Source organism: Lolium perenne, chromosome 6 (assembly GCF_019359855.2).
Source record: "Lolium perenne isolate Kyuss_39 chromosome 6, Kyuss_2.0, whole genome shotgun sequence".
Taxonomy (NCBI): Eukaryota; Viridiplantae; Streptophyta; class Magnoliopsida; order Poales; family Poaceae; genus Lolium; species Lolium perenne.
In genome coordinates, this window is record NC_067249.2 from 161,817,152 (window position 1) to 161,889,240 (window position 72,089).

Consider the following 72,089-nt stretch of genomic DNA (forward strand, 5'->3'; position numbering starts at 1 on the left):
CCAGAAGACTCATGGTCGTCTCTGACATTATTGTGTTGCAAAAACCATCAATGTTATCACCTTGGCTAGAGAAACCAACAGGATAAGATAATTCAGTCATCATTTCAACTGAGAGATGATCATATGAACAAGGGAATGTCGACACTGGTTTGTTCAGAGAGAAATCCTTGGAAACTGGCTTGTAGTGAAGCTCTTCTATCTTGATGATCTTGATATGATAGTGATTCAGCATGTACTTAAATTCAGAAGCAGCTAGAAGAGTAGCTTTATCATCTGTCCCACTGGGCCTGATGAACACTTTGGTTTTGCTGCCCTGATTAACAGTGTACTGAAAATCCCTAGTGAGCAGCTTCTTTGCTAGTGCAAGACAAATGAATATACCATCAAGCCGAGTATCCATCACACGGAAAAGGTAAAGATCATGCACTTTCCCAGGATACTCTCCAAGCCTACTCATAACATGACGAGTAACTGATGGCCTCCTCATCTTAGTAATGTACGACATACCCTGGTAAAAAAAGAACAGAAAACAAAAATGATAGGTTAAAAAACAAAAGAAGATATTGTATGTCAGGCAAAATATAAAACAAAAATTTCAGTGCACGAGAAGAAGACAAAATAAAAATTTAAAAATTCATGAACGAATAAACAAAAAAGACAGAAAAAGCATGTAACACTCAGATTTGTCACACATGTGCATATAAAATGTCAGCACACACTCATCAGCAGCACAGACTTACGTAAAAAGGTACAAATAAATAACATCCATTACACACGACGAAAAAGCAGCATTAAAAAAAAGGTTTCATCAAACCACCTAGACACAGAAAGTATATAGTACACAAATCAAACATCAAGGGCTTTATGCCTTGATACAAAAGCACCACATTACATGGAGTTCATACTGTGCTTCTAAAAAACACTTAGGGAAAGGGAAAGGCACTATATCGTCTATTAAGAAATCAAGCAGACTCGAAATGGTCTTCGAAATGGTCTTCATTCTTGAGCCTACTGTATACTGGACATTTCCTGCCAATATCTTCCATGAATGAACACTTCCTGACAGTCTTGACTAAATAGAACTTGATCATGAATCTATCAACAAAGTAGTGGCTCTTGGTCATCACCTCAGCCATCATTGGGATCTTGAACTTCATATAAAGCTTGGAGTTGTATTCAACAGCAAACTTGACAAGGTCTGGGGATTGCACAACAGAGTATGCATGGGCAATGTACTCAGGTGAAAGTAGATATTTTAGGTTCACTCTAACTAGACCCTCTTGAGAACCCTCAGAAACACCGAGAATCTTCATCGTGGTGTCCGTCATTCTGATGTTCTCCTCATAATCCATGTCAAGGCTTACATCAGAGTACCCAGCAGGGTAACCTAGAAGCTTCTGTTGAGTAATACTACGATTCTCCATGCTGGCTGAAAAGGTCTTGGCTGGTTCCTTGAGGAAAATGTCTTCATCTTCTGGGAGTGTTTCAAGGAAGCTAACCTTGCAAAACTTCACGCGAGCTTCATCAAACTTAAAGGTTAAAGGAAGCACATCGTGAAGCTTCGTACATGCAACAGGGGTCATGCACCTAACAAAGACTTCACACTGGCGGCTTTGATTAACTATGAAATCAAACTCTGTGCCGACCAGCTTGTTGATAACATGGAGACACTTGAAGACTCCAGCAGGCTCAAAACAGGAAAGGTTTTTGACAAGAAATAGATTGGTAACTGGGCCAGGAGTAAGTCCTAGTTTACTAAGAAGGAACTTAGACACCTGAACCCTCGTCTCTTCAGTCACATAAGTAGACATACTGAATTTCACTCTCCTAGAAATGTACAAAAAGCACTAATCAAAAAAAAATATCAAAAAATGTTTAAAACTAACAGTTAAAGGACACCAACGAGCAGTAGATAGAAAGCACCTTGATAACTACAGAATAAGAATGTTGATAACTACTATGATATCTAGAGTTATGCTAACAGACTACCGGTGTCTCTGAGACACATGTCACAAATATATTGCATCACATTTCTTGGCTCCCGTGGTACAAGTTGATATGTAATAAAAAGCATAAACATAAAAAGATAGTTAAATCTATAAAAAATTTGACATACATATACATAAAAAAACCAAAAATTGAAAGGACCAGACAACCCAGAGATGCAATTGATAAACTATATACAACAAAAGTTCATATTTATTCTACAAAAACATATGATACCTGATATTTGTGTCATAATAAAAAAAACTGAAGGTGAAGAACATGAAACTAAAAGCACTATAAAAAAGCACCTTGATGACTACAATGTATAACTGTTGATACCTACCATGATATCTACTTTACTACTGACACATAACCAGGATTCCAGACGCAAAAAAGATTACAAAAAAAATATATTGGATCCCAATTTCTTGACTTACTGCCAGGAGGATAATGATTAAATGAAAACATGCAGATAAGAAAAAAAATATAGATAAAAGGTAATACAAATACATAAAAAAAAGGGGAAAGTGCTCACCACCGAGGAACAAAAAAGCAGATCTCCACCAAAAAAAGTTGAACAGCAACAACCTCCAGAAAAGAAAACCCCCCTTTTGTTCGCACTTACTGTTCACCTGCGAAAATAAAAAAATCTAAGAGACATCAGATAGTCGATTAAAAAGTAGAATATATTAGAAGGAAAAAGACCATTAGGATGAGATCCGGACGAAAGACAACAAAAAGCTACAGAGAGAACTCAGATTCCACAAAAAAGAACACCAAAAAGAGACATAGATTGGTTTTTCCAGCAAGAAAAACACCATAGAAACTTGAGAAAATGCTACAAAGCAACTAGACAGTAATGCGAAAAAAGAAAAGTGAGAAGAAATATAGATCGAAAAGAGAGATGACGGCGGAAGATTTGAGATTGAACTTACACCACCGTTCTATCCGCTTGCTCTGAACCGCCCCTCCCACTTCTCGGGCGAGAAGAACTGTAAATGCGGAAACTGTAGATGTGGGGGCTCCGTCGGTTCCAGACCAGGAATACTTATAGAAGTTGTTTACTGGACTGGACCTGAAGAGACGGCCCAGTAACAAAAAAAGACTAGATAAAAAAGGAGTTTAATTACTGGGCCACGATGGGCCAAGCACAGTGCGAACCCCCCAAAAAAGAATGAAATAAGAGGAATAAGTTGCGATTATTATTTGACAAACACAAGGTTCTCACTCACATTCCAACCCCGGATGGATATGTCGACATTTAAAAGTCATTACACTTCCACAAAAACTAGAAGAATAAGTAGTCAATTAATTTAAAAAAGAAGAAGAAACATAAAATGATTGATAAAAAAAAATTGTCTACACTACATCTTATCGGTCGCATCTCATCTCTTCTTCACAGCAAATCGGACACTCATAACATGGAAAAGGATCAGAAAATAAGCATTTCTTCAATGGAGTCAGTATCATCTGCATTCAAAAAAAAAGACAGCCAACTCATATCATGCAAAAAATAAATAAAAATTTAATTGCAAAAATATGAACAAAACAGATAAGAAAAAATGAAGATATGACAAAAAGGACTATGTGATATTCACCATTAACAAGCTTGTTTTGCTCGTGCATCCAGGGATAGTAACCTGGTGTCTGAAAAAAAAGAAGTACAGTCAATTGTGTGCAAAAACAAACCACAAAACAAAATGATATGGGAAAAAAAGCCATATAAAAACTAGATTTAAGAAATACAAACCTGGTGGTCAAATGGGATTCCCTGTATCATGAAATGCATGGCAAAAAAAAAGAAAAATAAATACTGATCAATAGATTGATCAATAAAAAAGATTAAAAAATTCAGGAAAAAAGATAAATCAAAAATTTGAAAAAACGTACATGCTTCCTAAGGATTTCTTTTGTTTCCAGTGGCATCTTCTCATTGAAAGGATGAGCAACCATATAGTAAGTAAGACTTTCGCGCAATGGTTTTGCATGGTTCTAAAAAAGACAATAAAGAATACATATATTAAATAAACATTTTAACAAATATATTTCATTCATCGGTAACAAAAAAGAAATGAAAAAGGAAATGAAAAAACACATATGATAAGTAATTAACAAAAAAAAGAGAAAAACATACTGGTTCAAAACAGAGTTTGTTTCCTCCCTTCTGATTTCTTATTAATTCCATGATGAACACACCACTGTCACAACTGAAAAAATACATAAAAAAGAAAGGATAAAAAGTCACAGTAGAACTTGTATGGCATTAGGATACATAAAAGAAAAGGAAACAAAAGCCCTCGTAACGACACAATCAAAAATGGCCTGACACCTTCTTAAAAACAACATAATTTGAGAACACTGAAAAAACAAAAACCTATAAAAAAGGGAAAAGCTATACAGAATCATAACTTGCACCACCACCCCTCCCCCACCCATTGGTAACTATATAATGAATGACCTGGTAACATACCATCAAAACCAATGGTAACTACATAACAATACCCCTGATAACTTTTAATCAAAAAATACAAACATATATAAAACAAACAAAAAACTGCAAGGTTCAAGATTGCTTATATACATAACAGAAAAAACAAACAGCACAAAAAAATATCCATAAAAAACATATAGAACATGTGAAAACAGATATAGGAAACTTGTGACATACTCTTTGTCAGAAGAACATACACTCCTGTAAATTGTTTGCATGCCATCAACTTTGATCAATGAGTGCTTGTACGATAAATTGAATCCCATTTTAAAATTCTTAATTGCAACCTCGACGTGCTCAGACACAAGATTGAATTTTGTGTTAGGGTATAACACTTCAAACAACTTTAACCTAAAGTTGATAAGAAGAAGGTAGTAGAAACCAGATGTCATCAACGGAACATGCACCTACGATAAAAAAAAGGCATAACAAGGAAAGGACAATAATAAGTGTGAGAAGATAAAATACAACATCTGATAGATAAAAAGTTTCAAAAGCTGCTGAAAAAGAATAAGGCAAAATAAAAAGAGGGTTATAAAGCCATTATTTCAAAACATATATAAAAGTTTATAAAAAACATACCAGATCCATTGCATCGAGCTTAAAACCAATCATTTCATGTGATATGAGTCTAGACAGGGTTCCAGGGTTCTCATAAGGTTTTGCAAACAGAGCCTACATATTGATAATGAAAACATCAATACAGGTTTATCAAAAAAAAGTCTAACCTATATGTATCAGAAGCATATATATATATATATAGAGAGAGAGAGAGATGAAAAAGAAAAGAAGCTTACAGATTCATCAAAAGGGATGAAATATCGTTTCCAATGGTCTTCAGGTAAAAGTTTCAGTGAACGCTTCTCAGTATCCTCAACAATGACAGCTTTCCCCAACATGTTGATAACGTATTTGTTCACATTACCATACACTTGCATACTAAGAGCAAAAACACGGTGCTCGGCCCAAGTACTACCCATTCGCACAATATTGACACTGCCAAAAAAGAAACAACGAAACACAAAAACAAAATAAAGACAGTGAACACAAACACATAAAAAAAGGATGGACAGTATAAAAAACAAGTACTGCCGATAAAAAAATGATCAATGGGAGATCAACTTACGTCTTTGCTTTTGCAGTTTTGGGGACTCTGTGCACAATGTCCTTGAAAACATCTTGTTCAACCAGTGTAGAATTGAACTCTGATATGACCTTGTTTGGGCTGATCTCTGTAACATTGAATGCTTGATTTTCATAACTTGGAAACTGCGTCGAACGTAGCTTCGATTCGTGCTCAGCCTCTGCTTGAAGTGTTGTTCTTAATAACTCCCTGTCAAACTCACTTTCATCCCATGAATACGAGGTCTCAGGAGCTTGAACATGTCTGTGCGATATGGTACAGTTGCTGGGAGATATAAAGGATGTTTCTCCATCATTAAAACGAGTTTCCTTTGTATTATCTATACCACCAGGATCAATGCTCTGAACTGCAGCTTCTTCTTTAATTCCAAACATCCTTGGCCTCTTTATCAAGCAAGCAGATTCAGAACCAAAATCATTGCTTGAAATCATTGCATTTCTTTTGTTGGAGGATAATATTTCATTGGAAGGGTAACCTGCGCCATTGGGTCTCCTGAAACTGCTGACACTGTCCAAATCGACAGAGAATTGAACTTTTTCAAACAACAGCTGTGACTGCATTTCCCTTGCATCCATAAGTTTCCTCTCTTCTGCAGCTTGATCTTTAACATACTGAAGCATGTCAACTCCTGATGATGCAGAGTCATACAACTGAGTGAGGTCAGGCTTGGCAGGGTTCATCTGCTCCAACAACTCAAAGTTACAGCTGAGTTCACCTAGACTGCTTGGGTATTGAAGAGATTCCATAGCAGAAATAATGGAGCCGATATCAGGAACCTGACCATCCTTCATGCCTTCTTTAGTCGATCTCTCAAGGATATCATCGCCAGGAACTGGTAACAAGCACCCATCATTGCAGACATGTTCTACTTTAGAGTCCACATCAGACATAGTCAGAGGATCAGAAAATTTTAATGCTGCTGCATGCCCAGGAATACACATAGTGTTCGGCTGAACTAATGGACTTTGGCAAACAGTAGAACCATGTGAAGGTACTTTGAAAAACACAGGTACACTCTGACATTTACGCTTCTCATCAGTATTCAACATGGATGAACTAACTGAAGTCATCCTAAGAAAACTCATGACATTCTTGACAATTACTGGTTGTATGGAGTCCATTATGTCTTTCTGCATTTTGCTTATTAACAAAGGGACTTGTGCCTTAACCTTTATGAACAAAAACAAAATAAAAAAAAACACATTAAATAAAAAAATATGCAACTAGTAAAAAAAAAGAAGTATTGAACAACAAACTTAGAAAAAGTGTATTTATCAACCCCTTGACCAGTTATGTATCAACCCACCAATCAGTTATTTATCAAATGTATGTAGGTGAATTTATCAACCCAGTACCCCTACCCCTGGCAAAAATGAAGTGTATTTATCAACCCACTTGAGCAGGTATGTATCAACCCCACGATCAGTTATTTATCAAAATGTAAAAGTGTGGACTTATCAACCCAGTAGCCTACATGTCAAAAATAACTGTATTTAACAACCACCTGCCCCAGTTATGTATCAAAACGCCATATAAGTTATTTTATCAAAGTGTAATAACGTAAATTTACCAAACCCTGTCGCCTGCCTATCAAAAAAGTGTATTTATCAACCCCTGACCAGTTATGTATCAATCCCACGAAAAGTTATTTATCAAACGTAAAACCGTGAATGTATCAACCCAGTCGCGTACCAAAAGTGTAAAAAAACGTGAACATGTCAACACCCTCCAACAAAAACACCATCCTACCCAAAAAAATCCCCCTCCACCAGGGTAGAATTCTTCAAAAAAGCAGTTGGTGCTATCACAGAATTATAATTATCTTAAAAAGCCATACATACCTCTTCTTGCGACTCCAAAGGTGTTGTTGACAAGACAAATTGTAGAAGGTCTTCATATGAATTACTCTCAATGGTTTGACCTTCATTAATTAAATTTCCAAAAGGGGTCCTTGCAACATCTTTCGTCTGAATGAATAAGAGAAGAAAAACAAAAATGGTTCAAGGATGATTGTGTGAGAAAAATAAAATTTGTATGAAATAAACTAAGTCTGGGAAAAGGAAAACATACAGGCGAGCTACCGAATATTGCTTTGTCTTTGCAAACACAATCTAGCATCTTGATTTCCGAAACCAAAGAAGAAGACCATATTGATATTCGAGGAACATTGCACTTCAAGTGTGGCAGAATCACCTCAGTGTCAAGAAACTCAAAGTACACAGCCTATGACAACACAAAAGCAGAAAAGATGTTAAAATACAGACTTTTTCCCCCTTTTGGAGAATTCTACCCTGGTATGAACATTACGTACCATTAAGCAAAACAGGTTCCCTCCTAAGACCGAAGTTGTACCTCCATTATAAGCTTCGATGGAAGAAATGAGCTTTTGGAGTACAGCACTTGAGAAGTCGAACGAAGATATCACAGAAGGATTCTCCACGATGTGTAAGTAATCAGGACTCACAGCGTCATGGCTAGAAGGACAGAGAAAAGCGGTCATGGCATACAAAGTGAAAACAATTTTGAAAGTGTCTCCATCCAATTCCCTTGTCAAAATTTTATCCAGCTCGGAAATGGTAGGGTAATGTCCTTTGCAGTTGGTCAAATCACCAATAGCTGCCCTTAAATGAGGATCGACTTTCCTACCAATCAGCAAACCTCCGATGGGTGTGCCGAGAACTTTGTTGATACAATAGGCACTGAATTTGACAGGAGGACCATTAGGTAGAGAGAGCGACCTAGTCTGCGAATCGAAGTTAGCTACCAGGTAAGCGATGAGACTCCTAGGAAGGTAATCACAGGTCACATAGAGCAGTTGCTCAAGACCAATATCAGCAACAAGCTTTTTCTGAGTAGCTGTCAACCGTCTAGTCACTCCAAGAAACTTAGGAAGCGAGAGCTTGGTCCTAAAGCCATGATAATTGCAAATTACATGATTAAAAAAATAAATAATCGAATAGTCGGTACATGTTGATGAACAGCAAGTATGTAGTCTTAACATACCAAAAAAGTAGGTCACAACAACTATTAACAAATGTAATGTGAACATGTAGTATTCGATGTTGTGTGCTTTATTTTTCTATAAAAGAGGAACAAGCACACACAAAATTAAAAAAAAGAAATGAAAAGCATATACCCAGTAAATAGTGAACAATCCGTAAAAGATATTCTTCAATACAAAACCAGTACTACCCCAGTGAGACAAAGAGACAGTACACTTCATGTCGACACCTTCTACACACAGATAAAACGCCGTATAATGAACACAAACAATCCATCAAATGACAGCATTTTCACACTACCTTGTACACATGGCATCGAATAGTCGTTACAGGTTGATGAACATCAACTATGATCTAGGCACACAAAAATTTAATAAATGATCAACCAGAAAATCAAAACATATATAATTTGGGACATACACAAAACAGATAAACACAAAAGAAAAAAGAGACAACACAACAAAATCATGTTATACCGTTGCTGCATCATTCCCATCCATGGCTTGCAGATGGAAGAAAAAATATAAGAAGAATGATTGCTAGTTTGAAAGATTATTATCCATACCCTGCAAAAAACAAAGAAGTTGATGTACCTTGATTAACAACAAATAGATATTTCAGTCATTCGAATAAAAAAGGAAATGCTGAGAGAAGAAGAGCAATATGAACAGAAAACGAAACAAAAATCATCCAGGAAAAGAAAAAATCATCCAGGAAAAAAAAGAACAGGGGAGTATAGACGAATCATCATAAGATAACCGGGACAAAAATCATTAGATCTGCAAAAAAAAGAAAAAAAAAAGCCAAACAAAAAAGAGCTACGAAAAACCAGCGATCGTACGAGCTGGAAGAAACGTATAGGTATGAAGAAAATTAAAAAGGAAAACATAGGGCAGGACAAAAAAACAGATCTGAAAACACACGACCTAGATGGATCTGCCCATGATTTCTCCTCCGTATACGCCTAGCGCCTTCTTGGAGGAAATAGACGAGATTGATGGAGAATGGTCGGGAGAGGAAAGAGAATGAGAAGGGAAAGGGGACAGCTCCAACTCTAGACAAGACGAAATCGTCGGGTTAGGTAGGATCTACTTATTGACATAAAACCCCTTGAAAAAGATAAGTATAAACAATACCCACGGGACAGGTGGACAGGTACACACACAAAGGATAGAAAATGAAAAAAAATAGGGGAAGATAATAAACAGGGTCACATACATAAAAACACAAAAACCTGATCAGTAAAAACAGAAAAAAAGGAGATACAAAATACTTCTTCCCCAGGATCTGATCGGGGGACAGATCCATCTCCTCCGCCACCAACCATCGCCACCATCTCTCTCCTCAACCAAAAACAGAAAAGCTTCCGCCTGGTGCACATCAAAACAATGGCGCAAGTGGACCAGACGGACGAAATCTAAGAAATCCTCCTTTTCTTTAACCCAGCCACGAAAAACTTCTACCCCCACACCCCCACCCACGGTCGAAAATACAAAATTCAGGAGAGAAAAAGAACTAGAGAGAGAAAAGATTTAGGGTGCTCAGGTTATAGACAAGATCATCCAATTGCTTTACGGGATGAGTCCTTGATCTGAGAGAGGAGATTCACCCACCAGCATATGGTATGAAAGGAAAGGTTAGTCCTTAATTAAACTAGCACATGCATTTTTCATCTAGGAAAAACTAGAAAATCATCTGTTCATTACATTCATTTACAAAAAAAGTAGGAAAAATATAGAAAAGGTTCAGCATAGTAGAATATTACATGGGAAAAAAAATACTATGTACATCACAGAAAAAAGAAACTTACAGAACATTGATCACTTTACACATCTCAAAAAAAGAAAAATACAATAAGAGACAGAAAAAATAAGAAAAACACTGATAAAATCCTCCTGTGTACTAAAAATTACAAAGCACACGAAGAAAAAAATGGTGACACTGTGTATAATCTGTCCACAATTCTTTGTCCATAGCTCCAGAGACTCCTATTGACTTGCACACAAAAAATTTAAATCCTCCATTATCTGAATAAGGCAGATATGAAAAAAAAACATTGATTAAAAATCATATACATAAAACATGTGTGTATGAAAAAAAATGTAAAACAGAAAGAAATAACTCTGATCTAGCAATAATTTCTGTTGCAGATGGATACAACAAAAGCGAATGAGTCAGGAAAAACACAACAGGGGGATGGAACAACTGCTGCAGAAAGTATATTTGGATCTATGACAGGGAAGATACCGATACAGTGCCGGAGGATGGTAGATAAATTTGCACAGGTAATGAACCTCTGCAGACTATGGAGATGGGATTTGTTCATATCCTCACAGAAAGAAAACTAATAAAAGTGTTTGTTACACATTACAGGCATTTCTTCAGAGAAGGAAAGAGAAAGCTGAGCTCGAAAGCTTGGCAGAGCTACAAGCAGTTGAAGAAAGTTTTTACATGCACAAGCAAAACTCCGAAGCGGAAGGACATATGTCATCAAACATCACAAGGGCGAGCAAAAAAAAATGCAAGGACTTCGATTTAAATGAGGTAACATGTCAAATTGCTTCATGTAACATAATTTACAACAAAAAAAATTAAAACATTAAGTTTCTTTGGTAGACATTAACAAAAACAATATAGCTGATACCACCAAAAAAACTTGATGCATCTATGTCAAAGCAGGTGCTCAAATTCGAGGACGAAGACAACGAAGGATACGCTGATAGCAACATCCCAGAAATGCATGCAGATGGTGCATCATTTGCTGGTGAGAATGCCTGCCCAGGTGACAATGCTGATTATTCAAATGGTAATGAGCATGGGAACAAAGAAGATGATAAATATGAAGAAATTCTTGAGTCAGTGCTGAATCCAGAGGAACCGACTGCTGAAGAGCTTGAAATGGACAGAATGTTTGCAAACAAGAAGTATCCAACAATGCAAGAGATATCAGAGGCATCTACTCCCACAGTTGGGATGGAATTCGATTCAAAAGAGGATGCATTCTTCTTCTTTGCAGTGTACGCAAGAAGGGTTGGATTTGCAATAAAAAAGGACACCTCCTACGAGTCTAGAAAAACCAATGAAATAACAAGACAGACATTCGCATGCAACAGGTGCCGTGAGGATACATACATTGACAGTGCACTCAGACAGAGACGGACTTCCAGGATTGTGCAGACAAAATGCAAAGTCAGAATGTTTGTGAAGGAATACAGAGGAAAGTGGTCAATAAGTAACATAAGACTAGAACATAACCACAGCCTAGCTCCGTCAGAGTGGATAGTAAGGTTCATGAAGTGTCACAGGTCAATGTCTGCCTCAGACAAGACTCTGATCCACATCCTACAAGAGACAAGAGTTCCACCCAAGAACATAATGAAAATATTCAGGAAAACAAGGGGAAGCTTCAGGGCAGTTCCATTTGATACAAAAAACCTAAAAAACGAGCTAGCAAAAGAAAGAAAGAAAATTAAGAACAGGGACATCGAAGAGTTGCTGCTACTATTCAAGGAAGCACGTGAAAAGATGCCTGGATTCAGACATTCAATTGATGTTGACAGCGATAATAGAGTGAAAAGTATATTTTGGACAGACCAAATAGGGAGGGCAAACTACTCAAAGTTTGGTCAATTTGTATCATTTGATACAACATTTTCAACCAACCAGTATGGGATGCCATTTGCTCCAATATTAGGGGTTGATAACTATGGCAAAACAGTCGTGTTTGGAGTAGGATTGCTGGAGGATGAGAGAGCAGACACTTTCAAGTGGCTGTTTGAGGAATTCCTGTCTGCCATGGACAACAAGCACCCAGAAACTATAATAACAGACCAAGACGTTGCAATGAGGATTGCAATATCTAAAGCATTACCTTACACAGTGCACCGTTTCTGCAACTTTCACATCAGCAAGAACCTGGATGACAAGTTGTCCCTATTCTTCGCAGTAAGAGGGACTCTAAAGGAAGAACTAAGAGCGGTTATAAGGAACTCATTTACTCCAGAGGAATTTGAAAATAGCTGGCATGATCTACTGGAGCGTCATAATGCTTTGGGAGAGCCACACCTGGACAGGATATATGACATCAGAGCTCAGTGGGTCCCAGCATATTTCAAAGAGAGATTCTTCCCATTCACTTCATCGACGGGGAGAAGTGAGAGCACAAACTCCTTATTCAAACACTATGTAAAAAGGAAGGACTCGATTGCAACATTCTTCAAGGAGTATATCATAATACAAGAAAAAAAACAGTCCGACCTAGATCACCTAAGAGAGAAAAGTGAGTTCAAGGAGTCTGTGAATTGGGGATTCAATCCTCTTGAAAGGGAAGCAATGAAAATCTACACAGACCCAATATACGGCAAGTTTGCTGAAGAGCTAAGGAAGGGTACTGCTTACAACGTTGAAGTTGTGGAAGAGAAGAGATTATACAGAGTGATTAGGGTGGCTAACTATAGGAATGCAGAGTTCCCCAGATTAACATATGTGGTTAGTGTTTCCTCTGATGACGATGTGTACAAATGCTCGTGCTCAAAGATGGCTCGCGATGGAATACAGTGCTGCCATGTCATGAGGGTGGCTAGTCATATTGGTTTGACTGAGCTTCCTGTCAGTTTCATCAACCCTAGATGGACTACTGCAGCTGGGATAGAGGTAGCGCGATTGACGGAGAGAAGAAGCAATACAGCATCACATAATACACACTTGGCTGTTAGACACGCAATTGAAATGAGCAAAATATCACACATACTATCTACTGTCTGCACGGATGATAGGTCATACGACTTGTTTGCTGAAGGAGTTGCTGAGCTGAAGAAAGCTATATGCAAAGATGCAATTGAACGCCTCCAGACGAAAGAAAAAGTCACACGTAAGAGAAAAAAGGTTGATGGCCCAGTTCAACAAGATACTGACAATGCGTCATGAAGATAGAGAAGACAACAATCATGGACACAACAATGAACAGATACACCATGAGGAGAAAAATTCAAGTGACGAAGAAAAAAATGAAGATGAGCATCGCCCTTATAAGGATCCACCACAGTCAGGAAATCCAGGGTTCAACCTAGGTGAAAGACCTATGAATTTCCATGAGAAATCTGCTGCAAAACTAAAGAAAAAGGCTGCACCAAGATTGTGTGGACTTTGCAGGTTGCCTGGACACAAAAGACCAAAATGCCCAGACAGAGACAAGGTACTGCACTGACTTACAGAAAAATATACACAGAAGTACAAAAGAAACTATTAAAAAAGTTATTACCATTTACTAAATTTATCCCATGTAAAAAAAATACACAGGTTGGCATGAGCATACCAGGAATGGATTCCCAAAAAGAAGAAGGGAACCCATGACAAAGCAAGAAGGATGAGCGAAAAGCAGGATGGAAGTATGCAATGAAAGAAGGAGTACAATTATTTGTGTAATGGTCATGCTGTGTTTGTCGTTCGAACTTGTAATACTACAATTTGGATAATTATTTTTCCGTTCCATAAATTATGAAAACTATCCTTGATAATTATCAACCCAGTCGTCTGTCAAAAAGAAAAATGAACTTATCAACGCCCTGACCAGTTATGTATCAACCCTCCAAGCAGTTGTTTATCAAATGTAAAAACATGAAAAATTATCAACCCAGTCGCCTATCAAAAACAGCTGTGGAAAAGAACATGAACTTATCAACACCATCCCCCAAAAAAACACCCCTGACCAGGTCGAATTCTTGAAAGTTATCAACCGCTATTCCATGTGTTTATCAACCTCTGAGCATGTTGTTTACCAGCCTTTTGATAATTCCACGAACAGCAATAAATTAAGTTACAAACAAAAAAAATAGACAAAATTACATTTTAGCTCGTAACAAAATACCAACCTGCCCCCCCTTACCAACCACTAAAACATATATTTACCAACGGTTAATGTTACAAATTACCAAGCCAAAAAGAATAAGAAAAAATGCTAATTAAATCAGACTGCAAGTAAAAAGAGAAGTAGCTTATTTATGCTGTAAGTGGTAGTTTATTTGAGTTGCATCTGGTAGTTCATACCTCACAGAGCGTTGCTTTCCAACAGGTACCTCCAATTCTGCAACTTGTTCAGAGGGTGGTTTAACCAATTCCATGTTAGGACCTTCCTAAGTTCTGGTATCTGATCATAAGTGATAGCAGGTACAACACGGCCATTCCAAAGTTCAAGGAACTTGAGCATAAAATAACCACAATCAATGCTTCAAAAAAAAGATACAGAAAAAAGATCTGTGAGCTATCAAATACAAAGAAATGTCCAACAGTGAACAAAGCATAAGTTAGATAAAAAGAAGAGAACATACTTGTTATTTTGCTTAGGAGCTTCAATGAAAACCAACTCATAGTCATCAATCTGTTTTGATGAACTGGAGTAATTTATACGATACATGCACTTGATAGCATCGACTAGATCGCTAGAATGATTAATGAGCGATTCATCATCAGGACCACGCGCAGAATCAAGAACTTCAAACCTTTTTTTCTCAAAATTCAAGAACAGTGAATACCAATGACCACATGGCTTCTTTTCTGTTCCAAGATTCTGAAGGACACCAAAACACAACTGAAAAAAAAACAAAAAAAGAAAAGATAAAAACAAGGGTCAGAGAAACATTAAAATAAATGTTCACAAGTAACACAAATCGAAAAACATAAAAACACAGAAAAAGTTTACCAGATTTTGGTGACTAAGTTTATACTTATCATCCATCCTGAAATGTTTCTGCAGTATTCTTGAATTAAATCTTCTTTCAAGCAAATAAACAGTTACTATCCATGGGAAAATGATCTTCTTCTTCGGACAGTCAACCTGAAGAACAGCAATTCCAATTTCGGCAACCGTTATTGACGGTTCTCCAGAAGGCATAACGCTACTAGCCAAGTCACCAGTCGAAACCCACATAGGGTCAATCATCAAGAACCTTGATCTGCCAAAAAAAGAATGCATGAACAAACTAAGTTGCTAAAAAGTAATGAATTATCTAAAAAGAACACCATTGCGTATACATGAGAAAACTGACATACTGTTTTATTTTAGAGTGTTCAGAGTCGCTGTTGTGCTTTATAACTTGCTGGTACAATAATTCTTGCTCATCGGTACAAGTTACTCGGTTGTATGGAGGTAGCATGAACTTCGAAGGAAGAACGACCCTTTCCATGCGTAGCCTGGTCCTTGGAGTTCTACTGGCAACAGGTAAATTCTGAACAGGCACTGGCAAAGCTGGAGTAATATAAAGGACCTCCAAATCATCTGAGAAAATAAAAAAAAAACAAAAAAAACAGGAATAAAAAAAGATAATTAGAAAGTGAACAAATTGTAAAAAAAACAAGGACATGATATTCTATATGAAAAAACAAGAAAACAAAAAAATAACTTAACTACTAATATAGAGTAGGACATACCAGCTTCATTGTTACTGATTTCGGTGGCGATTACAGGATGCAATCCATCTACAGAGTCATCAAAACAATGTTCTTGAAAGTCAGTTGCACCTCCGTCTTCATTGACAAATATAAACATCACCGCACATGTAGCCACAAATAAAAAACAAAAATGAAGGTATAAAAAGAAAAAAGAAAAAGGTCCAAAAAAACAAAAGAGAGAGGAAAGAAAAACAAACAGTACTCACTCACACAGAGCGAAATTATTCATAACAAAAGTTAAAAAAATCCATTACATATAAACAGGGATAAAATTACATAGCGTTCATACAGGATATTGTTCACCCATATAAAATAAAATAAAAAGTTAATACATCGACCAACTCAACAGCACCATCACTTCGCCACACCCAATGATCCATAAAAAAAGCAGGTTTTGTAAAATAACAATTAATTCTTCTTCTTCCTCCCTCTCTTGTTCCTTGAAAACGTATTACGAATACGTGCATTTACTTGCCCTGATGGTACGCATTCTGCATATATAGATTACAAGTGGGAGATAATACGCGGAACGGGCGTAGATGAATTGATGGAACAAGACATGCACAGAAACATGTAATAAGTAAAAAAATGTTGAGTGAAAAACACAAAGAAAATGAAAATAAAAGAAAGTAAAAACTGTAAAAATAAAACACAAAAAGATAGAAAAAGTGATCTAACCAGTAGGAGGGATAGATGACACATTTGCAGTTTCTGATTCTTTAACAACATCAGCAGAAATGGTAGAATCATGACCATCAGCATTTCCTAATGCCTCTGCGCAAATACAATGATATTGTGAGCAGCAGCGTGACAAACAAAACAAATTAAAAAAAGAAATCAAAAAGAGCACAAAACAAAAAATCATATTACCAGATGGAGAAGCGCTTTTATCAGACGCAGATGTATTTACAACAGACACATGATAAGCAGACAGATCTATAGGGATGCCAGGAGTGAGACTTAGTTTGCCATCAGCAGCAACAAATTTAGCTCTCTTAACAACAGTAACAATTTGATCTGATAAAAAAAATGTTTCATACTAAGTCAAACAAACAATAAAAGAATGAAAAAACAATGAATACAAAAAACATAAACCGATACAATGAAAAAAAAAGAGAGCAAATACCTTGTGGAGAAGCTGTTGCATTTTGTTCAGCATCACGAGCAACAACAACAGTTGTTCCAGTAGAAGCAGATGCATGATGGTCAACATCGCCAACAGGATCAGCCATCTGATTTGTAACACTGGTACCAGAATCTTGAGGTGCAAAGCTAACTTCAACTGGTTCCTCATGTGCAGATTCTTGTCCTGTTGGGATAATTTCAATTGTAGACTTAGAAGGAACAACCACATCAGAACCACCCTCTGCTGAAACCTGGGTACCAGTTGCAAAGCTAACTTCAAGTGGTTCCTCGTGTGCAGATTCTTTTTCTGTTGGGACAATTTCACTTGTAGACTTAGAAGGGACAACCACATCAGAACCACCAACTGCTGAAATCTGGCTACCAGTTGCAAAGCTAACTTGAACTGGATCCTCATGTGCAGATTCTTTTCCTGTTGGAACAGTTTCACTTGTAGACTTGGAAGAGAAAACAGCATCCTTAAAAACAACCCCGTCAGAAACAACCTCTGCTGAAATCTGACTACCAGTTTCAACTACAGTAGATGTTCCAGCAGCGTGATTTTTTGTTGAGCCTTCAAGACGATCTTTCAAAGTATACACTTTTGATTTAACTGCAACGTTATCAGCAACACCTGAAGAAGTACATCTAGGAGGTCGTCGTGGTGAAGATCTTGTAGCAACCTGACTTTTATAAACAGCTTGCCTGTGAAAAAGCAAAAAACATAAAATTATTAGAAAAAACTCCAAAACAATGAAGTATAAAACATACTATGTCATGCAAAACAACCAGCGTTTGATAACTACCAGAAAAAGGCATTGGTAAGTTCATGAGATGGTATTTGGTAAAATTACACGAAAAACAAAAGGAGCAAAAAAGAAAAAACATGAATACATTTACAGCGAAAAAATGTAAGAAAATGCAACGACAGAAATGTTGATAGCTACACATGAAATACATTGGTGAGTAACTTCAAACGGGGTCGATCAAAAATACCTTCTGCCTCTCACATTGGGCTTCTTCTTAGGAGCAGATGACGGTTCATTCTGTACAGGATTAACAGAACGATCCTCGCGTACAACACAACTACGTTTCGCTTCAGAAGCATCGAGAGCAGACCTACTCCTTTTCAAATCATTCACAACGTCGTTGATTGTCTCACTGACAACATCATAACCATCAGATAATCCTTTCCCATTGCCTTCATTCATTACAGCAACCTCAAGGCTAGAACTCAGAACTTCGCCTGACTTCGTACCGACAGAAATGACAGCACCATCAGCACTGGCATCTTTGGCACGAAGAAGATCAGCTTCATTTGTTTCAGATAAAACTTGCTTCCCAATATCTAAATCTCGCTCATCAACAACACCATCAATATGCATAGCAGCAGTTTCTGCAAGATTTTCAAGACCCTGAAACACAATCCTATTATCTGCTGATGCAACAGTGATATCAGTTTCCATAAAACATACTAGAGCATCAGCATCAGATGGTTCCGCAACAGCACAATCAATATCCATGGGTACACTACTGGAAACCAGTTCAGGAGAAACACCGGGAACAACTGTCGCAACACCAGAAAGAGTTGTCTGGCTTGGCACTGCTGCACATTCCGACAACACGGTATCACCATGCTCACCTCCATCCACATGACGTCTGCTTTGAATAACAAAGCGAGCAGCAACGGCTTCATCAACATAATCACTGTCATTGCCAGAATGATAACTCTCGCCGTCAGACATATTGTCACTGAAGTTGACAACAGGTACCTTATCAGTTTGACATGGCGCTTTGGCACCACAAGCTGCTTTTGCAGCAGGCCTGGTAACACGAGTTTGCTCAACAACACGGGCCTCGGCCAGAACATTAGTTTGCTCAAAGACAGGTGATGAAACGGAATCAACAACATTCAATGGATCAGCAGTAATAGCCCCTCCGACATCTGTAGCATCAGCACTCTGGTTGCAAAGGACATCCCCTCCGACATCTGTAACATCAGCAATCTGCTTGCAAGGCACATCCCCCCAACATCTGTAGCATCAGCACTTTGGTTGCAAGGCACATTCTTCAGACGGCGTATTGGTGATTTCCCTACAATCTTAGCAGGACGATCATAAGTTGATTGCGCAATAGGAGAGGTTGTGTTTGCAGCACCTCCATCATGCGATGAACGAGAGGCAACGATTTGAGAGCGTAATGTCTTATCAAATTTTGCAGTATCCACAACTTCATCATCATCAACTTCAGTCAAACCTTGCACAAGCTTACTCATTAGACCAGTGAGACCAGAAGCAAACTCACCCATTAATCTAGCAACCTTGTCTTTACGCTACATCAAAAAACAACACACAAAAAATGAAAAAGGGAAAATCATTTAAAAAAAGAGATATACTAAAAAAAATGTAATGGTACCATACAAAATTGAAAAACAAAAAACTAAAATTAAAAACTTATCACTGTATCATACATTTTTCGGGCAGTTAGGTGCAGTATTGGTTTCAACCCATCTTTCAAAGCTAGCTGCACCTCCAAACAAGTTGAAATTTATAGCAAGGTGTGGCTTCAACTGATATTAGTGACAAAACAAAAACAAAAAATGCATCAGCTTGCACAAAATCAACCACAAAAGTTCATGTCATAACATGAGAAACGCAAAAAGATTAACTAACCTCGAGATTCCCATAACCAGATCCATCCCTCTTCAAGTCAGCATCAAGCACAGTATCAACATCTTTCTTTGACCATATATTAGCAACAAATCTACCATCTGGAAGGTCAAGGTTAAGAGAGCTAATATCCAAAGAGTCAACATACAGTAACTGAATATGGAACAGGCAGCCTCCAGAAGGCTTCCCAGTACAAAGCTCATCATGCAATCTGTCGCACACAAACTGACAAAGGTTCATGTTCCTGACATTGCTAATGTTGTCCTACAAAAAAATAATGTAAACACCGCGTAAAAAATGATTGTTCACATATATTGATAAAAAAATTGAATGATTTTTTAAAAAACTAGAGGATAACACATATACCAGTATAGGATAACATCTGTTGCTGAATTTGTTAGACGTTGTTGGTGCAAGCAAAGTACAAACAAGATACATCATCCAAACTTGCTTGAAAATGTCATCATACTGAGTCATCTGTGACAGCATTGTGAACACACCAGTAATCTTCGGCGTGCTGCTATGGCCAGGAAATAACAAAGGACCTAGACGAGCCTCTATGACAGAATCCATTGCATACACAACAAGAATATCCCCCCGCGGAAGACCGAGTGTGCGGTAAATGGAATCAGCATTGAGAGGGATTCTACCACGCCCTTGAATGACAAACTCTCGAGAATGACTATCATACAAAGGAGCGAGCCAGCTTATCAATGGATTGTGAAGAACATGGCACTTGATGTCAAGCATTGAACCAAGATCCATATCCCCAATCGAGTTCTTCTGATCAGAACTTAGATGTTCATATAACCTGACAACAGGAAAAGGAGAGGCCCGATTCCTAGCATGCTCACTAGCAGTGGGCATTTTGCGAACACCTAGATGATCACCACCTTGTTTCTTGCTGCCCGCCATGGAAACAACAACGCTGCAATACAAAAACAGATGCCATGATAATGAGAAAAACTCTTAGTGAAATCAAAATAACAATGTCTTGGTTGATATATCAAGCCCAACCAAGAATCACCACTGTAAAAAGGAAGAAATCAGCATCAAAACAAAAAACATATGCAGGAGTACAAAAAATGAGTTCATCATTCCCTAAACACAGGAAAAATAAGAGGTGGGTAACTTCAGAATGTATCTATTGGTTAAACGTTGAGATACTTGTTGATGAAAAGTGAATAAGTGGGTTGATAAAACAAACCCCATAACAGGGATTTGTGAACCCCTATAAAACAAGTCCCATGATCTCTGCTTTCTCCTGCTACAATTACCATAGAAATTGTGGACAAAAAGCAGTGCAACAGGCCAAAAATCATAACTACAATGAACATTGAAATAGTGAAAACGCAATTTACAGCCGATCCCATAACAGAGATTTGTGAAAACGAGGTACGAAGCAGGAACCTAGGCGAAGAACAAAATACACCCAAAAAACAAACCCTCGCCGGAACAATCCCTCGCCGGACAAAAACAAAAATCCCATCAGAAAAATAATCCAAGGTGGAACAATCCCTCGCCGCACAAAACAATACCGGCCGGCGAGACCCAGATAACAGAGGTTTGTGAACCGAGAGACGGATCAAGAACCTAGGCGGAGAACAAAATCCACCCAAAAAGACAAACCCTCGCCGGAACAATCCATCGCCAGACAAACAAAAAACCCATCAGAAAATAAATCCACGGTGGAAAACAATCCCTCGCCGGACAAACAAACCGGCCGGCGAGACCCAGATCTCCCCACTAGATCCAGTTGGAATACTAACCTTACAGCGCCGAAATCGACTGGACCTTGCTAGTGAACTGAGGGCAGGAGAAATCTAGGTCGCGCACTAGCCACGAGGAATCGGAGCGTCGACTCCGCCGTCGTCGTCGCCGTCGCCCTCTCCGTCAGGGCTGAATGGGACGAGAATAGGGGAGAGAGGATAACAGGCGGAAGGAGGGGAACACCAAATCGATTCGAAATAATTCGAAAACGACGGGCCGAAAAGGGAAAGTCGATCGGTTACCAAAAATAGAAATAAGCGTGACACGCGTGACGCGGCGAAAAGGGAATTGCCTTCGCGCTGCCGCGCGAGCGCTCCGCGCCGACAAGAATCGCTCGCTCGAGTGATCGATTGCCAAGGAGGGGATTTGGTTCCATCGTACACTACGTGTATCGAACCATTCCACTATTTTTCTAGACACTGTATCTGACACTGCCTGTCCTGGCGGCACATATCCCAAGACGAATTGGACGGCCCACAAAACGAGCTCATTTGTGCTCGGGACCAGAAACACCCCATCCATAGTAGTAAAATAATTACGAGAATACTTTACTATTTGGGTCCTCACTCTTGAGTCCTAGGGCAGGTCACCCTGTTTGCTTGATCTATGGGCCGGCTCTGCTTGTTGCCACTTCACTCTTGCCGAAAGAAGAACATCAGCACCTTGGTCATTGTCTTATCGGTATGTATGCCAAGTATATACAAATAACATGCAATGTCTTAGTGCATAAGATCATAGTCCATCTTTAACGATGAGTCGGCAGGAGGTGTACCTGAGTGTTATGCACAAGGTATATGAATCGAGTTCACCAGATCTTAGATACAACGAGATTCAATACAAGGAAGGATTGCTTGGGGAGGGAACAGAGAAAGGGGAATGGGAGCATAAACAATTATATCATTCTTCCTACCGATCTCCTTGGATCACGGGTGTTAAATCCCCTCTCCGGGCACAACTGACATCCTCTATCCTACGTGACACGCAGGTCAGACGTTTCCTAATGTCGATCTCCCTTGCCAAAGACGTACTTCTGTCTGGCGCCTCTCCTGGGGCTTGCTCCTGCTGTGACATGCCATGGATGACGCTAGCGGCCCCTTGAGACGCAGCTCGTCCCCAAGCTGTTGCATCTGGAAAGCCTTGGCGAATCATCTCATAATCCTCCCATGTCGTCATCTTTGGAGAGTAGTCCACTTAATCAGCACCTGCAAATAAGCAACATTGGCATGTTTGACTAAGTGCATGTCTAAGTATAGGTTCCGGACCCAGGCCTGCAATATTAAGCTGGATCGGAGAGGAAAGCTCAACAAAATGTAAGTCTTCAACTGCAGGTGACACATGAAGCTTGTAAGCAACTGTCCCATATTTGGCTAAGAATGGACAGAAGTACTTGAATGACAGTTTTGGGTACGGTCGATGCACCACACTTTTCCTGCACATATGATTTAATTGAGCAATACCGACTGGGCTCTTTGTTTGAGCAGGTTGGCTTGATAATGGTTGATGCATGTTAAAATATATAGCCTAGATTTTGTAACAGTTCGGATTTTTGAAAATTTAGCTAGTGCATTAATTTAATATAGAATCAAAGCCGGAAGGTCTTAAGTTTAAGCCCATGCTAATACACTACTTAATCTACTCCAAATAGTTGAAAACATAGCCTTTATCAACAGTTTAAACTTTTGAAAAACTTAACTAATGCATCAATTCAATAGATATGAGGTTTTACTCTCTGCTGTCCTTCTTGAAGGTTTGAAAGTGCACCACAAGAACCAGACGGGAAAAATGAAAACGGTGGTTCTCCGTGTATTTTCAATATCCCAGCGTGCAGGACTGGGTAGTAGTGGACATCAAGAGTCAGACACTATATTCTTCTCATATCTTTTTACACAATCAATTAAATGATCAAAGTATTTCCGAAATAGACCGAAAATATCAGAGCTATTATTGTTGGCTTTTATATTTTTTTCGGGCCATGCGTCTTACAGTTTTCTTTGTATAAGCTGGGCGAAGCACATTTGCCTGCTGTGCACCGATGATCGGGTTATGTAGGGATATAACACGGCATGCAGTCTCTTCCACCTGACCACCGCGTACGAACTTCAGTTAGCAGTAGTTTGTCAATATCGGGCTTCGTTTGTAGCTGTACTAGTAACAAAGATTTGGTGCACATGGGCACCAGTGATCCCTATTTGAAAAAGTAATTAAAAATTACATTTCTAAGTTTCAGAAAAATCTGAAAATAAATTGTGATGTAGCCAGTATTGTATTTCACAAACGTGTAAATTTTCAGATGGAAATAATTTGTATTTTAGGCTGCATAAAAATAACAAATTTGTAGATCTGAGTATAGTGATTCAGATCTTCAAAAAAAAAATCAGATTTTGTCATTTTTATGTAGCTCAGAAAACAAAATATTTGCATTTGAGATTTTGTATGTTAGTGGGATACATCGTCAGCACTTTTTAGAATTTCGTTACAGATTTTTTTTAAACACATATATCTAATTTTCGAATTTTTTAATACAGCGAGAGCACTGGTGCCCAAGATCCAAAATGACTTTTCGTGCTAGTAGTTTCAAATTGGTTTGTCTTGACTGTTTGCGCGAGAAACTAACAGCTCGTAAATCGTAAATTAAGGGCGCGTTTGGTACGTTGTGAAGACCTTTTTTGCATGGGCTGAGATGTGGAACAGGCCGATCTGATTGCTGCGGACCGCCACGTTGTTGCATCGCACGGTTCTCAAAGCAGTATTTTACCGACATCTAGAGAACCGTCTGAATCGGTATTTTCTCTAGGGACAGGCCCCTTTTTTTGCCTCCTGCGCTCGATGCAGTGGCGGAGCGTGACTAAAATATTAGTCTGGGCCAAATTATCAACTGGACGCGCCGCCACTGGCTCGATGGATGCAACTTCTGTTAGACTCGGTTACGCTCACTCTCTCTTACCGTATTTCACGTACTCTCTCCTCAAATCAAAACAACCACACACCGAATCAAAATAAGTTGTACATGAAAAAGATGTGTGTCGATGATATGAATCAATTCCACAATTGGTTTTGAGTTTCGTCAGTCGTAAATCGTCAATTACGTGTATGAAGTTTTAAGCAAATTTTGTCAAATTCGTCGCTCATGCTCAACCGTTTGAGATTTTCTTTCATAAGTAGGTTTACCTCACCATTCTGCATGACTTTCATGTTGATAGGTTTTTGTTTCGAGGTACATAAACAGATAGATAAATGACTCGCAATTATAATGTAACTAATTGAATGCCCGTGCGTTGCTACGGATTTTTAGAATTCTTTCTGGCTAACATGTAAAGGTGAAGCATAATTCAGGAATTCTTTCTCGCTAACATGTTATTCAGCAAAGAGGGCAAGAGCATGCATTACTCAAAATACAATGCATTACCATAGAACAATAATAAAGAGCATGCAGTTTGGATTACTTAAATTACAAGGGAACAATAATCAAAGTCTGCGCCCATTAGTTAATATACTTTGTTGTCAAATAAATCGAGCACAACATAGGCGTGTATTTTCTCCTTCCCCTCCGCTACCATGTACACCATTTCTCCCTCGCTACCCCCATCCTGCGAAAAATCACATGTGCCCATTGAGAATGGTTTATTATACAATTATGCAGGAGTTCATGGTGCATTGGTGCTGAACCTGCCCATCCGCGTCTGAATAATGCGCGTTACTGGATTGTGAATGCGCTAATTTGCAGAGAGGTCCTTTCTAACAACGGACATCTAAAGGAGGGACTCTTCACCCTTTAGTCAACGTTATTTTTTTTCTTCCGGCCCCTTTTGAATCAGCCCCTCATCAACTGATCCCGATGACATTGACAAATAAAAATACCTAGCAATGGAAGCAATGGCCAATGAGTCAGGAGCGCTGCTAAACAAAAATCTAGGATTAAGAGCCCTAATTGGTTGGAAGGAGGATGTGCAACCATCATGACACCAACCATTGGGCAGACTCCTCAGTTTAATCTGGTAGACTCTTTTTTTCCTGAAGAAAAAATGTCGGACAAGATCATTTAGTTACATTACATAACTGAAAATAGTTACCAACGAACAACCAGCAGTGTACACTCCTAGTATAAGAAAAGTTGACTTCCTACAGCAAGACAATCATCTTAAATAACTAAAAAATTGCCTTAGTACTACAAAGTTAATTACACTCTGCCACGTTGACATTGCTACAAAGACAAACCAGTGCACGAAATTGAGCTACCTACAAATTTATGCAACATCCGTAGTAGCACCATATTATTTACATACATATTATTTTAAGTTGATTTGCATGTTCATTTCTTCAATGCTGCTCTCTCCATCCTATGAAACATTCAAATTTAGAGAAATCTCAGACAAGTTTCATGAGATAGAGGGAGTATGTTTTTCTACCACCACAAGCGATTAGCTTGATTCCTGGCCAGTTTAGTCAAACCATTTTTCTAAAATACACCATAAAAGGTTTGTCATGTTCATAGAAGAAGTAGCCAAGCAGCTAGAACAACGCCTTACGGCTAGTCTTCAGATTGGCATTTAGTCAAACTTCGTTGAACTATATGAGAAAATAATACTCCCTCCGATCCATAATAAGTGTTGTGGTTTTAGTTCAAAATCACGACATTTATTATGGATCGGAGGGAGTAGTTTATTTTTCAGAAAGAACATGTTTCAGGGCTTCAGAGAGAATTAAGATGACATGCATGATGCAAGCTCTGTAACTCCCCATAGTCCCAATACAAATGACTTACTTCTCTCAAAAAAATGACTTGCTAATATCTTCAGATGCACCAGAGTGCAGGTATAAATTAAGAACTTGGTGAACTTATGATTTATAATATGCATTATAGGTTTGCAGATAACATTGTGTAAAATCAAGAAAACAAAAGATTAAATTTTATATTGGAGGATTGTAAAATAACAGGACACAAGTGTCAAAAGATATTCCCTTAAAGTTGCGTGTAATGACTATAGTAAAAACCTTGCTTGTTTAGTTAGGAAATATCAAATTTCAGTTGCATCAGACAAAAATATCGATTGTCTGCAGATCCACTTATCCTTTCAAAAGTGAAATATGGTATCATAGCAAAACCAGGAAATCATCAAGGTTATTTTCCCTTGCCTGATATACATCTGTGAAGAAAGACAACATACAAGAACAATTCACAGTGAGAGAAATTAACGAATCGAATGTGTGCATTTCCAAATACCTTCAGATAGAGAAATGTGTAAATATGTACCTCGGAGCGAGCAAGGTACTCTTCCTTTGCATTATCTTGATCTCAATTTTCATAGTATAGATAACCTGAAACGATATCGACTAAACTAAACCGGTGGCAATGCCTATCTACTATCTTAGTGAAACATGGTTGGAAAGTCAACGCAGAGGTATAGCTGAAATAGCTTATTTTTGGACAGCACCAAAAAATTAATTAAGCAAGATAAGCCAACTTCGTATGTAGTTAGAATAAGAACATGTTCATCATGATATAAAGACTCATACGATAATTGTAGCTGATGAAGCCGTTCAAGATTTTTATTTGTAAGAGATACCATTTTTTCCCACTATAAGCCACATTAGAAAAAACTGAGCAGCTACAAGAGAGAACAAAACCTTTTTGCGGGTAAGAGAGAACAAAACCTTGCTAATGCCAAGGAGAGAGAGAGCGAGGTAGCGCATGAGTATATTGGTCGATTGTGAACTCGAAATGCTGCTTTGGAACCACCGAGCACATGAGATCATGGCCTTTTCCTCAGGACTCATCTCCATGACAACAGTCACAACAATTCCATGGAGGCCCTCATAGGAGTACCCAAGGAAGCGGATACGGGAGCACAACACCAGCAATCAAGCATCCTGGCCAAGCTCATGTCGTCATGGACGGAGTGGAGCCAGATGAGGAGCACAGCCACGCGGCCCTGCAGTGGAGGCCGGACACCTCGATGACACACAGATAGAGGTTCATGGGGGCTGGCCGCCGCAGGGAAGTGGAAATGGAGATCATATTTTGTGAAATCAGTTCAGACTATTCCTAAACCAAAACATGTCATTTTCTAAAACATAATTATTGAAAGCCTAAACTAAGGCACTTTAGGAGTCTATCCATCATTAGCTGGTTAAGATAAACTAAAACGTAGGGGAGATTTGAGAAGTACTATACTAAACCAAAGGTTAAAATAGGTAGAGCTTTTGCAGGTTTCATTCCTAGAGCCTGAACGCTTTCTCCGCCGCATTGTTATACCACAACATCAACATTATTTTTAAGTGTAATTTTGGTTACGGCTGCACGCCACCAACAAAATAACATTTTGCACCATATAGTTAGATGAATCATCTAAATTCTTGACATTTACATGACAAATAATTTTTTAATAGCACCTTGGTTGCTAAAGAAGAGACCTTGAGGTAAATTATACAATTAGCAAACAAGTAGTAGTACATCCAGTTTGCTCGTAAGAAAAGTACCTACTGCCTTGTTTATGATATGAATAAGCCAAATAGTGGAGCCAGTGTGTCCATAGTTTCAAGCCATTTACCTACAAATTATATCAATCATTAGAACTGGATTCCTCTACAAAGAACAAGCCAGCAATTAAGTTCACCGTTTTTTATTGGATTTATTATATCTTCAAATTGGCAGGCATGCAGCAATCATAAATATTGGCTAAATTCTTCTAAGGAAACTGTTAAACCATCTAGATGGACAGGATATTTAGTAGATCTACTTATATGAAGCAGCATTATTCAATTATTCCATGAAGATATTTGACTGACCTTGGTTTCCTGCTAGAACAAATTAAAAAACATGATCAACAGCCCACCAGTGATATCCGCAGAGAGGTAAATGCATTAGAAACCTAACCTATTTATTAGTGACTACAAAAACGAACTTTCAAGATCACCTTCCTCAGATGAATCGCATGGGTGTGCTTCAGAGATATTTGCTGCAGGTCTCTCCGCCCTGACAATTTCTCTGTTTAGTGGTTTTGCTTGAGTAAGACCGAGAATGAAGAAATTACACCTCAATGTCATCTGTCCAGATTACTGAATTTGACAACAATAAAGCATGGATTCCAGAAACAACTCGAACAATAAGGATACGACAAATCAGCCAAGTTGAAATATGATAGTGGCAGTCATGTACATAAGCAAATTTGTTTTCAAACATATTTCTGCATCATCATATATAAGAACTCAAATCAAATAAGACAATAGCTGTTCATTGAAAAAAGATCAGAAAATATATGCACCAACATCCAATTTCTATTTCTAGGGAACTAAGCGAACTATTGTTTGCGTAAAATATGCACTGGCCTCTTCGGAAATTTTGCTGCCTATTCACACTTAGAAATTCAGCATAAAGACTGTCAAGATTTAACAATTCTTCACGTGTACCCATCTCAACAAGATGGCCTCCTTCATCGCTGAGATGATAAATTCACCACCTACATATCTGCAAACGTTGGATGTGTTTCTATCAATGAGGCCCGGACATACCCCTTTAAAAAAAAACATACCTGCAACTTTTGACATTCACCCCTGGTGGAGTTGCAGAAGAAAGGCTTCAGGTTACATGACCACTGGATGTGCGTCATGAGGGCGCTGGAGTTTCTGACTACTGTGTCAAGCCCCCTGGCCTCAAAGTAGGGCTTGTCAAGCGATGTGGCGCCAATGATGGGGAAGTTGGCCCCATGGCTGAGGCCTGAGCGGTCGCCCAGCGGCATTCCGAATTCCTGTGCTGCTGTACGCAAGGAAACTCCCCCATGAGGACCGAGAAAAGGAAGATCTACCAAATCAAATCCGACACCTAACTCACCCAGGTTGTCCATGATGATGCGGCCGTCGGAGCAGCCGCCGGTGGGCTTGTCGACGTAGGTCTCTCCGTAGGGCAGCCTGGTGGTGGAAGCATGTTCAGCACGCCATTGGCTTTGAGGCCCCTCAATGGCGAGAGTCAGACCATGGTCCATGTTGGCGTGGGTCATACCTGGCAGATCTCGGGGCGGGCGGGAGGTAGAGCTCAGGGAGGCCGCGCGGGGTGGTTTATGCCGACGGTGGAGAGCTTGGGGCGTCAGTGCGGGCTGGATACATCCAGCGATGGAGAGCTCCCGGTGTGCGGGCGACCGGCGGCGGCGCTCTGTCGCGGGAGGAGACGTGAGGTCGAGAGCAGCGATGGGAGATGACGAGCAATTTTTCTTGCGGGACAGGAGAAGGACGGAGGGACGAACGAAGCGTGGAAAACGGATCGGACGATGGTGAGATTGCGCGGAGAGTTTACATTATATTGGACGGACAGGATACTTCCAATGACGACCACCAAAGTGCGCTGAGCGTCAAACGACCAACTCCCATTTAATAGTAAAGATTTGTACGTATGTGTGAGTAAGTTTTGTAGTACTTTTTCTCAACTTCTCGCTTGCTGTTTTCTTGGAAGGCGACGTGTTGATGATAGACGAGAAGTGAGAGGTGATAATCCATGGTGGTGATGTCATGGTGATGTTCGTCTTCGTGGTTGGTGGCGTGTATGCGAACGATGGCTTTACCTCAACATCGGTTACGTGTTAATAATCAGGCCCAACAGACCATACTTGGTACAAAAGAATTACATGGATTGTGATGAATTAAGGGGGGGGGGATAAGGGAAATCCGAATATGCCTTATATTCCAGCATATTCAGTTACAATCATGGAAACTACAGATTTGCAATAACTCTAATATCCCCCCTTAATCAAAACTTGTACAAGTTGAGATTACGTTTAAATTCCTCTAATTCTCTGGATGGAAGCGGTTTGGTGAAGCCATCAGCAACTTGGTCTTGTGATGAAATGAATCTTATGTCAAGATGTTTTTGAGAAACTCTTTCTCTTACAAAGTGAAAATCAATCTCAATGTATTTTGTTCTTGCGTGGAAAACAGGATTCGCGGAGAGATATGTGGCACCCATATTGTCACACCATAGGCATGGGACTTCATGATTTTTTATGCCGAGTTCCTTGAGGAGAGTTTCTAGCCATATGACTTCTGCCGTAGCATTGGCCAAGGCTTTGTACTCAGCTTTTGTGCTTGATCTAGATACAGTTGGCTGCTTTCGAGCACTCCAGGATATAAGGTTTGATCCCAAAAAAAATGGCAAAACCACCTGTATATCGTCTGTCATCAACACAACCTGCCCAATCTGCATATGAAAATGCACTGATCAAGAGGGAAACCGATTTTGTGAATATAAGGCATGTAGTGACAATATCTTTAACATATCTTAGAATCCTTTTAACGGTTGTCCAATGTGTGGTGGTAGGTGCATGCAAATACTGACAAACTTTGTTAACCGAAAAAGAGATATCAGGTCTTGTTAATGTCAAATATTGCAAAGCACCTACCACACTCCTATACCTTGTACTATCATTGCGTCCCAAAGCCTCACCCTCATGTGCAGACATTTTTTCAGACGCCAACAATGGTGTAGGAGAAGATTTGCATTTAGTCATACCAACTTTTTCAAGAAGATCCAATGCATATTTTCCTTGAGTGAGGACTATACCGTTATGAATTTTCTTTACTTCAATACATAGGAAAAAAATGCACGTCTCCAAGATCCTTGATAGCAAAATTTTGGTTAAGATCTTTAACAAGTGTAGATATAGCTTCTCTTGACGACCTTGTGACTATGATGTCATCCACATAAACAAGAACAAAAACCGTGATACCTGACTTGTCACTACTAGAAAACAGCTTATTAGTGGCGCACTGGTTTTGGCTATCAGTGGCGCACTAGTGATGCGCCACTAATATCACGCCACTGTGCACCACTGGTAATCCAAATAGCAAAGGCGCACTGGGTGGTGTGCTACTATTGCCTTTAGCAGCGCGCCACAACTAACATTAGTAGGGAAACAAACAAAAAAAGGACAAGTGCGCCACCCATTGCTTTAGCAGTGCGCCACAGCCAGCACTGGACCTGCATGTCCTCTCCTGGCTAGTGGGCAATCCAGCAGGAGCGTGAGGGGCATGCGCCAGCGGCGCCAGCGGCGCGACGTAAACGGACGCTGAGCGACCGTTTGTGTCCGCCGTGAAGGAAATACGTCTGGAGCCTGCTCCAGCGGGGCGACGCAAAGTGAAACCATCCGCAGAGACGCAAACCTGGCCGCGGACGCTCGGCGGTCGCGCGGAGTGTCCGCTGAAAAAGACGTAGGACCTGCGCGTCAGTGGCAGGGAGGCCGATATTATTCCCGCCACTGGCCATTCCCCGCGCGAAATTGCAAACTAGACTGGCGCGAGCAATCCAGAAGCGATGGACGTCCTCGTCGCCGCAGCCACCGCCATGGATACGGAGCAAACCCTCGCACCCACCGCCGCCCACACTCCCCCGTAGCCACGACCATAGCCAGAATGGAGGCTGCAGCTCCAGCGGAAGCAAAACGGGCTGCCACCGGCGGCGGCCGGGAGGCAAAGCCGAAGGCGGCAAAGAAGGTGCTCTCCGCGGAGGAGAAAATCATCGAGGCCGCGAAACGTCGCGGCCGGCGCAAGAACCAGAAGATCAAGACTGCCGCGGCCGCCAACCAGCAGGCCGGGCAGATGCAGATCAAAGCCGGTGTCGCGCAAGTGCCCCTCCATCCGACCTTAGCGGAGGGCTACATGCTCGTCAAGAGAGAGGGGATCGACGATGTCGCTCCTTCGGCCTCGTCGGTGAGCTCCGTAAGTTCCCAGCTGCGCCCTGGAACTCCCGCTCCCTAGCAGGGCCACCCGGCGTCGCGGTTCGCCTCCGGGCTACCGCCGGTGCAGTTGACCGGGGCGCCGGAGCAGTTCAACGGGGCGGCGGTTCCCGACCTCAACCGGACGCCTAGAAGCGGCGACTCCTGCCCGAGCGCGACACAGAAGACGCACCAGGTGCTGGAGGAGAGCATGCCACAGCCCTGCATCTTGTTCGACGAAATGGCGCCGCCTGCCCCGACGATGGACGACCCGGTACGTCAGGTCTGTCAATGTGTGCGAGTGCCGTGTATCATGCGTCTGATGTTCGGTCATTCGTAGGACTATTGTAAGGACCTCCATAACTCAGACATCCAGGAAATTATCTACGGTGGCGGCTTCGTTCGCGGTGATCCGGCCGGGACAGGCCCGCATGATGACTGGGCAGCAACGCAAGATGCGGAGGACATCGAAACCGCACAGCTGTTCGCCACCCAGCAGACGCAGCCAACACCCGTGTCCGTCGACGACTTCGACGACGCGCCAACACAGCCTGACATTGCTACGAAGAAGAAGGGGAAGAGCCTGAGGACACAAGGCTTCGTCGACGACGAGGATAAGTGTTTGTGTGAAGCGTGGCTGGCAACGATCCATGATTGTATTAATGGCGCGCAGCAAAAGGGCAAGGTCTATTGGGCCAAGGTCTTGCATCAGTACAACGAGACCCGGATGCACCCGCCCTACCATATCACAAGCCCTCGGATGGAAGAGTCCCTCCAGAAAAGATGGAACTACATCAAACAAGAGACAAGCAAGTTCTACTCGGTGGTCGAACATGCTATTAACAACCCCGTAAGCGGCGCTGGCGTCATGACAGTGGTAAACACGATACAACCATCATCATTCTATACTATTTGTATCATTGTATGTACATCATTGGCGGCTATGATTGCAGGTATCCCGCGCCTTGGAGAAGTTCTGGGCGACGCATAAGAAGGGCTTCCATATGGTCCATTGCTGGGACGTGCTCAAGAACGCCAATAATTGGATGACAAGCTTTGCGTCGTACAACGAAGCTGTGAGGAATGGGAGAGCGATCAACCTCGACGGCGAAGACGACGATCAAGGCCGTACAACCCTTCCACCTCGTCCACGAGGCCATAAGGGTACCAAGGCCGATTGACATAGGCATCCCAAATGGGCTTGCCGAAGATAGTACCCGGGGTTTACTGAAGGCCCACTACCCGAAGAATAAGAAGATTCGGGAGCCCAAGACATATTAAGGAAAGTTAGAGTTGTAATAGGAAGTGTTATTTGTAATCTGGCGGGATGAGTTAGAAACCGTCCCGGACTCTGTAACTTGTACAAAACGAAAACCTCGGCTCCGCCTCCTATATAAAGGGGGAGTCGAGGGACGAAGAGATCATCGAATCATTGTTTACAAACCCTAGTTTTCATAATCGTCGAGTACTTTTCGGCTGAAACCTTCGAGATCTACTTGCCCTCTACTTCCAACTAAACCCTAGCCTACAATCCATAGGCATTGACAAGTTGATACCTTGTCAATTGGCGCCGTCTGTGGGAACTAGAGGCGTAAGGATCTGATCTCGATGGCACGTTCAAGATCTTCGACATCATCAACCGCAAGCAACGCAATGGATCGAGGTAAACAGATCGCTGCTGGTCCTGTCGATTTTGTTCCTCACCCACCCTCCCGTTTGGATGCATATGCGTATCTGGCGGAGCCTATGGAGATGACGTTCGGAAGGTTTCGCTTTCGCGTCGAGAAGGAAGGATCGTATCGTGTCGAAATTCCGATTTCGTCGGGATCGTCGGCGGTTGATTCCAATTTTTCAAGCTATACATCGTCAAACGAATCAAGAGAAGAAGAAACTTCGTCGACACGCTACGTCAGCACCAGAGCAAGAGAGAAACTCGCCAAGATCTTCAACGACATGTCGTTTGAGTCATCTGCGGACTCATATATAAGCGATGGCTCAAGCGATGTCGACAGTTACGACTTCATCGACAAATCTATTACAGTGGGCAAGGTCTTCATCAATCTCAACGATGATGTCACCAAACCCAATATAGATCTGAATACAAAGTATCATCAGATTTATGCCATTGAAGATCAAGAGGAAACATCTGAGGCTTTCGACGATCTGGGAAATCCATACGTCGATCCCTCCAATCTACGACAAGGCTTGGGCAATAAATACGTCGGGCCGCAGCCGCGAGACAGAGTTCAACTTTCGCAAGCAGCGTGGGATAGAGCCGCGAGAGCTATGAACGGTTCAGAACCAATGGCCACCACAGCCACACCAGAGGAATTGCAAGCATATCAATATAGGCTCGCACGAGCTGCAAGAGAATTAGAAAAACAAACAGTTGAGTTAAACAGAAGAAAGGAGGCAGCTTCTGCATCTAGCAGGAGAAGGGCAGATCTAAGTCGACAATCCAGAACTTCGGGTGATAGCCACAGGGAGGCGCGGAACAGAGCAAGATCAAGGTTGCAACATATACCCGAAGCAGAAAGAGAGCACTTGGTCCAAAACCTTGACATGTCCTTTATGTCGATAGATACAAGAGGAAATATCATCCCTAAGACACCAGAGGCTGGGTATATGGTGACACATGCTTTTATCCTCGCATCTAAACCACCGCCAGGTGATCCAAGGGAAACACTATACAATATGGCGGTAGCAGGAGTTGGAGCCATGGGGACAGCGTTTGTATCAACGCCTCCCGAAGGAGCGGCAAGGCAAAATAGTCCACGACCTGCAGCAGCAACAACGGCGGACTCGAAGGACCAAGTGGAGCAAGAGACACGGCAGCACAGGCAAGGGTCGACAGAGCACGGCAAAACAGAAGGGAACAGCGGCAATCCCCAGAGCTTAACGACGAAGATATGTGTGGCTTGCCGTGTTTCACGAGGAGAGTCCGAAAAACTCGAGTCCCTTCAGGATTCAAGTTACCCGACAACTTCAAGAAGTTCGACGGCCTTCAAGATCCAGAGGATTGGCTAGTTGATTATCTCGAGACAGTGAAGCTCACAGGAGGAACCAGGGCAACAGCTATGCAAAGCATCCAGGTGCATTTGAGTGGAGCCGCACGATCTTGGATAAAGAAACTTACTCCAGGATCTATCGACAGCTGGGAAAGCTTCGAGGACGTGTTCGTCAAGAACTTCAGATCCACGTGCAAAAAACCTGCGTCGTTAGAGGAGTTGAGAGCATGTCGACAAAAGCCAGATGAGCCAATGAGAAAATATATCCAAAGGTGGAACATCATCAAAAACTCGGCAGAAAATATATCTGACGAGAGAGCAATAGATGCGTTTGTCGCAGGAATTAGGCGTGGAGATTTTGTCGAGGACTTGGGAAGGACCAATCTAAAGACAGTATCCGCGTTAATGGAAATAGCAAACAGATGGGCAGATGGAGAAGATGCTGTCCACAACAAACGACACAGGTCGCCAGAGGAGGACCGTGGTCGAAATTATCAACTGAGGCGACGATTTCCTCGGCAGTACCCGAACTACGACGCCCCAGCACAAATTTCGGCAGGTTTTCGGGCGAACACAGGAGGGAGCAATAGAGATGATTATCAGAGAAGCAATGAGCAGCGAAGCGATAACAGGGACGATTCTCGCAACAACAGGCAAAATAGCGGGCCTAGGTTTCCAAGGCCCTTCGTGTCTCCTGAAGAGATGATGAACGGACCATGTCAGATGCATTTTTTCCTCGACAGCAATGGTAAAAGACAGTCAGGGCACCTGCAGAAAGACTGTCGAAATTTTCAGGCAATGCTAAGGTATGCAGAGCACGCTAACGCGCGGGCAACACAGAGAAATCCTCGAGAACCCAGGAGCGAGATTCACTTGCCGCCTCCTCCCGCGATTACAGACGACAATCGGCATCAGCTCAGAATAGCGGCAGCACCTCCACCACCACCTTATGTTGATCCTAACCCCAACGGAGCGATGTCGATGATTCAGAAGGGAAGGCCATCCAATAGAGCTCAGAAAGTAATCTCACGACAGGTGTTTATGGCCGAAAAAATGCCTCCACCAACAGTCGAGTATCTTAACTGGTCAGGGCAAGATATTGGCTTCACCATAGCAGATCATCCGCAGCAAGTTCCTCGACCAGGGCAGTCAGCACTTATTCTGCCAGCAGTTATCGCGGGATTTGATGTCTCTCGAGTGTTCATAGACGGCGGCAGCAGCTTAAACCTTATGTATGCAGATACATTGAGGAAGATGAACATATCCCTAGCAAACTTGAAGCCAACAGACACAAGGTTCCATGGTATCACACCGGAGAAACCAAGTTATCCATTGGGAAAGATCAATCTCGACGTTCAGTTTGGAACCCGAGAGAATTATAGAATCGAGAGGCTGGAATTTGAAGTCGTGGATTTTCCGTCGCAATACCACGCTCTGTTGGGACGACCAGCATATGCTAGATTTATGGCGGTGCCACATTATACATACCTGTTGTGGAGGTTGCCTGGACCAAAGGGACCAATCACAGTCAAAGGAAGCTTCGCCTTAGCCGATAAATGCGATAAGGATTTTCACCGGCTATCAGAAACTTTCGGGATGCAAGCGGAATACCTGGCGTCAAGGAGTATGACTGACTACGACGTGCTGCCAGACGTTGGAAGGCCAAACAAAGAATCAACTTTCAATACAGAGAAAAATTCTAAGGAGGTGCAGATTCACCCGACAGACCCGACAAAGACGACATCCATCGCAAACGACATGGACCTCGCATAGGAAAGCGCGCTCGTCGAGTTCCTCCGTGAGAACTGGAAAATCTTCGCATGGTGTCCAGCTGACATGCCAGGAGTACCCAGGGAACTTGCCGAGCACCACCTAAACTTGGATCCATTAGCGAGACCAATCAAACAACCCTTGCGGCGTTTTTCGGAACCAAACCGCAAGGCCATGCTGTCAGAAATCAATCGACTACGAGAAGCTAGATTTATCAAAGAAATATTTACAGAAGCCACATGGGTAGCAAATCCTGTGTTGGTGCCGAAGAAAAACACTAAGGTCCTTCGCATGTGTGTCGACTTTACGTGTCTCAATAAACATTGTCCAAAGGATCACTTTCCCCTCCCGAGGATCGACCAAATTATCGACTCCACGGCTGGATGCGAACGTCTTTCCTTCCTGGACGCATATTCTGGTTATAACCAGATCAGATTGAAAGAAGAAGATGAAGTAAAGACCGCGTTTATTACACCATACGGCGTGTTTTGCTACAGAACAATGCCCTTTGGTCTGAAAAATGCGGGAGCAACATATCAGAGGATGATGCAGAAGTGTTTGGCGACACAGATTGGAAAAAACGTGCAAGTATACATCGATGATGTCATCATAACATCAAAAAAGGGGGCAACGCTGATCGAGGATCTCAAGGAAACCTTCGACAACCTTGACAAGTTCTGCCTCAAACTGAACCCGACGAAGTGTTCTTTCGCGTCCCAAATAGAGAACTTCTGGGGTTTCTAGTTTCAGCAAGAGGGATTGAAGCAAATCCCGATAAAATACAAGCTATCGTAACAATGAGGAAGCCAACAAAGTTGAAAGAAATACAGCAGTTAACTGGGCGAGTCGCAGCCTTGAGCAGATTCGTCGCCAGGCTAGGGGAAAAAGCGCTACCATTTTACGCCCTCATAAAGCAAGGAGATAAATTCCAGTGGAACGAAGAAGCGGACAGAGCTTTTGAGGACCTCAAACGCAAAATCTCGACACCCCCCATCTTGGTGGCGCCAAAAGAGAAGGAGCCTTTGTTACTGTATATTGCGGCAACACCCCGAGTAGTAAGCACAGTCCTTGTCGTTGAAAGGGAGGAAGAAGGAAAACTCCACAGAGTGCAGAGGCCAGTATACTTCGTCAGCGAAGTTTTATCGCCCTCAAAACAAAGGTACCCTCAGTACCAAAAGCTAGCATATGGAGTGTTCACAACAGCACGAAAATTGCGCCACTATTTTTCGGCACACCCGATCATAGTGGTCAATGAAGCTCCCTTGTCAAATATACTAAACAATCCAGAAGCTACGGGTCGTGCCTCCCTTTGGGGAATAGAACTTTCCCCTCGGGACATCACGTATGAAAAAAGAAAAACAATCAAGTCGCAAGTTCTGCCAGACTTCATCGCAGAGTGGATGGAGCTGCAAAACACAGGACCCCCAGACTTGTCGAGAACCTGGACCATGAATTTCGACGGGTCCAAGAGAGTAGAAGGAGCTGGCGCAGGAGTAATACTTATATCATCGAAAGGCGACAAGTTGAAGTACATCCTTAGGATGACGTTCTCTAACGCATCTAACAATGAAGCAGAATATGAAGCCCTCATACACGGGATGAAGATGGCGAAAGCTTGCGGTGCAACTCGACTAAAAATCTTTGGCGACTCACAATTGGTGGCTCAGCAAGTTATGAACCAATGTGACGCAGTCAATGATAGCACGGTAGCATACAAGGAGGTGTATAATGAGCTCAAGAAGTTATTTGATGGATGCGAGGTAAATCACATCAGTAGATTGAGCAACGATGAAGCTGACGTCCTCGCAAACATCGGGTCGCAGTGCCTCCCAATCCCGCCAGGAGTATTTTGGGAAGAAATAGCGGAGAGATCCACGAAGCCAAAAAAGGTGCAGAAAAAAGCAAAAGAAGAGAAAACTTCGACACCCCTCACAGAAACCACGGAGGATGAAGAGGACCAAGAGCTTGTAATGATGGTACAAGTTCCTTGGATGCAAGCATATATATCATACATCCTCAGGAAAGAAATACCCGATGATCCAGTTGAGGCAAGGCGAGTAATTCGACGCTCTAAAGCTTTCACGGTGATCAAAGGAGAATTGTACAAGCGAAGTATTTCAGGCGTCCTGCAAAGGTGTATTACACCCGAAGAAGGAAGAATAATTCTGAAGGATGTACACGAAGGAATATGTGGCCACCACGCGAGTAGTCGAGCTATTGCAGCCAAGGTTTTTCGGGCAGGATTCTATTGGTTGACAGCAATCGAGGACGCCAAGGAAATAGTAAGAACTTGCGACGCGTGTCAAAGGTTTGCCGCGAAACCTCATTCTCCAGCAGCAGAACTAACACCAATACCATTTTCGTGGCCCTTTGCCCAATGGGGACTTGATATGGTGGGCAAGTTACACAAATCCTGGCCAGGAGGAAAGGAGTACATGCTAGTAGCTGTCGACAAATTTACAAAGTGGATAGAAGCAAAGCCGATAAACTCACCAGACGGAGCATCCGTAGTAAAATTCATAAAAGGCCTCGTCTTCAGATTTGGAGTGCCCCATAGCATCGTCACAGACAATGGCAGCAACTTCACATCCCACGAATTCAAAGATTATTGCAAAGAAGTGGGTATCAAGTTACACTTTGCGTCAGTTGCGCACCCGCAGACCAACGGCCAAGTTGAGAAATCTAATGGAATCATCTGCAACGGCATTAAGAAACGCTTATTAGCGCCACTGGAGAAAGCTCGACACACCTGGCCAGAGGAGCTGCCCAGTGTATTATGGAGCATACGAACAACACCAAACACAGCAACACAAGAAACTCCGTTCTTCTTGGTTCATGGAGCAGCGATATTACCAATCGAGATAGAGCATGACTCTCCACGAGTCGTAGAATATGATGAAGAGGTGTCGAGAAAAGCGCTAGAAGATGACGTCGATGCACTTGATGAAGCTAGAGATGAAGTACTGTCTCGGGTAACCAAATACCAACAGGACTTGAAGAATTACCACAGTCGACGTTTGCGGCCAAGATCTTTTCAGGTGGGAGACCTAGTTCTTCGGCTCACGCAAAAAAGTCATGAAAAACTCGAGTCACCATGGCTTGGCCCTTACATTGTCACGGAAGTAATCGGAGGAGGAGCATACAGGATAAAGGACAAGAAGACAGGGGTGGAGGAGCAAAACCCCTAGAACGTGGCGCAACTCAGGCGGTTCTACGCCTAGAGCTAAAATATAGTCCTTGTAAAACTTCAATGTAATGAAACGCCCGCGAGTTTTCAGACGCACTCTTTTCCTTTTTCGGGGCACCGAGTGGGGCCAGAAAAGGTTTTTAATGAGGCGGGCTCGCGGTGCTGCAATATAATAAAGATAGTGTCAATATAACTTTTCTTCATCGACACACTCAAAGTCTCCGACCCGACGAATTTCAATATAATTCCTCGAAAAAAGAAAAGCCTCGCCTTGGTATTAAAATACCTCGTGAGTCAATAAAAATACAAAATAGTACTCAACAAAGAAGCTCGGGGGCTGATATTCGCCAAAACTACATATTGAATAAATGCCTTGGTTCAAAACCTCGCAATACACAAATACAGTAAATAGCCACCGAAACACTCGGGGGCTAGACAAATATAGAAATATGATGATTGCTTCACAATATAATCACAATTATGGGTTACAAAGAAGAGTTATCTACCAAAGGAAAATAATTACTCATGATTCAATATGTCATCAAGGGTAATTCTGTTTTCTTCAGGAGCAGCGCCAAGAAAATCAGCATAATGACCATCTGCAAAAAAGTCGGCATCCATCCGAAGAAGGTCTTCAATCATTTCTTCGGCTATAGGCGAAACCTTCGTGTTAATTCGGTCGACACCAACTCTTCGGCGCCTTACCTTCTCATGAACTTTCGCAACAACTTGGGTCAGGTCAAGCTTTGAGTGGCAGATCTGAAGCATGATAAGGGCAAATCGGCGCCCGCCTACCGGTTGAGCTACGACAAAATCATGGATCTTGTGGGCATCCTTAAATTTCCCCATTAACTCGGGAAGAGTTTGTGGTTGAACGTTCCGAGGAAACATGGAGTTATAAACCATAGACAGGGTCCTGGTACAGAAGTCAAGGAAGTCGCGAGTTTGAGAGGTGCGATCCTGAAATCTGACAATCTGGCGGGTCCTCTCTGGGGTAGCCCAAAACAGAGAACCATGGTCAAGGGCAAGGTTAACAAGGAGGTTCGTCCTAGTATTTACCCTCTCTTCTTCGGCAACAACATCAGTAAAGGAACCTATTAAAACAACAGAGCAGAAAACTTTAAGAGACGCAGCATGAAGACGGAAGATATCGGAGGATGAAACAAGCATACCCGACATATCCGCACTGGCTTCATTCATTAACTCGAGCATGAAATTTTCTCGAGTAGTCGCCTTTCAGCCTCGGAAGCAGCGATTTCCTTAGCAGCCACGGCCTCGCGAGCTTGCTGAAGTGCAATTCTTTCGGCTTCAGATGACTTACGAGACTTTTCCATCATCACAAGTGTTTGCTTCTTTGCATACTGAAGTTGCTGCCGAAGTTCATCCAATTCTTGCGACAAGGAATCTTCGATAGGTGTAGTATCAGCAAGAGCTCTCCTTGAGCGAGAAGAAGAAGGCGAAACATTGGAAGGAGCGGAAGATGGAGTATAGTTATCAAATACCAATTGAAATTTAATAAAACAAGACAACATCAATCAACAAGCAAAAATAGAGTTTTTCATTAATCTTTCGGAACAGTTACAAAGGCCTTACAGTGGAGCTAATGAAGTACGTATCGCCAAATAACTACTTTGGCGACAAGAGCAAAAGAAACAGAGAAAGAAAAACAAAGAGGCATGCAACTAGACCTCCGGCCTTGATGAGCTAGGAGTTGAAGCTGGTTTGATCCCGAGATAGGCCAAGATTTTCTTCGTGTTGGGCTTGGCTGCCTTAATCAGCGACCTCCATCTTGACTGCTCTATCTGATCGGTGTCGCCAACTTTCATCCAATCAACAGTTTGTTGGCTGTCAGCAACCAGGGCAACAGTGCTTTCGACAGCAATCTTCATATTTTCCTGGCGCATCTTCAGTCCAAGGTCCTCTGATGAATTGAAGCTCTTGGCAAGGGCAAGGAAAGTCGGGGGCTCCTCTTTCTTCGGGAAGAAGTAGGGGAACAGCGTCGACGATCCTGCACTAGCATTTGCCACGCCCTCACGAATTTCGGACCCATGAAGTTCCAGATAAGAAAGTGCGTCGAGGAGAGGATCATTGTCGGGATTCTCCAGATCAAACTCTTGGTTTGTTTGGCCTGCCACAGGAAATAAACATTAATCAAAAAACAAGGAACAGGAAGTCCACTAAAAAAATAGAAGGGATTGATAATATTACTTTGAGTGCGTCGACTTTGCGATTTCAGGCGCTTGAGAATTCCCTGTTCACGAGCAGCCTGTGCGGCTTTGTGCTCGTTTAAAGCAGTTTCAGCATCTCCAAGTTTCTTCTGCAGTTCCTCGGCACTAGCAGCTTTTGCTTTGGCTTCATTAGCCTCTGCTTTGGCTTCGCTAGCAACAAGTTCGGCTTTCTTGCGCGCCGCTTCACTTTGCTCCAGTTGTTGAGCAAGTGCGTCGGCATGTTTGTTGGCCTCTGCAAGTTTCTCCGTCGAAGTAAAAACGAAAAAAGAAAGGTCAAAAAGGTTGCGACAAAGGACAGGAGCAAGAAGTCAAAAACAACGACAGCAAAAAAGTTATTACCTTCAGCTCTGTTGGCATAATCACGGTACCCAATGAATTGGGATCCGATGCGAATAAGCTCTTTGATCATGGGCTGTCAAAGAAGAACAAAGTAAGAGAAATATCGGTATGAAAAACGAGTGAAGGCGTGAAAAAGCAAAATAGAGGAAATATAGATATCGACAAACTTACATCATCCAAGAGCAAAGTAGAAGAGCCGCCTAATTGAGGGGCAGGCTCAACAATCGTTTCAATCCTTGTCCTTTTTGGTGAAGGCGCAAGGGGGCTTGCTGGCGGAGTTGTGGTGACGACGTTTCGTTGAGGAGGCGAGGATTTTTCTCCTTCAGCTGGTGTCTCTGAAACAACTAGAGTACGTGACGAGCTCGTTCGAGCAGCCACGTCAAGAGTTGGTGGTTCTTCCTCATCATCACTGCGAACAAAAGACGACAGCATAAAAAACAAGATAGACAAAAGAACTTTGAGTACAACGATAAGAAGAAGTAAAAGACAACTTACGAGCTGATGAGGGATTCAAGATATGGATCATAAGCCGCTTTTTGGCGTGAAGGATCGGCTTCTTCGGCTTTGGAGGTGCCAGAATCCTCGGCGTCATTCCTTTTCCTTTTGTTCCTCGGGGAAACAGCAGGAGGAAGGGATTGCGTCGACTCGCTGGCGTCAGATTCAACTTCTTTTTCATGGGAAGCCGCAGATTTGTGAGAACCTGCGACCTCACTTTCAGGAAGAGAAGAACCTTGGTTGTCTTCGGCGATGATAGCTCGTTCTTCGACTTCTCCATCCTCAGGAAGAGGAGGAAGGGAAGCCACAGTAGGATGGTTCTGCAGGAAAATAGCGACAAAAGAAAAATTAGAGAGATATCAATACAATGAGATGCAGGGAAAGTTCGGAACAAGACAAAAATTCGAGAAGACAAAATACCTCAGGGAGAGGATTGGCGGAGCTGTATGGTTCCACGCGGCAAGAGGAGGGAATAGGATCCTTCTTGTTAAGCGAGGAAATTCTTCGATTCAGCTTCTCCAAGTCCTTTACAGAAAGATCATTGGAGAGCCTATTGGCGTCATTTTCACCAGCATACGTCCAAAGGGGATTTTTGCGAGCCTGAAGAGGCTGCACTCTAATCCTAAGGAAGTAGGCAGTGATTTGAACACCAGACAGCTCTTTGCCTCGAGTATTTTGAAGCTGATGAATACGAGACATCAGTGCTTCTGTCGCCGTTTTCTCTTCTTCGGAAGCTTCAGCATCCCAGGAGCGGCGGCGCAGAATTTTGGCACTTCCGTCGAAAGGGACTATGTTGTGCTCAATAGAATTGGCACTTTCTTCGTGTATGTAGAGCCACCTTTTGCGCCACCCTTGGACGGAATCAGGAAATTTGACGTCGAAGTAATCAACGTCAGATCGGACACAGATAACAACGCCGCCTATGTTATAGGTGGCGTTGTGGGAGCCATTGCGGCGGAGGCAGAAAATGCGTTTCCACAGAGCCCAGTTAGGAGGGACTCCAAGGAAGCACTCGCAAAGAGTGATAAAAATGGAGACATGGAGGATGGAACTGGGGGTCAACTGGTGCAGCTGAATCCCATAAGCAAAAAGAAGGCCGCGGAGGAAATCGTGAATTGGGGCAGAAAGGCCGCGGATGAGGTGATCAACGAAACTAACCCGGTACTCCATTGGAGGGGTTGGGTAGCTTTCTTCGCTGGGAAAGCGGATGGCGTCCTCTTTCTTCATCAGGCCTAGCCTCTTCAACATGTTGACGTCTTGATTGGAGATTTTAGATCTCTCCCACTCAAGATCTTCAGCGGCCATCTTGGACTCTGGAGTACTGTGGCGAGTGAGTCGCGTGCGCGGTGGCATCAACGGCACTGGAAAAGCAAAGTTCGTGCGTGTGTAAGATCAAAGAGAGTTGGGCGCAGTGGAAGTTTTTGCAAAGAGGAACAGATGTGCGGCGCAAACGAAGATGCGAATGGAGGTTGAAGAAAGGTTTATATAGGAATTGGGCGAAGCAATGCACCGTTGGATGAAGAAATCGTGTGGTGAAAAAAGATCTTGTAGATAAAGGGTAAAAAGGTATTTTTACTGAGATGGAATAGAACAGGCGTTAAGACGTGCGCCAGAAAAGCGGAGGACGTGTGTCCCCCATTTGCACGACGTGTCAACGTGGTGGAAACAATGGACCCACAAGGCAGAAAAATCACGACTATTAACAAGTAGATGAAGTAAATTTGACTAAGGGAAGCATGCCGACAAGAAAAATAAAAGAAGATTGGCGACAGGAGAAGTTATTGAATACTTCGGGAGCCTTTGATCAAATACAAGTTTTTGCCCAAATGCTCGGGGGCTACTTCGACAAAAGTAAAATTTCGAGTATGGCAATATAGAAATTGTGGGAGCCTACAACCAAGCACAAGTCCTTGGCTGTAGCCTCGGGGGCTACTCCCATCGGGAGCGCTGTTCGCGCACCCGAGAGATGAAAAGAAGATCATATCGAGAAATAATGACAATATAGCGACAAGGTGGACTAAAATGTTGAGCCTACAACCAAGCACAAGTCCTTGGTTGTAGCCTCGGGGGCTACTCCCATCGGGAACGCTGTTCGCGTACCCGATGAAATTAAAAAAGAAAGATAGAAAAGCAAAAGAGTATATTTCGAGTTATAACTAACTCTACATATACTCCCATCGGGAGAGCAATATAAGTCATCTTTGACTCGATAAAATGTGCCATTCCAACAGCCGAAAAAGCACTCGACAATATATTCTCAGAACGCCAAAGTTGCGATCAATTTCTGAATGCCACAAATTTGCGAAGGTAAGACCCCAGATCCGTTCTGCTGGGCGTGGCATCGCCGAAGACTGCGCTCTGCTACTTTTATCCGTATCAACAGATACGAAGAAAAATCCTAACGGACGCGTTAGGTACCCGATAAATTTGACTGGGACTCGACAGAATGGTAAGACCTTAAGCGGCACCTGTCGAAGTTTACACCAGTATCCCGAGATTATGTCCAGGGACGTGATCTTGAAGTAGGTTTTTGCGGATTGCCACTAGAGCAGTTAACTAGTACCTGATCCGTCAGATGAACTAGCCCCAACTACCATTATCCCTGTACAATATAGAATTTTATGTGAAGAAATATAAAAAAAGTTGAAGCTGTCGAATAAAAATAAACAGTGGAGATTTTCCCTGACTCTACGATTCAAGCAAAATCTCGGGGGCTACTGACATAGGCATCCCAAATGGGCTTGCCGAAGATAGTACCCGGGGTTTACTGAAGGCCCACTACCCGAAGAATAAGAAGATTCGGGAGCCCAAGACATATTAAGGAAAGTTAGAGTTGTAATAGGAAGTGTTATTTGTAATCTGGCGGGATGAGTTAGAAACCGTCCCGGACTCTGTAACTTGTACAAAACGAAAACCTCGGCTCCGCCTCCTATATAAAGGGGGAGTCGAGGGATGAAGAGATCATCGAATCATTGTTTACAAACCCTAGTTTTCATAATCGTCGAGTACTTTTCGGCTGAAACCTTCGAGATCTACTTGCCCTCTACTTCCAACTAAACCCTAGCCTACAATCCATAGGCATTGACAAGTTGATACCTTGTCACCGATCTTGTCCGGGAGGCGCATGCCATTGCGTTCACCCAGAGCATGGAGAAGATGATGGCCGATAACCGTGCCGCCATGGCTGCTAGGGACGAGAAGAGGCGTCTGGAAAAAAGAGGCCACAGCTGCCATCTACCACAACCTCACGAAGGAGGTCATTGAGGTCCAAAGGTTGGACGTCGAGGCCAAAAAGGCAGACGCCGAGGCCAAATTGCGTGCAGAAGACCCAAGGATCTTGCTTGCCGAATTGAGCGGCGTCGACGATGACACCAAGGCATGGTTCATGAAGAGGTGTGCCGAAATCCGTGCGCGAGACGCCTGATCACCATCGCCATGCGCCCAACACCTTGGCCTCCTTTTGGACTTTTTTATTGCTTTGCAGGCCTTATTATGCCCCTTTTTCTCCATTTTGTGCCCTACCTTGTGCAAAGTGTGATGAACATATTGCAGACCTCAATTTGCGGCTGTAATTTCGTGCAAAGTTGATGCTAGTTCATCTTTTTTTTGAAATCTGGCATGCGCCAAAAATGTGTCGCCCAGCTGGAGCCAGCCCCAGACGCAAACGGACGCACGACCATTTCCGCGTCCGCCAGGCGACGCAAACGGACGCTCGCGGACATTTTGGGTGTTCAAAATGCGTCGCGCCGCTGGAGATGCCCTCATGCGCGGCACCAGACGCTGACGATGATGCACTTTCGGCGCTGGCGGCGTGCTCCTCCGTGGGCCATCGTGAGGAGCCCGCGTGTGTGGACGCACCGGACTTGCGCGGAGAATTTCTCGATGAGGGCGACTCATGAACGCGTCCGGAATCCGTGCACGCTGATGGCGCTGGCGACGGGCCTGCCCCGGGATCGAGATCCTCCTAGGATCCCATGATGGTCGGGTTGTCCGTTTTCTGGTATGCGATGAGGGAATCTCCAGCGGCGCGACGCATTTCGGACGTCCGAAATGTCCGTTTGCGTCGCGCGGGGGACGCGAGACAGACCGTTTTTGTCCGCGCGTCCATTTGCACCTAGGGGTGGCTCCAGCGGCCCAACTCATTTCGGCGTTTGCATTCGAAACAACAAAATAAGGAATTCAAAGAAGTCATACTTATTATATATAAATATTTAAAAGTCTACATGAAAATAAGATAGTATTTCTCTAGGCATGATCTTCATGACTAGCCAATGTTCACTGATGCTCAATCAGATCCGTCTGCAGCTGTTTGGAGACGTTCTCGTTAGTGACTTCTACATTGATATGTAGATAGTCCTGCCAAGATGAAGCTCCAGGAAGTGGCGCCACCAGCTCACCTTGGAATTCCCAGTGGTTCTCATTGCGGCCATCAGTACGCTCGTTCTCAATGATCATGTTGTGCATGATCACGCAACATGCAATCACCTCATGCATGGTCTTCAGGGACCATGTTCTTGCCGGGTGACGGACAATTGCCCACCGAGCTTGGAGCACACCAAATTCGCGCTCCACATCTTTCCTGCAAGCCTCTTGCATCTTGGCAAACCTCCTCGTCTTCTCGGAGTTTGGATTACGGACAGTCTTCACCAATGTGGCCCAGTCAGGGTAGATGCCATCAGCAAGATAATATGGCTTGTCATATGCATTTCCATTGCCTTGCATGAGCCGGTTGAAAACTGGTGATCGGTGCAACACATTGATGTCATTGTTGGAACCGGCCATGCCAAAGAACGAATGCCAAATCCATAAATCTTGAGATATGACAACTTCAAGAATGACAGTTTTTCCCTCCTCATGCCCATTGTACGCACCCTGCCATCCAAATGGACAGTTTTTCCACTCCCAGTGCATGCAATCCATGCTGCCAATCATTCCTGGGAACCCTCTAGACTCGTTAATAGACAGGAGCCGCCTTGTATTCTCAACAGTTGGCTCCCTACAGTAATACTCTCCGAACACGGCAATCACGGCTCGGCAAAACCTGTACATGGCCTCAAGGCAGGTGCTCTCACCCATTCGAAGATACTCATCGAATATATCCGCAGCCATTCCATATGAGAGCATGCGAATAGCCGCGGAGCATTTTTGGTAGGAGGTGAAGCCTAGCGCACCTGTTGCATCGGGCTTGCATTGGAAGTAGGGGTCGTAGTTTCTGACGCCTCGTAGAATGACCAAGAACATGTCCCTTGACATCCTGTACCGGCGCCGGAACAATTTTTCCGGGAACACCGGATTGGTGAGGTGGAAGTTGTAGGATAACGTTGCATAGAAAACAAAAAATTTCCTACCGCGAACACGCAATCCAAGCCAAGATGCAATCTAGAAGACGGTAGCAACAAGGGGTTTATCGAGTCTCACCCTTGAAGAGATTCCAAAGCCTACAAGAGGAGGCTCTTGTTGCTGTGGTAGACGTTCACTTGCCGCTTGGAAAAGCGCGTAGAAGATCTTGATCACGATCCCTCCGGCGCCACGAACGGGCAGCACCTCCGTACTCGGTCACACGTTCGGTTTTTGATGAAGACGACGTCCACCTCCCGTTCCAGCGGGCAGCAGAAGTAGTAGCTCCTCTTGAATCCGACAGCACGACGGCGTTGTGTCGGTGGTGGTGGAGAACTCCGGCGGAGCTTCGCTAAAGCACGCGGGAGCTATGGAGGAGAGGGGGGCGGCTAGGGTTTGGGAGGGGGTGGCCGGCCACTTGAGGGGTGCGGCCAGGTTGTGGTCTTGGGGTGGCCGGCCCCCTCCCCTTGGCCCCTCATTTTATAGGTGGAAGCCCCAAGTGTTGGACTACAAGTCTCCGAATAAGACCCGAACCCAAAACCTTCCATATGATAGGGAAACCTACCCAAGGTGGGAATCCCACTTGGGGTGGGATTCCCCCCTTCCATATGGGGGGGTGGCCGGCCCCCATAGGGGGAGTCCACTTGGGACTCCTCCCCCACTAGGGTTGGCCGGCCATGGAGGTGGAGTCCCGGACTCTACCTTCCTTGGTGGTTTCTTCCGGACTTTTCTAGAACCTTCTAGAACCTTCCATAGAACCTTCCGTGTCATTTTAATTCACATAAAATGACATCCTATATATGAATCTTATTCTCCGGACCATTCCGGAACTCCTCGTGATGTCCGGGATCTCATCCGGGACTCCGAACAAATATTCGAACTCCATTCCATATTCAAGTTCTACCATTTCAACATCCAACTTTAAGTGTGTCACCCTACGGTTCGCGAACTATGCGGACATGGTTGAGTACTCACTCCGACCAATAACCAATAGCGGGATCTGGAGATCCATAATGGCTCCCACATATTCAACGATGACTTTAGTGATCGAATGAACCATTCACATACAATACCAATTCCCTTTGTCACGCGATATTTTACTTGTCCGAGGTTTGATCTTCGGTATCACTCTATACCTTGTTCAACCTCGTCTCCTGACAAGTACTCTTTACTCGTACCGTGGTATGTGGTCTCTTATGAACTTATTCATATGCTTGCAAGACATTAGACGACATTCCACCGAGAGGGCCCAGAGTATATCTATCCGTCATCGGGATGGACAAATCCCACTGTTGATCCATATGCCTCAACTCATACTTTCCGGATACTTAATCCCACCTTTATAACCACCCATTTACGCAGTGGCGTTTGGTGTAATCAAAGTACCTTTCCGGTATAAGTGATTTACATGATCTCATGGTCATAAGGACTAGGTAACTATGTATCGAAAGCTTATAGCAAATAACTTAATGACGAGATCTTATGCTACGCTTAATTGGGTGTGTCCATTACATCATTCATATAATGATATAACCTTGTTATTAATAACATCCAATGTTCATGATTATGAAACTAATCATCCATTAATCAACAAGCTAGTTTAAGAGGCATACTAGGGACTTCTTGTTGTCTACATATCACACATGTACTAATGTTTCGGTTAATACAATTATAGCATGATATATAAACATTTATCATAAACATAAAGATAAATAATAACCACTTTATTATTGCCTCTAGGGCATATCTCCTTCGCCTCCCACTTGCACTAGAGTCAATAATCTAGATTACATTGTAATATACCTAACACCCATGACATTCTCGGTGTTGGTCATGCTTTGCCCTAGGGAGAGCTTTAGTCAACGGATCTGCTACATTCAGATCGGTGTGTACTTTGCAAATCTTTACTTCTCCATCTTCGATGTACTCGCGAATCGAGTGGTAACGCAGCTTGATATGCTTCAGCCTCTTGTGTGACCTTGGCTCTTGTGCATTGGCGATGGCACCCATGTTATCACAAAGATATGATTAATGGGTCCAATGCACTAGGAACCACACCGAGCTCTATAAAGAACCTCTTCATCCATACCGCTTCTTATGAAGCCTCAGAAGCCGCTATATACTCGATTCCGTTGAAGACTTCGCCACCGTGCACCGCTTCGAGCTTGCCCAGCCATCATAGCATTCATTCAATATAAACACGTACCTGCATTGTGACTTAGAGTCATCGGGATCGTTGTTCCAACTTTCATCGGTGTAACCACTTACAACGAGCTCTTGGTCACCTCCATAACAAAGAAACATATCCTTAGTTCTTTTCAAGTACTTCAGATATTCTTGACCGCTGTCCGATGTTCCATTCCCGGATCACTTTGATATCTCGCTAGTCAAACTAACAGATGTGCTATATCCGGTCTAGTACATAGCATGGCATACATGATAGATCCTACTGCCGAGGCATAGGGGATATTACTCATCCTTTCTCTTTCTTCTGCCGTAGCCGGTCCTTGAGTCTTACTCAAGACCTTGCCTGGTAACATAGGTAAGAACCCTTTCTTACTTTCGTCCATTCTAAACTTCTTTAGAATCTTGTCCAGATATGTACTCTGTGATAGCCCTATTAGGCGTCTTGATCTATCTCTATAAATCTTGATGCCTAATATATACGATGCTTCACCAAGGTCTTTCATTGAAAAACTATTATTCAAATAACCTTTAACACTGCTTAATAGTTCTATATCATTCCCGATCAATAATATGTCATCTACATATAATATCAGGAATGCTACAGAGCTCCCACTCACTTTCTTGTAAATACAGGCCTCACCATGACACTGTATAAACCCGAAGTCTTTGATCACCTTATCAAAGCGTCGATTCCAACTTCTTGATGCTTGCTTCAGTCCATAGATTGAACGCTGAAGTTTGCGTACTTTGTCAGCATTTTTAGGATCGACAAAACCTTTGGGTTGTACCATATACAACTCTTCCTCAATGTCTCCATTAAGGAACGCCGTTTTGACATCCATCTGCCAAATCTCATAATCGAAAAATGCAGCTATTGCTAACAAAATCCTCACAGATTTTAGCTTTGCTACAAGTGAGAAAGTCTCATCGTAGTCAACTCCTTGAATTTGTCGGAAAACCTTTGCGACAAGTCGAGCTTTATAGACAGTAATATTACCATCAGCATCTGTTTTTCTCTTAAAGATCCATTTATTCTCGACAGCCTTTTATTTCTCAGGTAAGTCTACCAAAGTCCATACTTTGTTATCATACATGGATCCCATTTCGGATTTCATGGCTTCTTGCCATTTGTTGGAATCTGGGCTCATCATCGCTTCTTCATACGTCGCAGGGTCCTCATCATTGTTATCCACAATCATGACATTTAGACAAGGATCATACCAATCAGGAGTGGCACGTTCCCTTGTCGATCTGCGAGGTTCAGTAGTTTCCTCGTTCGAAGTTTCATGATCATTATCATTAGCTTCCTCTCGTCGGTGTAGGCGGTACAGTACAACTTCCCATCGCGCTACTCGATCAACGAGTATAGATTCATCAATCTCATCGAGTTCTACTTTTCTTCCAGTCACTTCTTTGGTGAGAAATTCTTTCTCAAGAAAGGTTCCGTTCTTAGCAACAAAGATTTTGCCTTCGGATCTGTGATAGAAAGTGTACCCTATAGTTTCCTTAGGGTATCCTATGAAGACGCATTTCTCCGCTTTGGGTTCTAGCTTGTCCGGTTGTAACTTCTTTACATAGGCTTCGCAACCCCAAACTTTCAGGAACGACAGCTTAGGTTTCTTATTAAACCATAATTCATACGGTGTCGTTTCTACGGATTTTGATGGTGCTCTATTTAAAGTGAATGCGGCTGTCTCTAATGCATAACTCCAAAATGATAACGGCAAATCAGTAAGAGACAGAACGAACCATATCTAAGAGAGTTCGATTACGACGTTCGGACACACCGTTTCGTTGTGGTGTTCCCGGCGGTGTCAATTGTGAAAGTATTCCGCATTTCTTTAAATGCATGCCAAACTCATAACTCAGATATTCACCTCCACGATCAGATCGTAGAAATTTAATCTTCTTGTTACGTTGATTTTCTACTTCACTTTGAAATTCCTTAAACTTCTCGAAAGTTTCGGATTTATGTTTCATGAAATAGATATACCCATATCTACTCAGATCATCTGTGAAGGTTAGAACATAACGATAACCACCGCGCGATGCTACACTCATTGGTCCGCACACATCGGTATGTATGATTTCCAATAAGTCTGTAGCTCGCTCCATCATACCAGAAAATGGAGTCTTAGTCATTTTACCCATTAGACATGCTTCGCATCTATCAAGTGACTCAAAGTCAAGTGATTCAAGTAATCCATCCGTATGGAGTTTCTTCATGCGTTTCACTCCAATATGACCAAGACGACAGTGCCACATATAAGTAGAATTATCATTCAATTTAATTCGCTTAGCATCAACGTTATGTATATGCGTATCACTACTATCGAGATCTAACAGAAATAAGCCATTCTTTTGTGGTGCTCGACCATAAAAGATATTATTCATAAAAATAGAACAACCATTATTCTCAAACTTGAATGAATAACCGTCTTGCATTAAACAAGATCCAGATATAATGTTCATGCTCAACGCAGGTACATAATAACAATTATTTAGGCTTAAAACTAATCCCGAAGGTAGATGTAGAGGAAGTGTGCCGACTGCGATCACATTGACCTTGGATCCGTTTCCAACGCGCATCGTCACTTCATCTTTCCGTAGTTGTCGTTTATTCTTTAGTTTCTGTTTCGAGTTACAAATATGAGCAACCGAACGAGTATCAAATACCCAGGCACTAGAACGAGAACCAGTGAGATAAACATCTATAACATGTATATCAGATATACCTTCTTTCTTCTTCTTGACAAGGCCGCTCATCAGATCAGCCAGATACTTGGAGCAATTACGCTTCCAGTGTCCCTTCTCCTTGCAGTAATAGCACTCCGCATCAGGCTTAGGGCCGTTCTTAGGTTTCACAGGAGGCGTGGCAGCTTTCTTGCCACCCTTCTTGAATTTTCCCTTAGACTTGCCCTGTTTCTTGAACCGGTGGTCTTGTTGACCATCAACACTTGGTGCTCTTTCTTGATCTCAATCTCAGCAGCTTTTAGCATGCCAAAGAGTTCGTGTAACTCATTGTTCATGTTCGCATATTGTAGTTCATCACAAAGTTCTTGTAACTTGGTGGCAAAGATTGAAGGACACGATTAATCCCCACCGTTAGGAATCACTATTCCCAAGTCACTGAGTTTCTTCGCATGCCCGGTCATGGCGAGCATGTGCTCACTAACGGAGCTGCCTTCTTCCATCATGCAGCTGAAGAATTGTTTCGATGCTTCATAGCATTCCACGGCCGCATGAGTCTCAAAAATAGCTTTCATCTCTTTCATCAACTCATGAGGATCGTGGTGCTCAAAACGTTTTTGAAGATCGGATTCCAGACTGCACAGGATGGCACACTGAACTTGAGAGTACCGAATTTTCCGAGTCTCATAAACAGCTTTTACTTCATCGGTTTCAGTTTCTGCAGGAGGGTCACCTAGCGGTGCATCAAGCACATATTGCAGATTTCCGCCAGAGAGGAAGATCCTCACATGACGGAACCAGTCGGTGAAGTTGCTACCGTTGCTCTTAAGTTTTTCTTTCTCTAGGAACTGGTTAAAATTGATTGGGGACGCCATCTCTACAACATATATTTGCAAAAGTTTAGACTAAGTTTATGACAAATTGAGTTCAAATTTTAATTCAACATAATTAAAAATCTAGGTGAACTCCCACTCAAAACAATATCCCTCGCATTGTCTTAGTGATCACACGAACCAAATCCACCGCACCTAAGTCCGATCATCACGAGACAAGGTGTGATTTCAATGGCGAACACTCAAAGTGTTCATCATATCAACCATATGATTCATGCTCTACCTTTCGGTATCACGTGTTCCGAGACCATGTCTGTACATGCTAGGCTCATCAAGGCCACCTTAGTATTCGCATGTGCAAAACTGTCTTGCACCCGTTGTATGTACTTGTTGATTCTATCACACCCGATCATCACGAGATGCTTCGAACCGACAAGACTTGGTAACGGTGCTACTAAGGATGAACACTTTATTATATTGAGATTTTAGTGAGGGATCATCTTATAATGCTACCGTCGCGATCTAAGCAAAATAAGATGCATAAAAGGATTAACATCACATGCAGTTCATATGTGATATCATATGGCCCTTTTGTCTTTGCGCCTTTGATCTTCATCTCCAAAGCACGGACATGATCTCCATCATCTTCGGGCATGATCTCCATCATCGTCGGCGTAGCGTCAAGGTCAATGGCGCCGTCTTCATGATTGTCCTCCATGTAGCAACTATTACAACTACTTTGAAATACTACTCAACATGAAATTTAAAGACAACCATAAGGCTCCTGCCGGTTGCCACAATACAATAATGATCATCTCATACATATTCATCATCACATTATGGCCATATCACATCACCAAACCCTGCAAAAACAAGTTAGACGTCTCTAATTTGGTTTGCATATTTTACGTGGTTTAGGGTTTTCGAGAGAGATCTAATCTACCTACGAACATGAACCACAACGTTGATACTAATGTTTTCAATAGAAGAGTAAATTGAATCTTCACTATAGTAGGAGAGATAGACACCCGCAAAGCCTCTTATGCAATACAAGTTGCATGTCGAACGAGGAACAAGTCTCATGAACGCGGTCATGTAAAGTTAGTCCGAGCCGCTTCATCCCACTATGCCACAAAGATGCAAAGTACTCAAACTAAAGATAACAAGAGCAGCAACGCCCACAAAACCATTGTGTTCTACTCGTGCAACCATCTATGCATAGACACGGCTCTGATACCACTGTAGGATAACGTTGCATAGAAAACAAAAAATTTCCTACCGCGAACACGCAATCCAAGCCAAGATGCAATCTAGAAGACGGTAGCAACGAGGGGTTTATCGAGTCTCACCCTTGAAGAGATTCCAAAGCCTACAAGAGGAGGCTCTTGTTGCTGCGGTAGACGTTCACTTGCCGCTTGCAAAAGCGCGTAGAAGATCTTGATCATGATCCCTCCGGCGCCACGAACGGGCAGCACCTCCGTACTCGGTCACACGTTCGGTTTTTGATGAAGACGACGTCCACCTCCCGTTCCAGCGGGCAGCGGAAGTAGTAGCTCCTCTTGAATCCGACAGCACGACGGCGTGGTGTCGGTGGTGGTGGAGAACTCCGGCGGAGCTTCGCTAAAGCACGCGGGAGCTATGGAGGAGAGGGGGGGCGGCTAGGGTTTGGGAGGGGGTGGCCGGCCACTTGAGGGGTGCGGCCAGGTTGTGGTCTTGGGGTGGCCGGCCCCCTCCCCTTGGCCCCTCATTATATAGGTGGAAGCCCCAAGTGTTGGACTACAAGTCTCCGAATAAGACCCGAACCCAAAACCTTCCATATGATAGGGAAACCTACCCAAGGTGGGAATCCCACTTGGGGTGGGATTCCCCCCTTCCATATGGGGGGTGGCCGGCCCCCATAGGGGGAGTCCACTTGGGACTCCTCCCCCACTAGGGTTGGCCGGCCATGGAGGTGGAGTCCCTCCGGGACTCCACCTTCCTTGGTGGTTTCTTCCGGACTTTTCTAGAACCTTCTAGAACCTTCCATAGAACCTTCCGCATCATTTTAATTCACATAAAATGACATCCTATATATGAATCTTATTCTCCGGACCATTCCGGAACTCCTCGTGATGTCCGGGATCTCATCCGGGACTCCGAACAAATATTCGAACTCCATTCCATATTCAAGTTCTACCATTTCAACATCCAACTTTAAGTGTGTCACCCTACGGTTCGCGAACTATGCGGACATGGTTGAGTACTCACTCCGACCAATAACCAATAGCGGGATCTGGAGATCCATAATGGCTCCCACATATTCAACGATGACTTTAGTGATCGAATGAACCATTCACATACAATACCAATTCCCTTTGTCACGCGATATTTTACTTGTCCGAGGTTTGATCTTCGGTATCACTCTATACCTTGTTCAACCTCATCTCCTGACAAGTACTCTTTACTCGTACTGTGGTATGTGGTCTCTTATGAACTTATTCATATGCTTGCAATACATTAGACGACATTCCACCGAGAGGGCCCAGAGTATATCTATCCGTCATCGGGATGGACAAATCCCACTGTTGATCCATATGCCTCAACTCATACTTTCCGGATACTTAATCCCACCTTTATAACCACCCATTTAGGCAGTGGCGTTTGGTGTAATCAAAGTACCTTTCCGGTATAAGTGATTTACATGATCTCATGGTCATAAGGACTAGGTAACTATGTATCGAAAGCTTATAGCAAATAACTTAATGACGAGATCTTATGCTACGCTTAATTGGGTGTGTCCATTACATCATTCATATAATGATATAACCTTGTTATTAATAACATCCAATGTTCATGATTATGAAACTAATCATCCATTAATCAATAAGCTAGTTTAAGAGGCATACTAGGGACTTCTTGTTGTCTACATATCACACATGTACTAATGTTTCGGTTAATACAATTATAGCATGATATATAAATATTTATCATAAACATAAAGATAAATAATAACCACTTTATTATTGCCTCTAGGGCATATCTCCTTCAGAAGTAGTCCTTGTGGAGCCGGAGATGCCCTTCCACTCTTTTGCGCGGCAGGTTTTTGGAGCGCCCCTTCACAGAGCCCCGGTGCTCCGGCCCCGGGTTTGAGGTGAACTCGTGGATTATGGAGGCCGCAGTAGTTGCCAATGTCTGCATCGACTGATCGGACTCCTCGTCGGAAGAGGAGTCGACGACCTCCGTGCGGAACTTGTCCAACATCTGCCACATGTCCATCTGCGTGGGTACAAAGTGCGGATCAAAGGCCGCGCACAATGGCGCCGAAAACACGAGTAGAAACCTATCGACGCAATTGACCGAACAGGTCGTGGGCCGGGAGCGTTTGGCCCGAAAACAGCCGGCAGGTACGCGGCGGAGCCAAGCCCGAGTACGATCCTAGTCTCCCGCGCGGCGAGAACGGAGCCGACGGCGACTACTGCGGCGCTGCGGCGGGTGGGGTTGGGTGGTGGCGTCGCACTAGGGAAGCAAAGAAGGGGAAAAAGAAGCAAATCGAAGCGGTCGATTTCGCTGTCCCTGACTTGCGGGACCGGGTAACAAATGGAGGACCCTCCGCGCGACCGCCAAGCGTCCGCGGGGACGCAAACCTGGCGCATATTTGGGCCAGGTTTGCGTCTCCACGGACGGCCCGATCACTTTGCGTTACCCCACTGGAGCAGGCCCCAGACGCATTTCCGGTCACGGCGGACAAAAACGGTCGCTCAGCGTCCGTTTGCATCGTGCCACTGGAGATGCCCTGACCCCCGATTTCTGCTTCATTGTGCGCTGAGTTTTCTTCGGTCATCTGCATAGGACTCACAGCTGGCACTGGTGAACAATTGTTAGTCATATAGCCGTCATTATTCGCAGCCCCATTAGAAGGAATCAGATGGTTTGGCAACAACAGAATCTCCTTTTTGAGTTGGGCGCCGGCATTCGGATGGAGAGACGCAAATGGAAAAATATTTTTATCAAAGACGACATCTCGGAAAACATAAACTCGTCCCGTGGACACATCCAAGCATTTGACACCCTTATGGCGTGGGCTATACCCAAGAAACACGCAATGCTTTGAGCGAAAAGCGAGTTTGCGGGAATTATATGACTGTAAATTTGGCCAATTATGGTCGGGTTTGATCTCAAGAAGACGTCGTACAGGACTTGTATTATTTATGACTTTGCTTGGCGTAAGATTGATAAGATAGGTGGCGGTGAGAAAGGCCTCGTCCCAAAATTTTAGAGGCATGGAGGCTTTGGAAAGAAGAGCAAGGCCGACTTCTACTATATTGCGGTGTTTGCGCTCAGCCGAGCCATTTTGCTGATGAGCATGTGGACACGATACATGATGTGTGATGCCAAGTTTTTGGGAAAAGGGGTTTAGTTTCTCATACTCGCCTCCCCAATCCGTTTGCATGGTGACTATTTTCTTATTAAATTTGCGTTCAACAAGATTCATGAAGTTGTGGAAAACATCAAAGACATCGGATTTTTTCTTTATAAGATAAATACAAGTAAACTTGCTAAAATCATCAATGAAACTTACATAGTAATTGTGTCGACCTACGGATGTGGGTGCACGACCCCAAACATCGGAAAAGATTTGTTGTTAAGGGGCAGTCGACACACTTGTGGAAATAAGATAAGCAAGTTGATGACTCTTAGCTTTTTGGCATGAATCACAAATAGTTTCAACACTAGAAGACTTAGAATATGGAAGACAAAATTTAGTTAGAACTTGTTGAACCACTAAGCTCGATGGATGACCAAGGCGACTATGCCACCGTGCAACTGTAGGCTTGATGGCGATACAAACTTGCTTTGATGCGGATGATGATGATGACACGATAGGATAGAGACCACCTTCGCACCGTCCTCTAAGAAGAATTCTCTTCGTGGCTCGGTCCTTTACCAAAAAATACCAAGGGTGAAACTCAAAGAAGATATCATTATCAATAGCAAGTTTATGAACGAAAACAAGATTTTTAGTCGCACTAGGAACATGAAAAATGTTTTTAAGACAGAGTTCATGATTGGGGGTTTGAATAGATGAATGACCAATATGACTAATATGCATGCCTTCACCATTTTCCGTGTGGATCTTGTCCTTACCATGATATTGATCACGAAACATCAACTTCTCAAGATTGCTGGTGATGTGATCGGTTGCGCCCGTGTCGGTATACCAGTTGGTATCCACACCATAGACGGCATTGACTTCTTTCTCATTGTTGTTGTTGTTGTCCGCGTAGCACCACCAACATGTGGGCGCAGAACGACCATCTTTCTTGCATATTTGACACAAGGTGTCGTCGCGGAATCGAGGTGGTCCTTGTCCACAACCACGCCCGTGTCCATATCCTCCTTGTGGGGGACGGCGGCCACCACCACCATCCCTGCCTCTATCTTCTTCACGGCCACGAGGGCGACCATGATAGTTGTTTTTCTTGTAGTAGCCGCGACCACGGCTAGCAGAGTTCGTGGAGGACTCGAACCCCTTCTGTTCACCACCGGAGAGCATATTTTGTCGCATATCAAAATCTCGTATTAAATCATGGAGATCACTCACCGTGCACTTTGGCATTGCATTGACCGCGGCAACAACCCCATTGTAGTCCTCGTCGAGGCCGTTGAGGATGAGGTCGCGAAGTTCGTTGTCGTTGATGGTGCGTCCGGCAGCGATGAGCTCAGTGGCGAAGTGATGGCGTGTAACTCACACGTTCGTTGGGAACCCCAAGAGGAAGGTATGATGCGCACAGCAGCAAGTTTTCCCTCAGAAAGAAACCAAGGTTTATCGAACCAGGAGGAGCCAAGAAGCACGTTGAAGGTTGATGGCGGTGGGATGTAGTGCGGCGCAACACCAGGGATTCCGGCGCCAACGTGGAACCTGCACAACACAACCAAAATACTTTGCCCCAACGAAACAGTGAGGTTGTCAATCTCACCGGCTTGCTGTAACAAAGGATTAACCGTATTGTGTGGAAGATGATTGTTTGCAGAAAACAGTAGAGAACAAGATTGCAGGAGATTGTATTTCAGTATAGAGAATTGGACCGGGGTCCACAGTTCACTAGAGGTGTCTCTCCCATAAGATAAACAGCATGTTGGGTGAACAAATTACAGTTGGGCAATTGACAAATAAAGAGGGCATGACCATGCACATACATATTATGATGAGTATAGTGAGATTTAATTGGGCATTACGACAAAGTACATAGACCGCTATCCAGCATGCATCTATGCCTAAAAAGTCCACCTTCAGGTTATCATCCGAACCCCCTCCAGTATTAAGTTGCTAACAACAGACAATTGCATTAAGTATTGCGCGTAATGTAATTAGTGACTACATCCTTGAACATAGCACCAATGTTTTATCCCTAGTGGCAACAGCACATCCATAACCTTAGAGGTTCTTGTCACCTCTCCAGATTCACGGAGACATGAACCCACTATCGAGCATAAATACTCCCTCTTGGAGTTACTAGCATCAACTTGGCCAGAGCATCTACTAATAACGGAGAGCATGCAAGATCATAAACAACACATAGACATAACTTTGATAATCAACATAACAAGTATTCTCTATTCATCGGATCCCAACAAACGCAACATATAGAATTACAGATAGATGATCTTGATCATGTTAGGCAGCTCACAAGATCCGACAATGAAGCATAATGGGGAGAAGACAACCATCTAGCTACTGCTATGGACCCATAGTCCAGGGGTAGACTACTCACTCATCACTCCGGAGGCGACCATGGCGGCGTAGAGTCCTCCGGGAGATGAATCCCCTCTCCGGCAGGGTGCCGGAGGCGATCTCCTGGATCCCCGAGATGGGATCGGCGATGGCGGCGTCTCTGGAAGGTTTTCCGTATCGTGGCTCTCGGTACTGGGGGTTTCGCGACGGAGGCTTTAAGTAGGCGGAAGGGCAAGTCAGGAGGGGGCACGAGGGCCCCACACCACAGGGCCGCGCGGCCAAGGGGGGGCCGCGCCGCCCTAGGGTCTGGGCACCTCGTGGCCCCACTTCGTCTCCTCTTCGGACTTCTGGAAGCTTCGTGGCAAAATAGGACCCTGGGCGTTGATTTCGTCCAATTCCGAGAATATTACGTTACTAGGATTTCTGAAACCAAAAATGCACAAACATCAATTCCGTGTGCATAAAGTGTCACCTCTCCAGATTCACGGATGTGCTGTTATCTACATGTTTTATGCACACTTTATGTCATATTCGTGCATTTTCTGGAACTAACCTATTAACAAGATGCCGAAGTGCCAGTTGCTGTTTTCTGCTGTTTTTGGTTTCAGAAATCCTAGTAAGGAAATATTCTCGGAATTGGACGAAATCAAAGCCCAGGGGCCTATTTTCTCACGAAGCTTCCAGAAGTCCGAAGGAGAGACGAAGAGGGGCCACGGAGGGGCCACACTATAGGGCGGGGCGGCCCCCCCCCTTGGCCGCGCCGACCTGTAGTGTGGGGCCCCCGTGCCGCCTCTTGACCTGCCCTTCCGCCTATAAAAAGTCTCCGTGACGAAACCCCCAGTACCGAGAGCCACGATACGGAAAACCTTCCAGAGACGTCGCCGCCGCCGATCCCATCTCGGGGGATCCAGGAGATCGCCTCCGGCACCCTGCCGGAGAGGGGAATCATCTCCCGGAGGACTCTACGCCGCCATGGTCGCCTCCGGTGTGATGTGTGAGTAGTCTACCCCTGGACTATGGGTCCATAGCAGTAGCTAGATGGTTGTCTTCTCCCCATTGTGCTATCATTGTCGGATCTTGTGAGCTGCCTAACATGATCAAGATCATCTATCTGTAATTCTATATGTTGCGTTTGTTGGGATCCGATGAATAGAGAATACTTGTTATGTTGATTATCAAAGTTATGCTTATGTGTTGTTTATGATCTTGCATGCTTTCCGTTACTAGTAGATGCTCTGGCCAAGTAGATGCTTGTAACTCCAAGAGGGAGTACTTATGCTCGATAGTGGGTTCATGCCTGCATTGACACCGGGACAAGGATGAAAAGTTCTAAGGTTGTGTTGTGCTGTTGCCACTAGGGATAAAACATTAGTGCTATGTTCAAGGATGTAGTCACTAGTTACATTACGCACCATACTTAATGCAATTGTCTGTTGTTAGCAACTTAATACTGGAGGGGGTTCGGATGATAACCTGAAGGTGGACTTTTTAGGCATAGATGCAGTTGGATGACGGTCTATGTACTTTGTCGTAATGCCCAATTAAATCTCACTATACTCATCATGATATGTATGTGCATGGTCATGCTCTCTTTATTTGTCAATTGCCCAACTGTAATTTGTTCACCCAACATGCTGTTCGTCTTATGGGAGAGACACCTCTAGTGAACTGTGGACCCCGGTCCAATTCTCTTTATCGAAATACAATCTCTTGCAATCGTTTCTACTGTTTTCTGCAAACAATCATCTTCCACACAATACGGTTAACTCTTTGTTACAGCAAGCCGGTGAGATTGACAACCTCACTGTTTCGTTGGGGCAAAGTACTTTGGTTGTGTTGTGCAGGTTCCACGTTGGCGCCGGAATCCCTGGTGTTGCGCCGCACTACATCCCGCCGCCATCAACCTTCAACGTGCTTCTTGGCTCCTCCTGGTTCGATAAACCTTGGTTTCTTTCTGAGGGAAAACTTGCTGCTGTGCGCATCATACCTTCCTCTTGGGGTTGCCCAACGAACGTGTGAAATACACGCCATCAAGCTAAATTTCTGGCGCCGTTGCCGGGGAGATCAAGACACGCTGCAAGGGGAGTCTCCACTTCTCAATCTCTTTACTTTGTTTTTGTCTTGCTTAGTTTTATTTACTACTTTGTTTGCTGCACTAAATCAAAATACAAAAAAAAAAATTAGTTGCTAGTTTTACTTTATTTGCTATCTTGTTTGCTATATCTAAAACACAAAAAAATTAGTTTACTTGCATTTACTTTATCTAGTTTGCTTTATTTACTACTACTAAAATGAGTAATCCTGAAGTTGAAGTTCGCACGTTTAAGCAACGAGGGGGAGAATGTTTGAGAGATGCTTGGTATAGAATTAGCGATGCTCATAATAGATGCACTAAGAAGCACTCCACCATTATTTTACTCAGGAATTTTTATGTTGGTATCTCTAGCTGGAATAGATATGTTCTTGATAGTCTCGCAAAAGGTGACTTCCTAAGTACTCCTGCATTAGAAGCTAGTTGCATTATTGAGAGCTTATTTGGAATACCCCCTGTTGATAAAGTTAAAACTGAAATCTCTCTTGAAGATGTTATGAAAAAATTGGAAACCATAGAGAAAATTTTTCCAAGTATTGAAGCTAAATTGGAAATATTACTTGATAAAACTGATGAACTTGATAAATCCTTAGGAGGAATTGATGAAAGAATTAGTGTCCTAGGAACTAATGCTGTCCATGATGATCAAATCAATAGGATTGACGAACTTGAAAAAGCTATGGGAACCTTGTGTTCAACATTTTCTTCTCTTAAATATAAGGAGAAAGCTTATGTGGGTAAGGAGCAAAAGTTTATGTATGTCTCTAAAGTGCCTAGACCAAAGAAGTATTATTATAGGCCTAAAATTGACAAAGCCCTTAGTACCACTATGGATGGGGGAGCTCATGATAACAATGCACCATCTCTTGATAATACTTGATACACACTTTCTGCGCCTAGCTGAAAGGCGTTAAAGAAAAGCGCTTATGGGAGACAACCCATGTTTTTACCTACAGTACTTTGTTTTTATTTTGTGTCTTGGAAGTTGTTTACTACTGTAGCAACCTATCCTTATCTTAGTTTTGTGTTTTGTTGTGCCAAGTTAAGCCGTTGATAGAAAAGTAAGTACTAGATTTGGATTACTGCACAGTTCCAGATTTCTTTGCTGTCACGAATCTGGGTCCACCTCCCTGTAGGTAGCTCAGAAAATTAAGCCAATTTACGTGCATGATCCTCAGATATGTACGCAACTTTCATTAAATTTGAGCATTTTCATTTGAGCAAGTCTGGTGCCATTTTAAAATTCGTCAATACGAACTGTTCTGTTTTGACAGATTCTGCCTTTTATTTCGCATTGCCTCTTTCGCTATGTTGGATGAATTTCTTTGATCCACTAATGTCCAGTAGCATTATGCAATGTCCAGAAGTGTTAAGAATGATTGTGTCACCTCTGAATATGTCAATTTATATTGTGCACTAACCCTCTAATGAGTTGTTTCGAGTTTGGTGTGGAGGAAGTTTTCAAGGATCAAGAGAGGAGTATGATGCAACATGATCAAGGAGAGTGAAAGCTCTAAGCTTGGGGATGCACCCGGTGGTTCACCCCTGCATATATCAAGAAGACTCAAGCGTCTAAGCTTGGGGATGCCCAAGGCATCCCCTTCTTCATCGACAACATTATCAGGTTCCTCCCCGAAACTATATTTTTATTCCATCACATCTTATGTGCTTTTTCTTGGAGCGTCGGTTTGTTTTTGTTTTTTGTTTTGTTTGAATAAAATGGATCCTAGCATTCACTTTATGGGAGAGAGACACGCTCCGCTGTAGCATATGGACAAGTATGTCCTTGGTTTCTACTCATAGTATTCATGGCGAAGTTTCTCCTTCGTTAAATTGTTATATGGTTGGAATTGGAAAATGATACATGTAGTAATTGCTATAAATGTCTTGGGTAATGTGATACTTGGCAATTGTTGTGCTCATGATTAAGCTCTTGCATCATATGCTTTGCACCCATTAATGAAGAAATACATAGAGCATGCTAAAATTTGGTTTGCATATTTGGTTTCTCTAAGGTCTAGATAATTTCTAGTATTGAGTTTGAACAACAAGGAAGACGGTGTAAAGTCTTATAATGTTTTCAATATGTCTTTTATGTGAGTTTTGCTGCACCGGTTCATCCTTGTGTTTGTTTCAAATAAGCCTTGCTAGCCTAAACCTTGTATCGAGAGGGAATACTTCTCATGCATCCAAAATACTTGAGCCAACCACTATGCCATTTGTGTCCACCATACCTACCTATACTACATGGTATTTTTCCGCCATTCCAAAGTAAATTGCTTGAGTGCTACCTTTAAAATTCCATCATTCACCTTTGCAATATATAGCTCATGGGACAAATAGCTTAAAAACTATTGTGGTATTGAATATGTAATTATGCACTTTATCTCTTATTAAGTTGCTTGTTGTGCGATAACCATGTTCACTGGGGACGCCATCAACTATTCATTGTTGAATTTCATGTGAGTTGCTATGCATGTCCGTCTTGTTTGAAGTAAGAGAGATCTACCACCTTATGGTTAAGCATGCATATGTTAGAGAAGAACATTGGGCCGCTAACTAAAGCCATGATCCATGGTGGAAGTTTCAGTTTTGGACAACAATCCTCAAATCTCAAATGAGAAAATTATTAATTGTTGTTATATGCTTATGCATAAAAGAGGAGTCCATTATCTGTTGTCTATGTTGTCCCGGTATGGATGTCTAAGTTGAAGAATAATCAATAGCGAGAAATCCAATGCGAGCTTTCTCCTTAGACCTTTGTACAAAGTGCATAGAGGTACCCCTTTGTGACACTTGGTAAAAACAATGCATTGTGATGACCCGGTAGTCCAAGCTAATTAGGACAAGGTGCGGGCACTATTAGTACACTATGCATGAGGCTTGCAACTTATAAGATATAATTTACATGATGCATATGCTTTATTACTACCGTTGACAAAATTGTTTCATGTTTTCAAAATCAAAGCTCTAGCACAAATATAGCAATCGATGCTTTTCCTCTATGGAGGACCATTCTTTTACTTTCAATGTTGAGTCAGTTCACCTATTTCTCTCCACCTCAAGAAGCAAACACTTGTGTGAACCGTGCATTGATTCCTACATACTTGCTTATTGCACTTATTATATTACTCTATGTTGACAATATCCATGAGATATACATGTTACAAGTTGAAAGCAACCGCTGAAACTTAATCTTCTTTTGTGTTGTTTCAATATCTCTACTTTGAATTATTGCTTTATGAGTTAACTCTTATGCAAGACTTATTGATGCTTGTCTTGAAGTGCTATTCATGAAAAGTCTTTGCTATATGATTCACTTGTTTACTCATGTCATATACATTGTTTCGATCGCTGCATTCACTACATATGCTTTACAAATAGTATGATCAAGATTATGATGGCATGTCACTCCAGAAATTATCCGTGTTATCGTTTTACCTGCTCGGGACGAGCAGAACTAAGCTTGGGGATGCTGATACGTCTCCGACGTATCGATAATTTCTTATGTTCCATGCCACATTATTGATGTTATCTACATGTTTTATGCACACTTTATGTCATATTCGTGCATTTTCTGGAACTAACCTATTAACAAGATGCCGAAGTGCCGATTCTTGTTTTCTCGCTATTTTTGGTTTCAGAAATCCTAGTAAGGAAATATTCTCGGAATTGGACGAAATCAAAGCCCAGGGGCCTATTTTCTCACGAAGCTTCCGTAAGTCCGAAGGAGAGACGAAGAGGGGCCACGGAGGGGCCACACTATAGGGCGGCGCGGCCCCCCTTGGCCGCGCCGGCCTGTAGTGTGGGGCCCCCGTGCCGCCTCTTGACCTGCCCTTCCGCCTATAAAAAGTCTCCGTGACGAAACCCCGCATCGAGAGCCACGATACGGAAAACCTTCCGCAGACGCCGCCGCCGCCGATCCCATCTAGGGGGATCCAGAGATCGCCTCCGGCACCCTGCCGGAGAGGGGAATCATCTCCCGGAGGACTCTACGCCGCCATGGTCGCCTCCGGTGTGATGTGTGAGTAGTCTACCCCTGGACTATGGGTCCATAGCAGTAGCTAGATGGTTGTCTTCTCCCCATTGTGCTATCATTGTCGGATCTTGTGAGCTGCCTAACATGATCAAGATCATCTATCTGTAATTCTATATGTTGCGTTTGTTGGGATCCGATGAATAGAGAATACTTGTTATGTTGATTATCAAAGTTATGCTTATGTGTTGTTTATGATCTTGCATGCTTTCCGTTACTAGTAGATGCTCTGGCCAAGTAGATGCTTGTAACTCCAAGAGGGAGTACTTATGCTCGATAGTGGGTTCATGCCTGCATTGACACAGGACAAAGGATGAGAAAGTTCTAAGGTTGTGTTGTGTCGTTGCCACTAGGGATAAAACATTAGTGCTATGTTCAAGGATGTAGTCACTAGTTACATTACGCACCATACTTAATGCAATTGTCTGTTGTTAGCAACTTAATACTGGAGGGGGTTCGGATGATAACCTGAAGGTGGACTTTTTAGGCATAGATGCAGTTGGATGACGGTCTATGTACTTTGTCGTAATGCCCAATTAAATCTCACTATACTCATCATGATATGTATGTGCATGGTCATGCTCTCTTTATTTGTCAATTGCCCAACTGTAATTTGTTCACCCAACATGTTGTTCGTCTTATGGGAGAGACACCTCTAGTGAACTGTGGACCCCGGTCCAATTCTCTTTCTTGAAATACAATCTCTTGCACATCGTTTCTACTGTTTTCTGCAAACAATCATCTTCCACACAATACGGTTAACTCTTTGTTACAGCAAGCCGGTGAGATTGCCAACCTCACTGTTTCGTTGGGGCAAAGTACTTTGGTTGTGTTGTGCAGGTTCCACGTTGGCGCCGGAATCCCTGGTGTTGCACCGCACTACATCCCGCCGCCATCAACCTTCAACGTGTTTCTTGGCTCCTCCTGGTTCGATAAACCTTGGTTTCTTTCTGAGGGAAAACTTGCTGCTGTGCGCATCATACCTTCCTCTTGGGGTTGCCCAACGAACGTGTGAAATACACGCCATCACACCCCTCCAGATTCACGGAGACATGAACCCACTATCGAGCATAAATACTCCCTCTTGGAGTTACTAGCATCAACTTGGCCAGAGCATCTACTAATAACGGAGAGCATGCAAGATCATAAACAACACATAGACATAACTTTGATAATCAACATAACAAGTATTCTCTATTCATCGGATCCCAACAAACGCAACATATAGAATTACAGATAGATGATCTTGATCATGTTAGGCAGCTCACAAGATCCGACAATGAAGCATAATGGGGAGAAGACAACCATCTAGCTACTGCTATGGACCCATAGTCCAGGGGTAGACTACTCACTCATCACTCCGGAGGCGACCATGGCGGCGTAGAGTCCTCCGGGAGATGAATCCCCTCTCCGGCAGGGTGCCGGAGGCGATCTCCTGGATCCCCCGAGATGGGATCGGCGATGGCGGCGTCTCTGGAAGGTTTTCCGTATCGTGGCTCTCGGTACTGGGGGTTTCGCGACGGAGGCTTTAAGTAGGCGGAAGGGCAAGTCAGGAGGGGGCACGAGGGCTCCACACCACAGGGCCGCGCGGCCAAGGGGGGGCCGCGCCGCCCTAGGGTCTGGGCACCTCGTGGCCCCACTTCGTCTCCTCTTCGGACTTCTGGAAGCTTCGTGGCAAAATAGGACCCTGGGCGTTGATTTCGTCCAATTCCGAGAATATTTCGTTACTAGGATTTCTGAAACCAAAAACAGCAGAAACAAAGAATCGGCACTTCGGCATCTTGTTAATAGGTTAGTTCCAGAAAATGCACAAATATGACATAAAGTGTGCATAAAACATGTAGATAACATCAATAATGTGGCATGGAACATAAGAAATTATCGATACGTTGGAGACGTATCACGAAGCCCTTCATCTTGGCGACGTACGTGTCGGCGTCCATGTTCAGATTCTTTGTGTTGGACAGCGCCCCGCGAAGATGCGTGACGTTTGCCCTCGACCTTGACGCGAACATGGAGTTCACGAGCTGCCACACGTCGGTGGCATGCTCCAGGCCGACGGTTTGGGCGGGGATCTCTGGCGAGAGTGTGCCAAGGAGGTAACTTAGTACCTGTTGGTCCTTGGTGAGTCATGTATCATATGCCGGGTTGGGCACCGACATGGTTTCCTTGTCCTTCCGATCTCCACCTTCTCGGGAGGCGCTGGCTCGCTGCCGTCCACGAGGACGAGTACCCGCGCACCTCGCAGGGCCGGCAAGACCTGAGCCTTCCATAGGAGGTGGTTGGCCCTTGTGAGTTTCTCGGTCGGTGGATTTCCGATGGGTGGCGTCATGGTGAAGGAGGTGGCCATCGGGATGTTTCTTCCGTCGGTGATGGGAACGATGGTGGTTATTTTTAATGTCGAGGAAGAGATTGCTCTCATACCATATGCGAACGATGCCTTTACCTCAGCATTGGTTACATGTTAATAATCAGGCCCAACAAGCCATACTTGGTACATCGGAATTACAGGGATTGTGACGAATTAAGGGGGAGATAAGGGAAATCCGAATATGCCTTCTATTCCAGCATATTCGGTTACAATCATGTAAACTACAGATTTGCAATAACTCTAATAGCGTGGTGATGCTTAGGATCGGCGTGACCGGCGGTGTTATGGTGGTATTCACCTTCGTGCTCAGCGACATGGTGATGCTTGTGACGGGCATGAACGGCGGTGTCATTGTGGTATTCGTCTTCGTGTTCAGTTACGTGGTGATGCCTGTGACCGGTGTGACGGGCATGAACGGCGGTGTCATGGTGGTGTTTGGAGGCGTTGTCAGCGACATTGTAATGCTTCTGACGGGCGTGAATGGCGGTGTCATGATGTTGTTCGTCAACGTGGTGATGCCTGTGACGGGCGTGACCGGCGGTGTCATGGTGATGATGGTTATGGTATGTGATAGGAAATAATCCATGGCGGTAACCATGTAGGTGTAGGCAGTGGCGATGTCATGGTGATGACGTTCTTGTTGTGCTACACCGAAAGCTTTGGCCTATCATATTCAGCCCAGACTTGCGCAAGCCGCCTTGGCCATCATCAGCGAGAGTGACATGGTGGTCTTTCCACACACTAGCGTGGTGCCAGGCTTTGTGATAGCGGCGTAAACCTTTATGATAGGTGAGGAGGTGAGAGGTAAGGCTACCGTGGGGATAAGTGGTGAGGCTTAAGTTGGACTCGTATGGAACCAAACAGATTGAGCCCTTCGTTTCTGCTGGGCCAAAAAATTCTTCACAGGCTACCAAACGACCCGCATTTCATGACGCATAGCCCGTTCACGATGCACGCACAGGAAGACCCATCTCACTGGCGCAATGGTGCAGGAAATCCATGCATCATACCAAACATGCCCTAAATGATCAAGCGAACGAGCACACACTAACCGTGGTTGGCTTTGCTTTGCTTGGGAATTGGACGCAAACAAGCTCGGGCTGATCACCGTCGTGCACGCCGGCAGGGCAACAACCACACGCCGCCGTCGCGAGGGATCAGACGAGACCGCGTGTACAAGTCGACGATGAAACAGAGATAGGGAACGCGGGCACTCGCCGTGCACACGGTCACACACGGCGTGGCGACTATGGACGCGTTTGGTAGTCCGCATGGATTTCTTTCACCAATGCGCCAGCGAGATGGACCTCACTGCGCGTCGCGAACGGGTCATGGGCCATGAAACAAGGGTTGTTTGGTAGCCTGGAGGCCCTTTTCTGCGCCAGAGAGGGAAGTCAGGCCCCGTTGTTTGGGTGCCTGCACAAACTACTTTCTTCACTGCTCTGCTCGTGCAGCTCACAAGTTGTTTGGTTGCGGATAGGAGCGAGATGTGGTAACCCCTTCCCTTAGAGTGGTGAGGTTACCCAACACTGCTAATAACTGAATTAAAACACACATCAGATTCCGTTCATCACAAAAGGTGTTGGTAATACACAATAACTACTTAGTGGGTGATGCATCACGAGCGAAGCAACTATATTTCGTGATGCATCACATGTTCATCACCCGAGGGGTTAGTATATACCACCTCGAACAAGTTAATCATTACAGACCGGGGATCAGGTTCAAGCAAATCCTAGTTAATGGAGGGATACGAGACCACCTCCCAAAATGAGCAGATCATGACCAAGGATGCAGAAGCACTAAGCAGGAAACTGCTTGTGAAGGTAGGTCCTAAGCCAACTCCTCCTCTCCGGTGGCTGCAACTTACGGTACTCGGCATACTGTTCTTCGTTGTATGCAATGAAGTCGATAGCCCTAACCAGCAAGTTAGGTTGGAACAGCTGCGCCCTGCAGATAAATCGGGGCGTGAAGATAGTTTTCATCTGAGCATAGTTCGTGTTCGTGATCGGTGTCCCAACGTATGGACGATGCCTCGGGTAGCACTGCAATCCACAAGAAACAACTGTTAGTGCGTACGACACTCAGATACAGATCTATGAAGGAACTCAATGAGACTTACCACCTGAATGTACTCGTCTGTTGTATCTTCATCAGCAGCATAGAAGCATCAACCATCTTCGCTTCAGTCCAGAATGCGATCGGTTTTCATCTTCAATATGACGCTCCACTTGGTCCTCCAGTTTCTGATGTGGTTGTACAGCTGAAGAGTGGTCACATGTATTCCAGCGAATGCAAGAACATCAGCAGCTACCTTCTTCATCTGCGTTTCTTTGAATCCCATGTTGAAACACACGCTGCTACGGACGAGCTGAACCAACCGGTTGATCACAAACTCTTAAAGCTCTGGTTTCCAAACCATGACTGGTTTGCTTGAAAATCAGACATGGCTCAACATTGACAGTAGGAGCAGAAA

At 43.4% G+C, this 72,089-nt stretch overlaps 2 protein-coding genes across 18 annotated transcripts; one reads left to right on the top strand and one right to left on the bottom strand.

The window, feature by feature from the left end:
• Positions 1-10,773: 10,773 nt before the first annotated feature.
• Positions 10,774-13,549, top strand: LOC127310260 (protein FAR1-RELATED SEQUENCE 5-like). The gene is made up of 3 exons (XM_071822329.1): positions 10,774-10,908; positions 10,997-11,167; positions 11,303-13,549. The coding sequence occupies exons 1-3, from the start codon at positions 10,774-10,776 to the stop codon at positions 13,547-13,549; spliced, it is 2,553 nt and encodes an 850-aa protein (XP_071678430.1).
• An 11,410-nt stretch (positions 13,550-24,959) lies between these two features.
• Positions 24,960-29,875, bottom strand: LOC127307041 (GDSL esterase/lipase At5g45910-like). Of its 17 annotated transcripts, XR_011747401.1 has the most exons (5): positions 29,459-29,616; positions 29,160-29,383; positions 28,545-28,603; positions 28,108-28,178; positions 26,622-26,946 (listed from the first exon to the last, which is right to left on the bottom strand). XR_011747401.1 is itself a non-coding variant. In XM_071822791.1 (4 exons), the coding sequence occupies exons 1-3, from the start codon at positions 29,607-29,609 to the stop codon at positions 28,574-28,576; spliced, it is 405 nt and encodes a 134-aa protein (XP_071678892.1). In that variant the 5' UTR covers positions 29,610-29,616; the 3' UTR covers positions 26,622-28,178; positions 28,545-28,573. The 17 variants fall into 17 exon arrangements, 3 of the variants coding, with proteins under 3 accessions (XP_071678892.1, XP_071678891.1, XP_051193694.2); XR_007855100.2 differs by adding exons at positions 24,960-25,217; positions 29,627-29,875 and having other exon boundaries at positions 25,297-29,380; positions 29,459-29,535; XR_007855099.2 differs by adding exons at positions 24,961-25,217; positions 29,627-29,875 and having other exon boundaries at positions 25,297-29,383; positions 29,459-29,535.
• Between the last annotated feature and the right edge of the window lie 42,214 nt (positions 29,876-72,089).

What these genes read in the sequence shown, in the direction of transcription:
- LOC127307041 (XM_071822791.1), bottom strand. Translation starts at nt 29,609, where the DNA reads ATGGACCATGGTCTGACTCTCGCCATTGAGGGGCCTCAAAGCCAATGG. An exon ending in CATCATCATGGACAACCTGG is followed by an intron (nt 29,384 to 29,458) that starts GTGAGTTAGGTG and finishes CCTTGCGTACAG; the next exon opens with CAGCACAGGAATTCGGAATG. An exon ending in GTGAATGTCAAAAGTTGCAG is followed by an intron (nt 28,604 to 29,159) that starts GTATGTTTTTTT and finishes AGAAATTGTCAG; the next exon opens with GGCGGAGAGACCTGCAGCAA.
- LOC127310260 (XM_071822329.1), top strand. Translation starts at nt 10,774, where the DNA reads ATGGATACAACAAAAGCGAATGAGTCAGGAAAAACACAACAGGGGGAT. An exon ending in TGGTAGATAAATTTGCACAG is followed by an intron (nt 10,909 to 10,996) that starts GTAATGAACCTC and finishes TACACATTACAG; the next exon opens with GCATTTCTTCAGAGAAGGAA. An exon ending in AGGACTTCGATTTAAATGAG is followed by an intron (nt 11,168 to 11,302) that starts GTAACATGTCAA and finishes ATGTCAAAGCAG; the next exon opens with GTGCTCAAATTCGAGGACGA.